The sequence below is a fragment of the Dermacentor andersoni genome, chromosome 8 (assembly GCF_023375885.2).
Source record: "Dermacentor andersoni chromosome 8, qqDerAnde1_hic_scaffold, whole genome shotgun sequence".
NCBI classification, from domain to species: Eukaryota; Metazoa; Arthropoda; class Arachnida; order Ixodida; family Ixodidae; genus Dermacentor; species Dermacentor andersoni.
In genome coordinates, this window is record NC_092821.1 from 142,820,375 (window position 1) to 142,892,463 (window position 72,089).

Sequence of the window (72,089 nt, forward strand, 5' to 3'; positions counted from 1 at the left end):
GGATATGCGTTTTGAAGCTGTACAAATGTCTAATATTAACACGGCTTGACTACGGAGCAAGTGTTTACAATTCTGCTGGACCTAGTGCCCTGAAAATGCTAGATCCTATTCACCACTTAGGCATCCGCCTTGCTACAGGCACCTTTAGGACTAGTCCTGTGCAAAGCCTCTACGTCGAATCTAACGAAAGGTCGTTACCAAAGGACATATTTAGGTTCTCCTACGTCCTGAAAGTCAACTCAGATATCACACATCCTTGTCATTCTACTATTTGTGACTTGTCCACTGCTAGGCTGTTTCGTAACAGCCCAGCCACTAGGCCTCCTTTGTCCCTCCGGTTGGAAGCACTGTCAGAAAAACATGGGTACCTCTTTTACACAATGTCCTAATGGCTCCTACACGGCTTCCACCACCTAGGGCGTGGCAGACTATCCAATGTGACATTCATTTCTTAGAAATATCGAAACGAGCCCCGGAGGCACATATATATTCGCATTTTCTGGAACTTAAGGCGGAGCGCATCTGTGATGAATTTTACACAGATGCTTCGAAGTCTCCTGCTGGTGTTACGCAGCTCAGGGACCCTCATTTTCAGCATATGGAGCACTAAACACACACGCTAGTATCTTTACTGCGGAAGCATATGCTATACTTAAGGCGATTCAACGCATAAGGCTCACAAATGTCGGTAAGGCTGTTGTCTTCACAGACTCATTAAGTGTCGTGAGAGCCTTAATTAGCCTACGAAAACACGGGAACTCCATTTTGAATGAACTATATACGTTGCTGGGCTCCGCAAATATGTGCAACCATGTGATCGTCTTACGCTAGGTACCTGGCCACAGGGCACGGAGCACGAAACATTTAGGAGTGGAAACTCCGCTGTTTGCGGCGACCAGAAAAGGTCACAAGCCCGCTGAGCCGTTATCGTGCTGGCGGCCTGGAAAGAAATTGCCGCCGTTGAGAGCGCGCCGGAGCCGCCTGCCCGGGCGCTGCATTTCTTTTTTTCGCTGCGGCTTCTAGGACGCGCCGCATGGCGCCGCCACTGTATACGGCCCCGTCGGCGCGTACAATTGTGACCTTATCTGGTCGCTCACGCTCGCTCGCGTTGATGGGAGTTTCACCTCCTAAATGTCTTACTCCGTGCCACAGGGGTATAGAAGGCAATGTAGCTGCTGACGAAATCAGTGAGTTTTAGCGACAAAGATGGAAATATCCGCATCCCTGCCACAGACCTAAAGCCTTTTCTGCGCCGTAAATTGAGGAATGAATGGCAAGGCGAGTGGGATACACAAGCAACTAATAAGCTTCACATGATAAAACCAAAACTGTGGAACTGGATACGTGGGAAAACATTACGGTACAAGGAAGTACTTCTTTGCCGATTAAGGATAGGCCTCGCATAAGGCACTCACTCTTATCTCTTGACTGGGAGCGATCCTCCGACTTGTAGTAAGTGCGGCAATTGTTTGACAGTTCTCCATGTTCTTATTCACTGCCCTGCAATAGAAACAGAGAGGAAAAACTATTTCCCTCCTGCATATCGCGAGACTATACCCTTTCCCCCTGCATTTTTTTCGTAGTGATGAACCGTTTTATAATCAGCAAACACTCAGATTTTTTAGCCGAAACCGGCACCTTGAAACTCATTTGGCCATGCATCTTTTAGCACGTGACTAATAGCCCTGCATTATGAGGCTCTCTTGAAACTCTGGTGTCATTGTTATGTTTTCTTCCATCATGTCTTAACGAAAGCCCATTGCTATAGCCCAAATAACTACCTAGTCAGCGACATTATTTTAACACCTACATGTTCTACGCCACTTACAGCGACAGGTTTTAGTCCCTTTTACAGCCATGTTACATCTACCATGAGGAACTCATTGTGCACGTCATTCATAATACGTCGTTAACATTATCACTTGTCATGGCGCTCTTTGGCCAAACCTGGTCCTTGCGCCATAAAACACTACACATCATCATCATCATCAACTTTTGCTGTCTAAATTGCGGCAACCGCCAGTAGCGTTGTCGTGCTTTCCTGTAGAAGATTCAGTACTTGGAAAATCCCTTTGCATTGTCTTGTATATGAAAAATTTCGCATCACAAGGTTTTCTATCGAACTTCGTACGGCGTGCCAATATAGCTATAGTATTAATCAGAGCCGCGCTTCTGCAAACAACCACCGAATCACAATATGAAGGTGACCTTCACGCCACAGCCAGTACCCTGCCCTTTTCGACGACGTCATGTTCGGGCAAGAAAGGCGAGCAGAATGCACTTACGTCAGCATATTTTAATTTTTTTTTTTGGTGAGGAAAGAAGCGTGGACAGCTCCGAGAAAAGTGGTTTGAGTCACGTCACCTACAATGTGCAGAATTAGCTAACTAAAGAAACACAGACTACCTCGGGTCTTTGTCGTGCAGCAGAATATGTGGGTTGAATCAGGGAACTACGTGCGACAACCGGAATTTCTCGTACATTGACAGTTTCTAATCGAGCGACGCTGACGGTAAATTCGTCGTAGGAAAGGGAGACTGCGTAAAATGCGGCAGGAAACGACGCGAACGAAAGCACAAACATTGAATACATACTTAGGTCTGTGCTTAGGCATAACTTGTGTGTCCACTCACTCAACCTCCTTGTCAATGCGCGCTTAACCAGTCCTAAATATCAGAAGACAAACGCGTGCTTTGTAATAGTACTTTAATAGCAAGATTACATTATCAACTTGCTCAGCTTTCTTTCGTTTTAAGGCGCAGTGTTAGCACCACGGCAGGAATGGTAAAGCAAACTTTGTGAAGTCTTCGCTGTATAACACGCAGCAGCTTGGTCTCACTCGGCAAAACTGTGAAAAATGTATTCTTTGTCGACTGCTTTCCTAACGCTTTTCGTCTTTCATATATGTGAGAGAGAACTGACGTCATTATAGCCTTTTCTCGCAAGGCACACGGCTCTCGAAAGAAGGGAAATGCCTACACCGAAGCGCGTTCAAAGTTTTTTACTCGGAAGCGCTTCTCTGACGCAGTTTCACCCGTTTCTTTCTATGTGCAGGTCTTGCGCCAGACGACTGAAGGATATAAATTCACGTGGCAGTACTGTACCCCGCTAGTCAGCGGGCTGGTGAATCATGTCTAAAGCATTGCATGCGAAAGATGCCATCATCGCCAGACGTGGAGCCGACAAAAGCAGCATGGAATGGCACGTACAGAACATCCCATGCACAAAGACGGGTGGAGCGAGCTGTCACTTACTGGACCACCGTCGTGGCTTAAACCGGATCCTTGTAGAAGCTTGCCTAGAGCTTCGGGAAGACAGGCGAGGACAGAGCAGGGGCGATGCCCTTATTGCGGTCGTCGAGGCAACCTCCTGCGGCTATGTCATGCACGGCTTAGACGAAGACTTGCTCAAATCGAAGCCACTGGATCTTCTTGAACGCCTACTGGCCGAGCATCGCTGCATCACAGCTATTGAATTCAACGCGAGCTCGAAGCATCGCCGTTCGTTGCTTTCAGCAGTAAAACGTAATTGTTCTTTGAAAAGCGTTGTCGTCTGCGGCAGATTCATTGGAGTTGACGACGCAGCTTTCTGGTGTGAAGTGATCAATTCTTGCTCGCACCTCGAGAGTATTGCTTTCAAGCTTCATGATTTCGAGAAGGAATATGGAATGAACACAAGATTGTTTGTGACATCACTTGATCTAGGCGGGCATCACCTGACGACTCTCGACGTGGCAGAAGTTTTAACGTCCTCTAGGGAGGCGAGTTCACTCATCCGTGCTCTCATGGGAAACAAAACTATCACTGACCTGCGCGTCGGACAAGGCGTGTTCGGCTACCGCGATGAAGCCTCCAACGCACTCTTCGCCAGCTACCTTACGAAACAGGGCTCAGCGCTGCGAAAACTGACGCTCAAAGCGGATGGCTATTCCGATTTTGACTTGATATTCAGAGAACTCATCGATGCTTTCTGCAATATGAATATTTTGGAGGAACTGAATGCGGACATCGCTGTGATACCTCAAGAATTGTAAGTATAGCTGACATTGTATTATGGATCGACGATATAGCATTCAGACATTTCGCAACAGTCCTCCGGGGACTTTCGTTGTCAGCGGAGGCAAGGATTATGCGTTTCGACAGGTTGAGAACGGAGAGTCGACTGTCTTTCTGCAAAAGTAAAAGCAGGTTTTAGTGGCAGTGCTGGCGTCCCAATCGGGCAGCCACCTTGGTTCCACAATAAGGCCGGGGGCAATCACCCCCACGCTGAGGCACAGCGAAGCGACCGATGGTCGCTACATTTTACCCTTGTAATATCCAGTGTATCGTATAATACGTTTGCGCTACTGTGAATTTGGTACCGGAAGTCTTCATTTCACAGTGGGACACGACATATAGCCTATAGCAGAGTGCACGTTGCGCTCGACTGAGCTTTTAATTTTTGAGGTTTCAATGAAATATATATATATATATATATTCAGAACTCTTTTTTTGTGTTGACACTGTCTTCCTTGGCGAGCTAGCTCTTCTGCAGGCCCATCCCGAAAAAATACAGCGTAAATATAAGTGCCACTGGGAATAGGATGGCGATGATGACGATAATGATAATATCTGTTGACAAAAGTCTGGCAGGCGATTCAAATTCTACTTGACGTCGAATAAGTTATTGTCGCTCCACTGCGGCCTTCAATATAAACCACGCGGTACATACCCCGATCCCTCAGCCCGAACGCAACCATGAAAACATCGTCTTTCATCGACTTCAATTGCAAGTTGAGTGACCTTTTTCTTAACATGTGTACTCTTCATGAAGATAAACAAAAATGTAGAACTTGATAAAGCTTTTCTTCTCGAACATTCTTTGGATAGTACATGGTTAAGAACGCGCTATCACTCACTGCGAGGCTTGTATGACCAGTATGTCCTGTGTGAAGGGCTTGTAGATCGAGTGGTCACTGTGAATCGGCACTTGCTGTAACATACGAGTTCGCAAACCTAAAGCATGGTGGATTCCTTCAACGTTTCTTGCGCATGACGTTGGCTGCGTTTCTTCTAGGCGTTAAGTGAGGCCAATTTGAGTATGTATTGTGAGTTTTTAAAGTAGTTCTACTGTTTATCGATTTTTCACGTTTTTTTTTACCCCTTGAGTTCAATTGTTCTTCAGCTAACAAGTGTTTTTTATATGTGTTTGGCAGCGTGGATGCGGTCAGCCTCTTCGCTGAAGTGGTCTTTCGGAGCAACACACTGCGCAGCCTGAGGTTACCTTCGATATTGTACAAAGGCCGTGACTCATCCTGGAAATCTATTGTCCAGCTTCGAGATCCCAGAGCCGCGCAATGCATGGAGACCTGGCTCGCAGCCCTACGGCGACCGAACTTGCCGCTCAGGAAGCTCTGGATCGACTTGCGGCGCTTCGGGGAAGCTGAGTGCCACGCCTTCTTCGATGCAGTTGCGGAAACGGACGCTCTGAAGTCGGTGGTCGTTCTCTCCTTGCCCGCAATCGACCGGCCAGACAGGGTCTGCGCCACCATCAAGGAGCGAGGACTGAACGATCGAGTTGTCATCCATGGGCCTTACATGCGCAACACAGAATGTCTGCAGCAATGTGCGCAAATCAGCAGTGCAACCATCAAAGAGGCCCAGTTTTGGTGCTATGGCGAGTTCAGTTTGCAGCGAGTTATCTCAGCTCTAGAAGCGGTCGCTGGCTGCTCTCACATAACGTCGCTCCAGGTGAACTGCGATCAATTCGATCGAAGTGTGTTCTCCGCCTTGGCGGCACGTATAAGAGCTCCGTCCACGCTTACTGATGTAGACATAAACTTCGGTTACTTTTTCGCCCATCTGATGAAACAAGGGAAACGTGATGTGCAGGCGGAAATGGTGAAAGCGTTGGCCTCCAACCTCAAACTTGTCAGAGTCAAGGTCACGGCAGTAGTGCTGTCCAACGACGACTTGAAGTGGCTCGCGCAAAGTGCTAGGAAGAGTCTAAGCCTCACAGAATTCGCCATGGCTCCCACCTGTGTCATCATTGCCCGGCATGGAGCAGTGAACAGCTGCTCGGTGCACGGGGCCGAGGCCTGGACGGGAGAATCCATCGAAAAGAACATCGCAATGGCCGACATTTTGGTATGACTCAGTGCTATCTTTTGTTGGATCGTTCGCGATCGTAAGTGTTGAGCTACTGAGCGCAGTGCACGAGTAGTAAGCTCCATGTTGTGTTTTTCTCCGCCAATCGTTACAGAGAACTCTGGTCCTACGCGTGCACTAGTGCCGTAATAGTTCTGAAATAGTTGTAGCGCACCACTAGTGCAGCAGTAGTGCACTACGCGTATCTAGTGATGCTGCGAAAGTGGCGCCTCCAGCAGCATTGGAAAAACAGACAGTTGCACGGTTATGGCCTATAAACTTCCCATTTGTGGCTTCGAACGATTTTGTGATGAGTGCTACAATTTCCGATAATTACGTGCATCTGCAGAGACTAATTGCTTTGCTATGTTGGAAAACTGTGAGCGCTGAGAAACTTAGGAAATAGCGTCATAGAGGATGCCACAAGGAGCCGAGGCCTGGACGGGAGAATCCATCGAAAAGAACATCGCAATGGCCGACATTTTGGTATGACTCAGTGCTATCTTTTGTTGGATCGTTCGCGATCGTAAGTGTTGAGCTACTGAGCGCAGTGCACGAGTAGTAAGCTCCATGTTGTGTTTTTCTCCGCCAATCGTTACAGAGAACTCTGGTCCTACGCGTGCACTAGTGCCGTAATAGTTCTGAAATAGTTGTAGCGCACCACTAGTGCAGCAGTAGTGCACTACGCGTATCTAGTGATGCTGCGAAAGTGGCGCCTCCAGCAGCATTGGAAAAACAGACAGTTGCACGGTTATGGCCTATAAACTTCCCATTTGTGGCTTCGAACGATTTTGTGATGAGTGCTACAATTTCCGATAATTACGTGCATCTGCAGAGACTAATTGCTTTGCTATGTTGGAAAACTGTGAGCGCTGAGAAACTTAGGAAATAGCGTCATAGAGGATGCCACAAGGATACTAGAAGTCACAAGTGAACACATGTAAACAAACGCGGGTAATTGACATCACTTCCATGCTAGCTAAATGACAACAGCCCCTTAGTTTCCTCAAGTAATACTTCTTGAAATGTGCGTGGAATTTTGCTAATATAAAGTTCATGGCCATGTATGAGTTAAAGGAGTACTGGTAGAAAAATGTTCGATCTTGTTTTTTCTGCTGCAACAAGTAGCTGGTGACCAATAATCACGGCACGAAACAGCATTTGCTTCAGAGCATGACAGGTAATTATACGGAGTCTTGAACGTCCTAGTTTCGGTTTTAAAGTGCAATGATATGGGTCAAAGATGAAATATTAACAAAGCTGGGCACCTGATCGCACAAAACTGTTACGCCCGCAAGCCAGCGCGCTCGGAGGCGTGCGAGGTTGATGTTGCTAGTTCGTCTGCTACGTCTGCACGGGCTTTGCGACGTTCTCGCCATCATTGTTTATCTCGGTGTCGTGCTCTAGCGGCGTCTATTTTTTGCAGGCGGGAGTCGATCGCCTCCCTATAAGGCGTGGCCAAATATTTTATTTGATATACTTCAATGCAGCGACTCGGAAGGTGCGGCGAGTGACGGCAATATACGTACGCACTGCTAGAAGTAATATGAACCATTCGTCGAGAACGCTTTTGGAATGAAGCCTATTCCGCAGGAGAACACAAGGCGGGCTGAAAGTCGGCACAGCATCAGGCTTGGAGTACATAGTCTTCCTGGACGATCAGAGGACTGGTCTAAGATCCCCGGGTTTTGTTTCTACCAGGCACGCCCTAAATGAAAGAAGCAAATCTGGTTGATTTTTAATGAGGGCCCATTCTAGGCGTCCAGAGGCGTGCATGAACTCGGACCACTTCTATCGACGCCGACGGAAGCGAAAGAGCAAACCAGGCGCACTGGCGATCGCTGGCCGTCGGATCGGAGGCCGACGGCCCTTGCGATCCGCACGCAACTCGTAATAAAACACCTATATTCGTTAACACAATCAACGTCTACACATTCATGTCGCTCATAATTGACAGTGCAAGTAGTTGTCCCGACGCCGTTGGTAGCGCTGAGAAAACAAGTTAGCTAGGCGAGCCTCTTCACAGAGCATTTTGCGGCGGCGGCTGTGCTATCCGCTTGCGAGTTAAAATCACCCCAACCATTCACTATTTCGCGCAGCGTTTTATAGCATGCGCACTTTCGACTTCACCTTACTATACGAGTCATTTCATGTCAGAAACACATGCTAGCTGATCCTTGCGCTGCCTTGAGCGGTGAAAAAAAAAAAGAAAGAAATACCCTGGGGTGATCGGTACGGAGAGAAACGTGCTCGCCGGGCCCGCCCTGGTGGCAGCACAGACACGTGACATAGCGTGTTCTCGGTTATTTGCAGTTCTGCCTTGATGTCGATGTCGCGAGGTGCTGCGTTTTCCGGTTGGCTGCCTGCATGTACTTTGAAATTGATTTTAAATACATGTTAAGCCAAGTTCGCTTTGAGATTTCGCAGACGATGTGTGGGTGCCCAAATAAATCGATCTCACACGTAAACTCGAGTTCGAAATTTTCCGTCAGTTCTCCTTTAACCAAAATATTTAGGAGTGCCACAGACAGATAAGTTCTAACCGCTTTTTTTTTTTGTTGCCCGCATTATAAGTTTTACGTTGTGCGGAACGAGTGTCCGCATTTCTCAAAGCCGCACCCCACCTTTCAGGGGCTGGGTGAGAGGTCCTCCAGTGTGATGCGCGCACTATTCTTTTTCTACACTGCCCTATAAGCTATCGAACCGGCCGATGCTGTCTATCGCAGTCCTTTCCATTTACAAGAGATATTGGACTCTCTGTGGCCTTGACATCTGCAATCGCGCATGAGAATCGTGGCGCCTGCACGTTCGCACACCCGGAAAAAAAAAACAACGAGAAACTATTGTTTTTTTCATGCTCACTCTTTCACATTTTTTAGCCAATATCCTCGTGCGTCCACCAATAGAGGTCGCCTGTGATGCCTGCGTAACAGATTACTGTATTCGACATCTTAAGGTTGCAGTCGATGGCGCTTTGTAACAGAACGCTTATAACACGTTCTGAGTTTTCTTATTGGCAATTTTCAAGATGCTCTGTTTCTGACGCTACGTAGGCGCTTCTCTAGCAAAGCTAATTTAGCTGGCCTTACAGTCTCGCGAACATTGTCCGATGCCAGTCGCGGTTGGAATGTAAAGCGCTTCGAACTTTAGTCCCATCGCAGCCTCACCAACGTTTTTTCGGCTTTAAACCCCCCAGTGGCTTATTTTCAATCCTGCAGGAATCGACGAGACGGAATGCCTCTGCCGTCCTCGCCGCGGCTATGTTCGTGTTAGGCGAGGAAGATTGCCTCGAAGGCGCTCGTTCTATCGAGCTGATGCACCACCATCCTCGACTCCTTGAAATGGTCAGCGAAGGTGCTGACGTCACCAAGGCCGACGCCAAGGAGATGATCAGCGGCGCCCTGCTTCGTGTTCGCCTCTTGAGCCTCGACGAGTTTTTGAGAATGACCGGCGTCGTCAAGGGGACGGCGGAATGCCTCGCAGATCCTGGCTCCAGGCGTCAGCTCTGTGACCTGAACCTCGATTGCTGGCTGCACATCCGCCGCTTCTTGAAGATATCGGACGTTCTGCAGCCTAGAGCCGATCTGTGTGAAAAATGTACGAGGGGGTTTTTATCATCCTTTTATTTTGCTGGTGCATGGGGGATGAGAGGTCAGCTCGTCTACGGCATTAGGAGGAATGTGAATATGAATACGTGTAAGCAAAAAATGATGGATTACAAAAGAAAAGGGGTCATTCCGCAGCAACATGAACAGCAGGAGTAATTGTTAGAAATATTGTTACGTATTGCTGCTATGCATGATCAGTTTCCGAATGGCTAGCTATTCTTGAACCTGAGATTGATTTTTCTGTATACCATATTCTTATTTTACAACATACAGAATGCCACAGGTGGTCAAAGTTAGACTGAAAAACTGTTAAGTCTACACAGTCCGCAATGACAGGCGGAAAAAGTTACAAGAGCTATTCCGCGATTCTCTTATTGCGATTCCGACAAACCTGGCAGAGTTTAAGCATCGTAAATCGTCTGTACTAGCTTGCGCCGTCTTTCAATCACACGTGGGAGATCAAAGCAAACACTGCTTTTTATTGCTTCACTGCTTTTTATTTATACATAATTAAGCTGCTGTTTCGGTGTCCCATTGAATTACATAGTCTTAATATGCAACGTTCTGCAAGCTACCTGTACGTGCAACAAAGAGGAAGACTAAAGAAACACGAAGGTGGCAGCCTAGTTATGCAAGACTTGGTACTTCAATGGGACAATCGAAACGGTATGAACGGAAATAATAATAAAAAGAAATAAACGTGGAAACTGTGCAAACAAACTTGACGCTTGAGATTTGTGCAGCTTTTGCAAATTGTGTGTGTGTGCGTGTGAGCAGAGGATAACTCGCATGACAATTCGTAGTTTTCATCTTTAATTTTAAGAGACAGTCATCAGCCTAAACGATATAACAAACACTGGCAAGCCCCAGGGCACCCCGAACATGTAACTATGATTGGTTTTACACAATTAAGTTTAGGTTTCGATCCCCTGTATATATGTATAACGTGACTTCCTTATGAAGAAGTCGGTCGCATGGGCTGGGAACATTGTGACATGGGTTTTGAACATAGCCCTCACAACAGTCTCTGCATAAATAACCAAATATAAAATTGACTAATGAATGCATATCTACGGACAAATTATTTGGGTAATTGGTTGTTGTAACTGAGTAAAATAAACAATCAATGCTGGCCATATAGCCAGCCTTTCTATGTTGTACAATTGGCCACACATAACCAGTTTACATAAATATTGCTCCCCCACATGTCTTGGTAATAGTGCCTCCGTACATTTTGTGAATATTTTCTTGCAGGCGGGCAGTCACCGTCAGCAGAGGAGAGCTGTCAAGCATTTTCATAGAAGACAGGCCAGGTCCCTATGGCGTCGACGTACGGCGCAATCAAAAATTGAATAAAAGATTCAGTCAATGAGTGAATAAATAATTCATGTCTGTTTCCACATTGGAGAGCAAGGAAGCTTTTGGAAATAGCAAATAATCCACTCGTTTGTGTACTAGAGACAACAAACTGGATCTTTTAATTACGCAGACATCTTTATGATATTTCGTAATACAGAGAAATGAAATATCGTCTGCGCACGTAATAAGCCAGTGTTTTGTGATACTGTAGCCACAATAAGACATTTTCTTTTTTCCAGCCCTTAACTAGTACTTGGAAGCCTTAAACTTTAAGTCAACCATGGCACTTTACCTACCAAACGACCATCTGGCTATGAAGCACGCCGTTCTGGGGGACTCCATGACAATTTTAACCACCGGGTTCTTTAACCTACACCTAAATCTAAATACACGATTGTTTTTGCAGTTCACTTCCATCTGGGCGCTGGAGGACTTTGTTACCGCTCCGAATTGTTTTCGGTTGAGGGAAAGTTCTTTGAAGTGTCGTCAGTCCCAGCTTAGGCACACAAACCACATCGTAACGCCGGTGACGGAGGGAAATTGGCGTGGATTGCTAACGCCTGATTACAGGGGGCATTCAGAGATCTTGATTGAGAAGAATTGGGGATAAAAGTTGATGGAGAATACCTTAGGAACTTGCGATTCGCTGATGATATTGCCTTGCTTAGTAACTCAGGAGACCAATTGCAATGCATGCTCACTGACCTGGAGAGGCAAAGCAGAAGGGTGGGTCTGAAAATTAATCTACAGAAAACTAATGTAATGTCTAACAGTCTCGGAAGCGAACAGATGTTTACAATAGGTAGCGAGGGACTGGAAGTGGCATAAGGGAATACATCTACTTAGGGCAGGTAGTGACCGCGGATCCGGATCATGAGACTGAAATAATCAGAAGAATAAGAATGGGCTGCGTGGGGTGCGTTTGGCAGGCATTCTCAGATCATGAGCAGCAGGTTGCCACTATCCCTCAAGAGAAAAGTGTATAACAGCTGTGTGTTACCAGTACTCACGTATGGGGCTGAAACCTGGAGGCTTACGAAAAGGATTCTGCTGAAATTGAGGACGACGCAACAGGCTATGGAAAGAAGAATGATGGGTGTAACGTTAAGGGATAAGGAAAGAGCAGATTGGGTGAGGGAACAAACGCGAGTTAATGACATCTTAGTTGAAATCAAGAAAAAGAAATGGGCATGGGCCGGACATGTAATGAGGAGGGAAGATAACCGATGGTCATTAAGGGTTACGGACTGGATTCCAAGGGAAGGGAAGCGTAGCGGGGGCGGCAGAAAGTTAGGTGGGCGGATGACATTAAGACGTTTGCAGGGACAACATGGCCACAATTAGTACATGACCGGGGTAGTTGGAGAAGTATGGGAGAGGCCTTTGCCCTGCAGTGGGTGTGACTAGGCTGATGATGATGATGTCTGCGCCTGCATATGCATTTATGGCACTTACATAGTCTGAATATTGGTGGTGGGTTAAAGCTGCGTTGTGGTTGGGGATGGCTGGTTATGTCACACGACATGAGGAAATGGTTTTGCTCCCTCTGAGCACTGGGCACATTGACTTGAAGAAGCGCCAAATTTAAACCGTAAAGCCATTTATTACAGCTCGAGTTTGAACGGCAATTGTAGAGCGATAAACGAGAAGAGAGGGGGTTAACCGAGGTGCCCGATTTTTATCAGTCATATCGTCAGAAGCAAACAAACACTGACACCAAGGACAACATAGGGGAAATTACTTGTGCTTAGTAAATGAAACAAAGAAATAATAAATTAATGTAAATGAAAGTGAATTAAAAACAACTTGCCGCAGGTGGAGAACGATCCCACAACCTTCGCATTTCGCGGGCAATGCTGCACCAATTGAGCTACCGCAGCGACGTTTCCCCAGCTACTTTATTGGGTATTTATGTTTGCTAGTAGAACCCTGGAAGTGTTAGCCAGCGCCACCACTCACAGATCTTGGCGGCGGACGTAGAACGTCATTTCTGCAGCAGGCGTCACGAGAACGTACCGACACATGCTACTCGAAGGCATGAATGTTGCCGGATTCGAGACCCTCGTTATGTGATAAACGAAAAGAGAGTGGGTTAACCGAGGTGCCCGATTTTTATGAGTCATATCATCAGAAGCGAAAAAACACTGATACCAAGGACAAAATAGAGGAAATTACTTGTGCTTAATAAATGAAATAAAGAAATAATAAATTAACGGAAATCAAAGCAGATGAAAAACAACTTGCCGCAGGTGGGGAATGATCCCACAACCTTCGCATTTCGCGTGCGATGCTCTAATTGTAGAGCGAGTGTCATTTAGTCTATTTGTACGAGCATGTTTCTGTGAGGCAACAGGGAAGGAGAGGGAGTGTATATGTGCGGGCACGCCTTGAGCATGCGTGCCTGTGTACTTGGATTTGCGTGTGCGCGTGTGCTGTCGTCTTTGCATTTGAATATGCGCCCACACGATGCGTGTATGCGTATGCGAGCATAGGCGTACGTGTTTGTGTGTGGGTGCATTTCCGTGTGCGTGTGGACATTTTTGTGCGTGTGCGCATGCGCGGGCGTGTGTAAATGTGAATGCGGGTGAAGACGTGACGTGTTTCTGTGTGTGTGCGTTTATCTGAGTGTTTGCGAACGTATGTGTGTGTGTGTGTGCGCGAGCGAGCTAGTGAGCATTTCCCCAATTACACCTACTCTTGGGAATGAATTAGATATAGAGTTTATTTACACGCATATTTAAATACACGAGGCAAGAAGGAGTAGCATTGTATCTATAACCTTGTCTCTTTCTAAAGCAAAATCAATACAAAAAAAAGACTAAGTTCCCTTCCATTCTTTGAAGAAGTATCACCAGTGAAGCTGTGTATGTGGATCCCTTAGCTGCACCCTCGCCGTGGATCTGCCCTGCATTTCACAACATCGGGATCGGCCCACGTATGGAGAGTGCTTAACACCTGCTTCACCTTCGCCGCGGGCCATCCCGGAATTGTGCTGTCTTCGTGATCAATCCACGTTTGGGGAGTTCTCAATGTCTGTGTCACCTCCTCCGCGGGTCGGCCCGGCATTGAACCATTTTCGGGATTTTGTTCTAGACGCGGCCACGATAGTGGGGAAAGTAGCCCTTAACAGCTTCACTGTAAAAACAGCAAAAAAAAAAAAAAAAAAAAAAACCGTCTGAACCGTCAATATTGTCGGCCCAGATTTCGTCACGATGGCACCGTCCCCATCGGTATGACTCCGTAAGCAGCTACCAAGCGGTCAGTTTCATTACCTTCCTTGCCTCTGCGGCAGCGCATTGTCTTGATGCCAGCGACGCGCGAAATCTGCACCATCATTGCGTCATGCATCGCTTCTGCGACCGAGCAAGCTTTCGGCTGCACACGTTCGCTGCTATATTGACACCAAACTACTTGCCTTCGAAAAAACTGCGTGAATAAAAATCGAAAGCGGACTGGCCACAAGGAACACGCTTAGGCAACCATACTATTGGTGACCACATCACAAAAGAGTAGGTGCGGTCTGGCTGCATTTACAGGTTTGGAAGGATTGGCTGACGGGCTACTTGGTTCATTATCACAGAAAGAACACCACTTCAGCTTGTTAACGCCGTGTGTGGTTATTCCTTTGTGTCCGGTCTTGAAGCCCTGTTCTGTCGTTTTACGGACGTTCCTTTTCTGCGTCAGTTAAGCTTTCCAAGAATAATTGGACACTTTTTGTGCGCATAGCTCTTAGAGAAACATATTTAATCAAACATTATTTGTTCGGATAGATAATCTCAAGGAGGGGCTCCAAACTACTCATTTTTTTAGCCACCAAAGTCTACGTATTGAAGATTTAGTTAACGTAGCTTCGTTAATTAAGCGCAGAATTTCTCAACTTGCTCCGCATCCAGAGGTTAGCAATCTGAGCACTCGAATGATAAAATGATGTCCCCAATATTTTTATTGGTTGAATTGTTTTGTATGGTGCATTAATAAGCAGTCGGCATATTGATGGTATAGTAGGCTTCTAATAAATCCACTTCTGCCTTTACAACCGATTCTCCTACGTTATACAAGAAGCGCCTCAGCGCTACGGTACATCACAAAAGATGTGCGATAACATTTTGCGCGTTCACGATTAGATTTACGAGCGTTGGTGGCATCAGGCTCGGCTTCCTGGCATTATCAGGAATAAAAACAGCTGCCTGACGGAAAGCACTGGATATATTTTCAGTAGTTTGTAAGCTATGGATCAGCGAGGACATGTACTTTAGAACGTAAGGCACCGAAATATTAAGCTGAGGGTTTCGCTGCATGTATTTTGCCTGTCTATCTAATTCTAAGTTATAAAGAAGAAAAACTGTGATTTTGTGACAATTAATTCTGACATACGTACAGTCACGTGAAATATGAGCTCCGACACAGTACCTGTGGTGGAACTGGCCCCGTGATCACAGGGGCTACATTGAACCACGATATGCTGGTTCGATAAATACCAGCAATCGGAAAGTGTTTAGCGCTTGAACTTTTGGTATGTCGGCGCCTCTGTAGCTTTCTCGGGGACGCCTTTTATCACGAGCACTATGTTTCATGCAGTATTTGAAGCAATGACATACTGTTTACCGACCAACTCTATACCTAACCACTGTTCGAAGGTCATAGCTTGGCTCTAGACGCACCTGCATGTATGTCAAATAGCCACAACGTTGTCACGGGCTCGATATCAAAAGAGCGTTATCTAATCAGACTGCGTGCGTGAAGCGAATGCTGACGTACATTCTCAATCACTTTGAGCGCCCGAGCTTACGCTGCACTCTACGAGCATACCTATTTGATGAACCGATGCCTTGATCCGTAGGACAGATTCAGACGAAGCACAACTTTGCGCGCAGCCATCGTGTTTCGAGTGTTACCCTTTTTTTTCCAACCCAATTTCGCTTTATAATGAGTTAGATTCATTACTGACTCTTTGCGAACCGCCTCGTTATTCACATCACTACAACGTGACATTAGAGACGTGTTACGTTCTTACTGAACGCTTACTTGGAAACGAACTAGGTCTGTCGTTGCGTGTGCGTTTACACAGTTAACGCAATAAATTATTATTCATAACTGACAATTTAATTTAGGATGTTGTAGAAGACAGAACCTTATATTAACGGGAGGTCTTAATAATAAAGAAAATTTCAATAAAAATACCCATATGATAAGAACATATCCGCTTGAAAACGCTTCATCTGATTTCCACCTTTGCAAGCTGATACCGACTTGAAGGTGGTTCGTATCGAGGATCCCTGACATATGTGCAACCGTCAAAAAAAAGGGTTATTCCGAATTTTTCATTTAGGGTAGGCATATAACCCTCCTGCCCTTCAGTCCGGTTCGTTAACACGCTTAAGTACTGCGTGAAGAGCGTCGTTACTCCAAACACACGAGCTACCGTAACTCACCTCGCCTATATCGCTGCCATTTGAGCTTAGATAAGAAATGTACATTTTAAACCGATGCATCGCGAATTCGGAAATCGCTGCCCGCGACCAGCCACCCCCCCCCCTCCCCCCTCCCAGCTTGGTTTCCTTCATTTCGTACTTCTGCCGAGCGGGTAATAACTCATGGAGCAGAGCGCTGAGTGTGGATATGGCTGAGAAGGCGCTGTATGCTGTCTCGTCATGCACCGGAAATTGCACGCCGCGCTGCTGGCCATTCCTACAAAATTGTACGTGTGACGCCCAGCCATTTGCAACACAGCAACATTGTTTTGCGACGGGAGAGTCGAGGTGAGAGACAGGGTCGTTAAGAGATGAAGATATGCTATTTTCCGCCGCAATCTAGGAATGAATAAATCAATGCCTTCATTTATTGAGCATAAGGAGGAGCAAACATCGGTGGAAGCACATCCCAGCACATTGGGAAAGAAGCGGGGGACAAAAGGAGGGAGAGGGGGACTCCGTGTCGCAGGCGAAGTCGCAGTTTAGGGTCGATAGAATATAAGCGAGTGTTGGCGAAGCCGATTGAATTCCAGTGTAGATGTCTGATTTGGCAAGTAAATGATTGGAGCCACCACCCAGCATCGGTCCTTAGCGTTAGCATATAAGCACCCGCCGTTATTGGTAATAAACCTTTACTGAATACCAATCTTGACAATTACTTATTCATCGGCCATACCTCGCTGCGTATTCCTCAGTGGCAGGCTCTGTGGATTACAGCTGCACTGTCGCGACAAGTTGCGACTATGCCATGACTCTTGTGGCTACGGTTGCCATGCTCCTGACTCTTGCGACTACGAGAATACTATAAACAAGACTTTACTGCACAAATTAGAGAACAGAGATTTTAGAACAGCGTTTCTCGCCTTACATACGCTCAGCGCAAGAACTTTTGTTTGCAGTATGTTACGGTGCGCGTCCCTTCAAGACAGAAACGCGAACGCAAATATAAGAACGCGTTAGAAGGCAGAGTGCCGTCTTGGACCTCGTGCCAAACATATCCAAGCCAACAATCAATTAGCAACCATGCTGTCGTTTCTATGCAGGTTGGTTATATACTTAGACTTCTTCAGAGACAGTCCCAGCCGCCGCCTAGGGGAGCGAGTGAAGCCGCCGGCGGCCATATTCCCAAAGGAAAAAGAGGGCGGCTACAGTTTGTGGGCGCGGTATACGCTCCGTGCTCCCTTCGCTTGCAGTTCCGCGATGAAAAGCAAAATTAAACCCCTTTAAGAAGTATCTCAGTCCGCCGTTGTGTGTCGCAGTTGTCGAAAAAAGAAATGGGTCATGGGGGCGGTTGCCTTGCGTTCTGTGGATAATAGTTTGCTAGAACTGAGAAGCAGTCGTATTTTCTGCTGTCATCATTGAGTAACCTGCCTCTTCCGTCGGCAATGTGCTGACCTTTTGTCGATGCGTGGTACCTGCCCCTATTGGCCGCAACATGATCTCAATATACAGTATCCTTATGCCATTGCTTAAAAAAATCACTATTTGTGTAAATGAGCGTTCAAGTCGCTGATGATGAAGCTGTTGATGGTTTAAAGTTAGGAAGGAGCGTTTTTGGTTAAAACATAGAAAATGAGAAAATACACAACGGTGGGTCTCATCTTTGTCCAGGATCTCAGTTTTAACCGATTAGAGTCAGTGAAAACCACTTTGCAATAAAGCTAAGGCGACGATCTCCACGCAGCCGCATGCCCACATGAGCTTTCATGAGAGTAGCCTGCCAAAGTTAAAATAATGTGTCAGCCATCGGTTCAAGCACCCTTTACTTTTATTTTTCACTTCTGCGTCCATTCTGGCTGCGTCCGCGAAGAAAACGAGTAGTGGGAAGGTAGATAAACCGAAGCTGGTGGGGGGAGGTGGTAGGATAATGGTTAGCCTGCCAAGCTCCCAAATGCAGAATGATGTGGATACTTCAGCCCAAATCCCGATGGCTTGTTTGTGAAGACAGCTTTCCGTGCTCTCTGGAGACGGTGTAGCTCAGAATGAGACTGCGGCCTGACGGCAATGGTCGCCGTCAGCGTAACAGTACAAGCCAGCGTGGAAAGGTCGCACCTAATGCCGAAAGTATATTCAGAGGTAATACAGCATGCTCCTGTCGACAAAATGAAGTGATGAACAATGAGCGGTGTTTCTGAGCGAGGCTGTAGACCGAGAATGTCGCCAAAGACAGGGCCACGTTTCTATCCCGGTGACCAGCGGAAATGAACATCGACAGCGTGTTAGATAGCGTGTAATTGATGCTTCATTAATGTCGTTGCGTGTTTGTGTTTGTGTCAAGCATGAGCGAGTAGTTTAAGCGATGAAACTGGGGAGAAAGAGGTGAGCGAAGTCGTCTAAAAGTACTTGATTATAGCCATACTGAACGTCAACGCCGTGGTGTAGAAAGCCTGCGACTTCTGTTGATCAGGTAGTGTTGTAATCGTACCGCTGGCACGAGTTGATGGGGTCTCGGTGTTGACGCCCGTTATTGCCAATGGGTCGCAAGCCCCAAGGGTAGCGTTGGCCTGGCGGCCTGGGGCACTGGAAGCATCCGAAGGTCCCGGCAAAGCATGAGAAGACTGGTAACAGAACAACTTGTTTATTCTAACATAGCAAAAGAGCGGCCGGTGAGGTCGACCGGAGTGGAGAGACGGGAGAGCACGTAACTCAACAGTACAAATCGGAGCCTCTCTCCTGGCGTCCGGGGGCAGCTGCTCTTATACTCTCGGCGTCGCGGTCCAAAAGGGAAGGTCACGGGATGAAGGTCACGGGATGAAGGTCACGGGACGGCGGAGCATGAGCCCACGACGGCGCGCACGGTCGAGCCGAGAGACCTGCTGAACCGAGTGCAGTGACGCATCGCCAACCCGCCCACACGACGGCGCGAACGGTTGAGCCGAGAGACCTCCAGGCTCCTCATTCGGGGAACTCCGCTCCCCGGCTGCCGCGCTTTGACAAGCGAGGGCACACACACACACACGCACACACGAAGACACGTGGCACTGAAACACGCCTGGACACGCTTGGCGGGTAGGCGCTGCGGCGGCGTCGAATGGGCCAAAATGTCCGCCGCTTTGAACGAAGCCCCGGCGTCCGTTGCATCCGCGCCGGCATTACCGCGCGTTGTAGGCGAAACGTAACAGACCGCCCCGCCGGGGGAAGGAGATCCCGATGGTCAGGGGACTGCATCCGCTGTCCGGAGGGATGTCGCTCGATGATGCTCATAACCGTAGTCGGGCGTCCTTTGGCGTTTCTTGAGCGCAGCGCACAGAGAAGGCCTCGTTCTCACGTTCAGGTGCACAGAGGACACTGCAAAGTGACTTCGGGAGAGTTGACATTTTTGTTCTCGTTTCCGGCAAGCGTTAGAACTACGCCGAAAGTCAACCGCTCAGTCAGCAAGCACGGCACAACCCTCACTAAGCCCTGCCAGGCTCTTTCCCCTTTTATACTGCTGCCTAGTTCCTTACAGTAGTTTAGCAGCACTCAGAACGCGTCCACAAATCGGAAAAATTGCACTAAAAAGCACATCATCACTTTGAAACACTATACAAAAGCAATAGGTTAAAAAAATCCTGCCTCAGGAAGAAAAACATCAGTAACAAGCAATTTTGAGGCTGATTCCCACGTTAGGGGCTTCGACTTAAGCCATCGGCGTTACCGTTGAGACTCCCCTTTTTGTAACGCACCTCAAAGGAATATTGTTGCAAAGCGAGGCTCCAGCGCAGGAGGCGGCCATTTTTGGGAGAGATGGTCTGCAGCCATTGGAGAGGGCAGTGATCCGTTTCAATGATAAACCTCGAGCCGGCTAGGTAACATGACAATTTCTGAACGGCCCACACGATACACGCACACTCTTTCTCGGTGGCGCTATACGCCTGCTCACGACTGGTCAGCTTACGACTAGCATACAGGACGGGGTGTTCTACTTCTCCATTTTCCCGTTGGCACAGTACAACGCCCATGCCTCGCTCACTAGCATCACACTGAACAACGAACCCTTTTGTGTAGTCGGGCGATCGTAGCACAGGCTGGCTTGTTAGGGCGCTTTTTAGGGCGCTAAAAGCTCTTTCCTTCGTCTCATCCCAGACGACTGTTTGCGGCTCTGTCTTTCTTAGAGCATCCGTCAAGGGAGCCGCGATATCAGAGTACCTGGGGATGTACCTCTGATAGTAGCCGGCGACACCTAAGAACGACCGAATATCGGTCTTCGTGCGCGGTTGCGGGAAGTCTCGCACAGCGGCCACCTTTATTTCAGAGGGGCGGCGACGACCCCGACCAATCACGTGTCCGAGGTAGACAACCTCGGCCTGTGCTAACTGGCACTTGGGAGCCTTGACTGTCAAGCCCGCATCGCGCAGGCGGGTTAGCACTGCCCGCAAGTGCGCCATATGCTCAGGCCAGGATGCGGAGAATATCGCTACGTCGTCTAGATACGGTAAAGCGAATTCTTGCTGTCCCCGCAACACTTTATCCATGAGGCTTGAAAAGCAGTATGGCGCGTTCTTCAAACCAAAACTCAAAACTTTAGGACGGAATGTCCCCATTGGTGAAATGAACGCCGCATACCTACTAGCCTCTTCTGTAAGTGGAACCTGCCAATAACCCCTGACAAGATCTAGGGTGGAAATAAACTGAGCGCTACTCACTCTCTCAAGGCGCTCCTCGATGTTAGGGATCGGATAAATTTGATCCTTAGTGATGGAATTAAGCCTGCGGTAGTCGACGCAAGGACGAGGTTCCTTGCCCGGTACCTCAACTAAAATCAAAGGGGAGGTATAATCACTCTCACCCGCTTCAATAACACCGAGCTGTAGCATTTTCTTTACCTCAGCCTCCATAATATCGCTCTGGCGGGGTGACACCCGGTACGCCTTGGATCGTACTGGCTCTGGGGAGGTAAGTTCTATGTCATGAGTAAGGACAGAAGTCCTACCAGGCCTCTCAGAGAACAGACCTTGAAACTCTTGTAAGAGCTGGTGTAGTTCTGTTTTCTGCTCAGGCGACAGCGATGCTTTACTTATTAAGTCACTAATGACTTGATCGGTGTCTTTCCTGTTCGTCACTGAGCCTAGTCCCGGAAGCTCGACCGGAAGCTCTTCGGGCACGTTTACCATCATGCACACCACTGCTTCCCGTTGCTTAAAGGGTTTGAGCAGATTACAGTGGTAAACTTGCTGTGCTTTCCGCTTTCCTGGCAGACTCACCACGTAGTTAACGTCCGACAGTTTTTGAACAATCCGTGCTGGGCCCTCCCACTGCACGTCGAGTTTGTTCTTTAGCGATGTGCGCAATATCATGACCTCATCGCCCACCTCAAAACGACGGGCCCTGGCTGTCCGATCATAATAAACCTTGGCCCTCTGCTGGGCCTCTGCCATTGCTTCACCTGACAACTCCTGTGCCCTTCTTAAGCGTTCGAGGAGCTTAAGCACGTACTCTACCACGACTGGGTCGTCGCCCCTGCCTTCCCATGATTCTCGAAGCATGCGAAGCGGAGATCGCAGCGAGCGACCGTACACCAGCTCAGCTGGCGAGAACCCCGTAGCCGCATGCGGCGCGGTCCTTAATGCAAACATCACTCCAGGCAGACACAGCTCCCAGTCAGTTTGATGTTCAAAACACAATGCTCTCAACACGCGCTTCATGACGGAGTGGAGCTTCTCCACGGAATTCGACTGGGGGTGGTGCACTGAGCTGTGTAACAGCCTTACCCCGCACCTTTCGAGAAAGGCTGTCGTCAAAGCGCTAGTAAACACTGTGCCCTGATCTGACTGGATTTCTGCAGGAAAACCAACTCGCGCAAATATGGACAGTAGTGCATTGACTATCTCAACTGAGCTGAGTTCTTTAAGCGGCACTGCTTCAGGGAACTTTGTCGCTGGGCAGATCACAGTCAAAATGTGTCGGTACCCCGTGGCTGTTACCGGGAGAGGTCCCACTGTATCAATAACGAGCCGTCTAAAAGGCTCCGTAATGATAGGTACCAACTTCAACGGCGCCCTCGATTTGTCCCCTGGCTTGCCCACCCGCTGACAGGTGTCGCATGTCTTCACAAAGTGGTCTGCGTCCCGAAAACACCCTGGCCAATAGTACTCCTGCAAGAGACGGTCCTTAGTTTTCTTAACTCCTAGGTGTCCGGACCACGAACCCCCATGCGACAAGCGCAACAGATCCTGACGATAGCATTGAGGCACGATCAGCTGATCGAACTCCACTCCCCTGCGGTCTAGATACTTCCGGTACAGGACCCCACCTCTTTCCACAAAGCGAGCATTTTTCTTGGCGATACCTTCCTTGATAATGCAGCGTATGTTTTCTAGGCTGCCATCCTTCTTTTGCTCGGCTATCAAAGCCGACCGGCTGACTTTTAGCAACCTGTTAAGTCCGTCTGACGTAGGCGCGATGAGCAAATCTGGAGACAGCTCTTCTAACTTTCCCGTGTCGGGAATTTCCTCTCCAGTATCTGCTGCCTTTAACGCTACAGGCTCAATTTTATTCAGTTCGGGCGTGCTCTGAATACCAGCTTGCTGCGCCTCTGACCCTTTTTCATCGTTCAACAACGTCGGCCCCGCAACTACCGCCTTTGCAGCGAGCTCCCGAACCTTCGATCTGGTTAAGGCCTGAACGCTAGCCTCACCAAACAAAAGCCCCTTCTCGCGCAGGAGGTGATCGGACCTGTTCGAAAATAGGTACGGGTACTGGGGGGGCAGCATAGATGACACTGCGGCCTCCGTCTCAAGTGCTCCGAAAGGTCCTTCAATAAGCACTTTTGCTACCGGCAGACACACGCTATGAGCTTCCACTGCTTGCTTGATCCATGCGCACTCGCCCGTGAACATATCGGGTTCTACGTAAGAGGGGTGAACTACATCCATTGTAGCTGCGGAATCGCGAAGCACTCGGCACTCTTTCCCGTTCACGAGGAGGTCTCGCATGTAAGGCTCGAGAAGCTTCATGTTCTCGTCAGTGCTGCATATAGACAAAAACACGACTTGTGTTTTTGTTTCTGGACACTGCGCCGAAAAGTGACCCGGCTTCTGGCACGTATAACAAACGCGCGCTTGCCTCGTCTCGAACCGCTTTCTGCGTTCGGCTTCGGTTGCCGCCGTCTCCTTACGTTCGGTAGGACTGCTTTCACTCGCATCCGCACTACGTGTGTCCCCCTTTGCTCTCATGGGTGTGAACTTCGGCCTCTCAAACTTGGAGCCAAATTCACCCTTTTGACCGTCCTTAGCTCCGCGAGCCCGACGCGTCACAAACTCCTCGGCTAACTCAGCGGCTCTAGCCACCGTACTAACGTCTGGCCTATCCAAGACCCAGTACCGCACGTTCTCAGGTAACCGACTATAAAACTGTTCTAGCCCGAAACACTGCAGAACTTTCTCGTGGTCACCAAACGCTTTCTCTTCTTTGAGCCACTCCTGCAGGTTTGACATAAGCCTGTACGCAAACTCTGTATATGACTCACTTCTGCCTTTCTCATTTTCCCGAAACTTCCGACGGAACGCCTCCGCTGACAGCCGGTACTTTTTTAGCAGACTCGATTTCACTTTGTCGAAATCCTCTGCCTCCTCTCTCTCCAAGCGAGCGACTACGTCGGCCGCCTCGCCGGGTAGCAAAGTGAGCAAGCGCTGTGGCCACGTTTCCCGAGAGAACCCCTGCTTCTCGCACGTTCGCTCAAAGTTAACCAGGAACAAACCAATGTCCTCTCCAAGCTTAAACGGCCGCATCAGGTCAGTCATTTTGAACAATACTCGTTCTCCTGCACCGTGTGCCTGACTTCCATTACGAGCGCGATCCATCTCTACCTCGAGACTGTTACGTTTCGCCTACAACGCGCGGTAATGCCGGCGCGGATGCAACGGACGCCGGGGCTTTGTTCAAAGCGGCGGACATTTTGGCCCGTCCGACGCCGCCGCGACGCCTACCCGCCAAGCGTGTCCAGGCGTGTTTCAGTGCCACGTGTCTTCGTGTGTGCGTGTGTGTGTGTGTGCCCTCGCTTGTCAAAGCGCGGCAGCCGGGGAGCGGAGTTCCCCGAAGGAAGGGCCTGGAGGTCTCTCGGCTCAACCGCTCGCGCCGTCGTGGGCCCCTGCTGCGCCGTCCCGTGACCTTCATCCCGTGACCTTCCCTCCTTCCCTTTTGGACCGCGACGCCGAGGGTATAAGAGCAGCTGCCCCCGGACGCCAGAGGGAGGCTCCGTTTGTACTGTTGAGTTACGTGCTCTCCCGTCTCTCCACTTCGGTCAACCTGACCGGCCGCTCTTTTGCTATGTTAGAATAAACAAGTTGTTCTGTTACCAGTCTTCTCTTGCTTTGCCGGGACCTTCGGATGCTTCCAGTGCCCCAGGCCGCCAGGCCAACGCTACCCTTGGGGCTTGCGACCCATTGGCAATAACGGGCGTCAGCACCGAGACCCCATCAACTCGTGCCAGCGGTACGGTTCCAACATCTGGTTGCCAGCGGTGAGATCGCGACAACGGAGGCCAGCAGCGAAGAGATGCGGTTGACTGTATGCTGAGCAGCTCAACGACCATCCGGGAGCAGCGCAACGAGCCCTGTGTGATGACTGGTTGCCTGCAGCGGAACGACTGCGCGGAATTCTTGGCTGCGAGGTTTGGTGAGTGCGGGACTTTCTTCTTCTGAGTTTTGCCAGGCTTTTGTTAGTGTCAGAAACAGAGCTGGTAATTGTGGTTGTCGTTGCTACCGGGTTAGTTTGCGGCAAGACAATAGTAGGCAGTAGAGAAAGCAGCATTCAGAGCAGCCATGGATTTGAAGTCGTTGCGCAAACCGAAATTGCTGGAGCTTGCAAGAGAGTTGGGTCTGGATGTCTCAGACAAACTCAGAAAACCAGAACTGCTAAGGGCTATTCTTGAGTTAGAAGCTGAGGATGACGAGCTGTCGGAATGCCTTGAGACCATTGAGGAGAGGGAGACGGCAAAAAGACAGGAGCAGGAACGTAAAGAACAGATAGAACGAGAGCAACAAGAGAAAGAAAGAGAGCGCGACCGTCAACACGCTTTGGAAATGAAGCGTCTCGAGTTAGAGATGGAACGCGCTCGTAATGGAAGTCAGGCACACGGTGCAGGAGAACGAGTATTGTTCAAAATGACTGACCTGATGCGGCCGTTTAAGCTTGGAGAGGACATTGGTTTGTTCCTGGTTAACTTTGAGCGAACGTGCGAGAAGCAGGGGTTCTCTCGGGAAACGTGGCCACAGCGCTTGCTCACTTTGCTACCCGGCGAGGCGGCCGACGTAGTCGCTCGCTTGGAGAGAGAGGAGGCAGAGGATTTCGAGAAAGTGAAATCGAGTCTGCTAAAGAAGTACAGGCTGTCAGCGGAGGCGTTCCGTCGGAAGTTCCGGGAAAATGAGAAAGGCAGAAGTGAGTCGTATACAGAGTTTGCCTACAGGCTAATGTCAAACATGCAGGAGTGGCTCAAAGAAGAGAAAGCGTTTGGTGACCACGAGAAAGTTCTGCAGTGTTTCGGGCTGGAACAGTTTTATAGTCGGTTACCTGAGAACGTGCGGTACTGGGTCTTGGATAGGCCAGACGTTAGTACGGTGGCTAGAGCCGCTGAGTTAGCCGAGGAGTTTGTGACGCGTCGGGCTCGTGGAGCTAAGGACGGTCAAAAGGGTGAATTTGGCTCCAAGTTTGAGAGGCCAAAGTTCACGCCCATGAGAGCAAAGGGGGACACACGTAGTTCGGATGCGAGTGAAAGCAGTCCGACCGAACGTAAGGAGACGGCGGCAACCGAAGCCGAACGCAGAAAGCGGTTCGAGATGAGGCAAGCGCGCGTTTGTTATACGTGCCAGAAGCCGGGTCACTTTTCGGCGCAGTGTCCGACCGAACGTAAGGAGACGGCGGCAGCCGAAGCCGAACGCAGAAAGCGGTTCGAGGCGAGGCAAGCGCGCCTGTGTTATACGTGCCAGAAGCCGGGTCACTTTTCGGCGCAGTGCCCAGAAACAAAACCAAAAGTCGTGTTTTTTTCATTAGGCAGCACTGACGAGAACATCAAGCTTCTCGAGCCTTACATGCGAGACCTCCTCGTGAACGGGAAAGAGTGCCGAGTGCTTCGCGATACCGCAGCTACGATGGATGTAGTTCATCCCTCTTACGTAGAACCCGATATGTTCACGGGCGAGTGCGCATGGATCAAGCAAGCAGTGGAAGCTCATAGCGTGTGTCTGCCGGTAGCAAAGGTGCGTATTGAAGGACCTTTCGGAGCACTTGAGACGGAGGCCGCAGTGTCATCTATGCTGCCCCCCCAGTACCCGTACCTATTTTCGAACAGGTCCGATCACCTCCTGCGCGAGAAGGGGCTTTTGTTTGGTGAGGCTAGCGTTCAGGCCTTAACCAGATCGAAGGTTCGGGAGCTCGCTGCAAAGGCGGTAGTTGCGGGGCCGACGTTGTTGAACGATGAGAGAGGGTCAGAGGCGCAGCAAGCTAGTATTCAGAGCACGCCCGAACGGGATAAAATTGAGCCTGTAGCGTTAAAGGCACCAGATACTGGAGAGGAAATTCCCGATGCGGGAAAGTTAGAAGAGCTTTCGGTCGAGCTTCCGGGACTAGGCTCAGTGACGAACAGGAAAGACACCGATCAAGTCATTAGTGACTTAATAAGTAAAGCATCGCTGTCGCCTGAGCAGAAAACCGAACTACAGCAGCTCTTACAAGAGTTTCAAGGTCTGTTCTCTGAGAGGCCTGGTAGGACTTCTGTCCTTACTCATGACATAGAACTTACCTCCCCAGAGCCAGTACGATCCAAGGCGTACCGGGTGTCACCCCGCCAGAGCGATATTATGGAGGCTGAGGTAAAGAAAATGCTACAGCTCGGTGTTATTGAAGCGGGTGAGAGTGATTATACCTCCCCTTTGATTTTAGTTGAGGTACCGGGCAAGGAACCTCGTCCTTGCGTCGACTACCGCAGGCTTAATTCCATCACTAAGGATCAAATTTATCCGATCCCTAACATCGAGGAGCGCCTTGAGAGAGTGAGTAGCGCTCAGTTTATTTCCACCCTAGATCTTGTCAGGGGTTATTGGCAGGTTCCACTTACAGAAGAGGCTAGTAGGTATGCGGCGTTCATTTCACCAATGGGGACATTCCGTCCTAAAGTTTTGAGTTTTGGTTTGAAGAACGCGCCATACTGCTTTTCAAGCCTCATGGATAAAGTGTTGCGGGGACAGCAAGAATTCGCTTTACCGTATCTAGACGACGTAGCGATATTCTCCGCATCCTGGCCGGAACATATGGCGCACTTGCGGGCAGTGCTAACCCGCCTGCGCGATGCGGGCTTGACAGTCAAGGCTCCCAAGTGCCAGTTAGCACAGGCCGAGGTTGTCTACCTCGGACACGTGATTGGTCGGGGTCGTCGCCGCCCCTCTGAAATAAAGGTGGCCGCTGTGCGAGACTTCCCGCGACCGCGCACGAAGACCGATATTCGGTCGTTCTTAGGTGTCGCCGGCTACTATCAGAGGTACATCCCCAGGTACTCTGATATCGCGGCTCCCTTGACGGATGCTCTAAGAAAGACAGAGCCGCAAACAGTCGTCTGGGAGGAGACGAAGGAAAGGGCTTTTAGCGCCCTAAAGAGCGCCCTAACAAGCCAGCCGGTGCTACGATCGCCCGACTACACAAAAGGGTTCGTTGTTCAGTGTGATGCTAGTGAGCGAGGCATGGGCGTTGTACTGTGCCAACGGGAAAATGGAGAAGTAGAACACCCCGTCCTGTATGCTAGTCGTAAGCTGACGAGTCGTGAGCAGGCGTATAGCGCCACCGAGAAAGAGTGTGCGTGTATCGTGTGGGCCGTTCAGAAATTGTCATGTTACCTAGCTGGCTCGAGGTTTATCATTGAAACGGATCACTGCCCTCTCCAATGGCTGCAGACCATCTCTCCCAAAAATGGCCGCCTCCTGCGCTGGAGCCTCGCTTTGCAACAATATTCCTTTGAGGTGCGTTACAAAAAGGGGAGTCTCAACGGTAACGCCGATGGCTTAAGTCGAAGCCCCTAACGTGGGAATCAGCCTCAAAATTGCTTGTTACTGATGTTTTTCTTCCTGAGGCAGGATTTTTTTTAACTTATTGCTTTTGTGTAGTGTTTCAAAGTGATGATGTGCTTTTTAGTGCAATTTTTCCGATTTGTGGACGCGTTCTGAGTGCTGCTAAACTACTGTAAGGAACTAGGCAGCAGTATAAAAGGGGAAAGAGCCTGGCAGGGCTTAGTGAGGGTTGTGCCGTGCTTGCTGACTGAGCGGTTGACTTTTGGCGTGGTTCTAACGCTTGCCGGAAACGAGAACAAACATGTCAACTCTCCCGAAGTCACTTTGCAGTGTCCTGTGTGCACCTGAACGTGAGAACGAGGCCTTCTCTGTGCGCTGCGCTCAAGAAACGCCCAGGGACGCCCAACTTCGGTTATGAGCATCATCGAGCGACATCCCTCCGGACAGCGGATGCAGTCCCCTGACCATCGGGATCTCCTTCCCCCGGCGGGGCGGTCTGTTACGTTTCGCCTACAACGCGCGGTAATGCCGGCGCGGATGCAACGGACGCCGGGGCTTTGTTCAAAGCGGCGGACATTTTGGCCCGTCCGACGCCGCCGCGACGCCTACCCGCCAAGCGTGTCCAGGCGTGTTTCAGTGCCACGTGTCTTCGTGTGTGCGTGTGTGTGTGTGTGCCCTCGCTTGTCAAAGCGCGGCAGCCGGGGAGCGGAGTTCCCCGAAGGAAGGGCCTGGAGGTCTCTCGGCTCAACCGCTCGCGCCGTCGTGGGCCCCTGCTGCGCCGTCCCGTGACCTTCATCCCGTGACCTTCCCTCCTTCCCTTTTGGACCGCGACGCCGAGGGTATAAGAGCAGCTGCCCCCGGACGCCAGAGGGAGGCTCCGTTTGTACTGTTGAGTTACGTGCTCTCCCGTCTCTCCACTTCGGTCAACCTGACCGGCCGCTCTTTTGCTATGTTAGAATAAACAAGTTGTTCTGTTACCAGTCTTCTCTTGCTTTGCCGGGACCTTCGGATGCTTCCAGTGCCCCAGGCCGCCAGGCCAACGCTACCCTTGGGGCTTGCGACCCATTGGCAATAACGGGCGTCAGCACCGAGACCCCATCAACTCGTGCCAGCGGTACGGTTCCAACAAGACGCTTCATTTCCAAAGCGTGTTCGCGCTCTTCTTTTTCTTTCTGTTCTTTTCGTTCACGCTCATCTTTCTCTTTCTGTTCTTTAAGTTCACGCTCATCTTTCTCTTTCTGTTCTTTAAGTTCACGCTCCCTCTCCTCAATGGTCTCAAGGCATTCCGACAGCTCGTCATCCTCAGCTTCTAACTCAAGAATAGCCCTTAGCAGTTCTGGTTTTCTGAGTTTGTCTGAGACATCCAGACGCAACTCTCTTGCAAGCTCCAGCAATTTCGGTTTGCGCAACGACTTCAAATCCATGGCTGCTCTGAATGCTGCTTTCTCTACTGTCTACTATTGTCTTGCCGCAACTAACCCGGTAGCAACGACAACCACAATTACCAGCTCTGTTTCTGACACTAACAAAAGCCTGGCAAAACTCAGAAGAAGAAAGTCCCGCACTCACCAAACCTCGCAGCCAAGAATTCCGCGCAGTCGTTCCGCTGCAGGCAACCAGTCATCACACAGGGCTCGTTGCACTGCTCCCGGATGGTCGTTGTGCTGCTCAGCATACAGTCAACCGCATCTCTTCGCTGCTGGCCTCCGTTGTCGCGATCTCACCGCTGGCAACCAGATGTTGTAATCGTACCGCTGGCACGAGTTGATGGGGTCTCGGTGTTGACGCCCGTTATTGCCAATGGGTCGCAAGCCCCAAGGGTAGCGTTGGCCTGGCGGCCTGGGGCACTGGAAGCATCCGAAGGTCCCGGCAAAGCATGAGAAGACTGGTAACAGAACAACTTGTTTATTCTAACATAGCAAAAGAGCGGCCGGTCAGGTCGACCGGAGTGGAGAGACGGGAGAGCACGTAACTCAACAGTACAAATCGGAGCCTCTCTCCTGGCGTCCGGGGGCAGCTGCTCTTATACTCTCGGCGTCGCGGTCCAAAAGGGAAGGTCACGGGATGAAGGTCACGGGACGGCGGAGCATGAGCCCACGACGGCGCGCACGGTCGAGCCGAGAGACCTGCTGAACCGAGTGCAGTGACGCATCGCCAACCCGCCCACACGACGGCGCGAACGGTTGAGCCGAGAGACCTCCAGGCTCCTCATTCGGGGAACTCCGCTCCCCGGCTGCCGCGCTTTGACAAGCGAGGGCACACACACACACACGCACACACGAAGACACGTGGCACTGAAACACGCCTGGACACGCTTGGCGGGTAGGCGCTGCGGCGGCGTCGAATGGGCCAAAATGTCCGCCGCTTTGAACGAAGCCCCGGCGTCCGTTGCATCCGCGCCGGCATTACCGCGCGTTGTAGGCGAAACGTAACAGTAGTCAGAAAGGCTTTAGTGATAGTCAGAAAGGCTTTAGTGATACCATACCGTTGGGCGTATTAGGTAACCACAGGGATAGACCCGCCCTTTGCGTAAATAAAGAAATGGAAAGAGCCGAGTGAGTTGGACGGCCTTTTAGAGCTGTGGCATAGTTCACAAAATGAATGTGGCGAAGTATCACGCACAAGATAGTATATTCCAACCTAAATTAAACACCGTGGCCATACGTTCGCGACACGCGATGGTGGCCTCCCACAAGGACATCAGAGATTTGCGGCGATGAAAGTTTACATTCTGTGCTTGATAATAAATACGAGCACATCTGATACGTCCGAGGGACGTTTCGACAGTACAAGATCAACCGCCCCCCCTCCCCCCCCCAAAAAAAAGAAGAAGAAAATTAAGCTTGCAAATAGTGACAATTAAAGATCGAGTACTACGGCGTTTGTTGATATTGTTCAGGATGATGTCAGCGCTTCATTCTAAATAAATGAGTTCAAGTTACTCTTATTTGCATCACAATGACGTTTGTAATCAAGCAAAAAATTGAAAGCATTTCCTTAGAAGGTGCCTGAGTACTCTGTGTAGGTTACGTATGACATTGATAGCAAGAATACAACATTAATGGAGAATATAATTTAGAAAATTTTCACTTAATGATGCAGCATAGTAAAAATGAAGTACCTCCACAGTATGGTTGTGGAAGGCGCAAATAACGAACTGGCTGAAGGAAACCAGTCTTTTAAGTCTGTAGTGATCTGGATAGACCATTCGCGTCTTGGCAACAGGATAAGGTCTCTACTGAAGGAAGATATTCTAGTGGGCAAATCGGCCGGTTGGCTCTCGTAAATTAGAAATACCGTAAAGAACGCGGTGACGTCTCGACGACTCGCCACCGTACGCCTGCAAATAAATACTTTTTTACAGTGAAGCTTTCTTTGCTTTATCCTGCGACTTTTCCACCGATGCTGTTGCTTTCTTGCACGCCGTGTCGGAGGAAGGTTCGCAGCGTGCACATACATGTAAAGAGCGTGGAAAAAAGAAAAGGCGGTGCAAGAAACACGTTTGGACCTTTCCATCGCCTGAAATGTGCACAGCGCCCTCTGGAGCTCCCTGGAAGTCACCACATTAGCGTCTTGAGAGCTCGAATCAGCCGTGACCCCCCGAATATGCCTTTTAGAAATCGTAGAGCTCACCTTCCTACTAACGTGCAAATCGAAAGGGGAGCTAGATTCAAGGCTAGCGAGGAGGATAAGAGGAGGCAGAGAATGGGTAGAACTGACACAGTCGCGAATCGACTGCATAACAGCCTTGCCACTCTCGCAGTTCCTATACAGGAGTAGAGGTTAAGAGAGGGAAAATCTGACGTTTAAGTATTATAATAATATTATTTTTAAATAATCAATTTCATTACAAGGTTTCAGAATTTCTTTGAATAATTAAATTTATTTATGCAAATAGACGGAATGCAAACGATAATCTGAGTATTCCCACTCGACGGCAAACAACGCTACCTCGTTTATGTCCAGCTATGTACAACGGTGGACTCGCTTCAAGCAATTAAAACGTTCACGCACATGCACAGCCTAGGTCCTTCCAACTTTATTTGTCTTGGTGATTTCAAGGCACCAGGCATTCATTGGCCACTTTCGATAAAGAACATACAAATTTTATCCTGAATTTGAGGCTTACTCAGACCGTTTGCGAGCATACCAGGCAGAAGGCTCTTGTGGACTTGGTACTTTCTTAGCTCAAACCTTGCCGCTAATGATTACACTTGTGAAGTGGTAGAAGGCATTTCGGATCATAAGGCTGTTTTTGTTTCCATTCCGTGCATTGTTCCTAAACCATCCTTCGTTCTTACTACATTTCGCAATTTCAATCACGCTGACGACAGTTATATTCCAGATACATCGGCTGATGTCTTCGACTCCTTTGAAGCACTCTGTGTATCAAGTGACGTGAATGTTGTCGTGACATATTTTAAAGTATTGTCATGTCATGTATTGAACACTTCATTCCCATCAAAACACAAAAGAAAAATGCTAACATTCCTTAGATGAACAGAGATGTACTACATATTTCACGTCGTGTCCGCAGGCTTAGACGAATGAAGGACTCCCATAACTACATACACATTGCTAGGTTTGCTGAGGCGAAGGAGGATGTTCGTACAAAAACCAAATCAGCTGAGGACATTTTTTATAGCATGCAGCTGCCGCTTCTGTTGAAAAGTAACCTGCATAAGTTCTGGCTTCCCATTTTTCCTCGTGACAGCTCTTGTAGATCTTTATGTGTGAACAATGAAACGACTAGTGATTAATTATTAATCTTCAACGCTATACCTTACGTCCCTTTTTACTTGCGATACTCGCATTGTTCCTCCTTTTTCAAACGTTCATACAACTTGCTTCATTAATGATAGCACAGATGGTGTCTTAAACCTAATAATAAATCTTGAATCAGAGAAAAATGAAGGGCCTGGTGGAATCCCGAATTCTATTCTCGTTCGGCATGACTTATGGACTTCACGCTACCTTACTCTTATATTAAGTAAGGTAGCTTACGCTACCTTACTCTTATCACGCATATTACCTTCATCATGGAAGATGGCTAAGGCGCTTCCGTTACATAAGTCAGGTAGTAATCAACATCTTTCTAACTACCGGCAAATATCTTTAACACCATATTCATGCAAAATACTAGGGCATGTAATATACAAACACATTATAAAATTTCTTCAATCTTAAATCATTAGCTCTAATGTACAGCGTGGATTCAGACGCGGATTTAGCACAATAACACAACTTGTCGAGTTCACGCATGACATAGCCTCTAACCTGTATCAGGAATTTCAAATTGACGCTGTATTCATAGATCTTTCCAAAGCTTTCAACACCGTACTTCACTCATAACTACTGTCCAAACTTAATGCCATTCTTAACAACCTTCAATTAGTGAACTGGATGGAGACCTTTTGTTTCACCTCTCTCAATTCGTAAGCTTTAAACTCGATCAATTCCTCGGTGAGGGATCTGTCATCTGGCGTCCCTCAAGGATCGGTGCCCCTCTGTCCTCTTATTTCCTTTTTATAAAAATAATGATATACCACGTGGGATATCATCTAAAATCCGAATGTATGCAAACGACTGCGTATTATTTGGCGTCATTTCATCTTCCTTTGATCATGTTCGCCTTACTGAATCATTCGTCAGATGTTGCAAATGGTGTGAAACATGGCAAATGAATAATAACTTCGGTAAGATTACCGTTATGTCCATCGCTAATAAAACTAGCCCGTTCTTTTTCAGCTACAAGTTTAATGATAATTTAATTCAACGCTTTTCTGAATATAAATATTTTGGTCTCACTTTCACCACATACCTGTCCTGGTCAAAGCACGTTGATTCCATTACGACTAATGCTCTACAAAAAGCGGGGTATTTACGTCGTACGCTGTCTAATTCTCCGCGCGACACTAAGTTATTGTTATATGAACTATTGTTCGCAACTATATTTGAGTATGGTATCGTTTGGAATTCCCTACAAGCAGTACGGAATAGACAGAGTTGAGGCCGTCCAAACGAAAGCCATTAGATTTATCTACCGACGTTATGACCACCAGTTCTCAGCATCGTCAGTCATTTCCTCACTCAACCTACAATCTCTCGCCGAACAGCGACACGCAAATTGTTTAAAATTTTTTCACGGCATTATTCAATCGTCTTGTCGCCTCTGCAGTAATGAATATATCACCTTTGTGAGAATCTCTTCTAGTAGGAGACATCACGCACTTAACATTACACCTTCTTTTGCGCGCATTAATACTTTCAAGTGTAGCTTTATCCCTCAAACAATTGAAACTTGGAATTCGCTACCAGGAACCAGCCATTCTCTCCCATTAAACGAATTCTTGTCTGTGCGCCCTCAGCATTGCGCTTAACTTTCTTTCTTTCTTGTCTGTTGTATTTATGTTTTTGTATTATATTGTATTATCCACTTCTGCTATAGCCCCCGCAGGGGCTGCCAGTACGTGACAATAAAATAAATAAATTTGCATATTTCGAAAGTTTGACTAAAGTCACGTGAGACACTCTGCGTGTAAAAGCGAATGCGCTGTGGATATCGTGTTTTCGGATTGACTCCCGATCGCGCGGGATTCGGTCGAACGATGGTCGGCGCGCTGGTTTTGTCGGTGCCGCCGAGAAGAGAGCACGACGCGGTACGATAATTCGGCCTGGTGTGATAAAATCGTTTCAGCTACACACTGCACGGTCTGAATCACCGGGCAATCGTTGGGGTGAGCTGAGCCTCTTGTCGGTCATCGCATCGACCCAGTGTTATCGCGCCCGTGAAGTCAGGCACGCGCTGCCACCACCAGCCAGTGGGGGCCGACGCTGCAAGAAGGCTACGTCAGCAACGTGCCGTTTTTGAATTGTCGCCCAAGTGTAACACAGGTGTTTTTTCGTAAAATTTGCAAGCTATCAACGAAACTACGCGGCTCACGGTGTGGTCCGGACCACTCAGTAGTCCGGTCGAAGCGCTGGATGCTTTCAGCACTGAATGCGAGTGGAAGTCTTAAGCAACGCACATTCTCGGCACCGCACCGACGTCGAGCTACCAGCTGTGGAGCGTCATAAAGGACATGCCATGTGGTCTAGTATCTCCAGAGTTACAACGTGTACGCGATTGTATGCAGCAGCGCGCGTTGGAGCACTTATCTTCTTTTTTTTTTTACCGGGAATTATTTTGCCGAGATTGGGCCGCGCGGCCCAGGCGCGCGTCCCTTCCTAAAAGTTTGGTGACTAATCCGCTGGGGTAGTGCGCATACCCTTTAGCAGCGTGAAAAAAAATGCGGATTGGCATAGGCTGTCTGATTATATGGGGAACGTGATCGCAAGCACAGCCGAAGCTGAATCAGGCCACCCCCCCCCCCCCCCCCCCCGCCCCGTAGAGCGAATGAGTAGTTCAGAAGAAATGTTAAGGATAGAAAAAAACTCCAAGAAACAAGGCAGGGGGCAGCGTCAAGCGAGTCTAACTGGCCGCCTTTGTACTGGTCACGATAAATTCTCGCTGGAATGTCAAGCACTTTCTACGAAGGGGGCAACTTTCGACAGTGGCAGACAGAGGAAAGGGTCCTCTCTGCCATTCCTCTCCAGAGACACGTCCGCGGGGTCTTTGCGACGGACGCATCAGTTGTCGACGCGGAAAGCTACCACGTGTACGAGTACGAGGCCACGTTGGAGCAGCCAGGCTACAGAAGGTGAGTGAAGAGATCGCGTTTTTTTCTTTGGTGTATGATATTGCAACAAAAATTATAACGATGTTCTTGACCACACTGAAATTAGCATTGACGAAAACGTGATGGTGACGGTGCTATGTCTACAGTACATATTCAGAGATTACACCGCTTTTAAGAACAAATCGTACGCAAAGCTTTATTTCCATACGTTTACTTTTCTTTATTTTATTTATTTGAAGAGTACTGCCCACCACTGATGAGAGCCCTTAAGCAGGAGTGATTACAGACATAAGGAACAATGCATTGGATACAAGCTGCGAAGCTTGAGCAGAATGAAATACCACTCAGTGGGCAAAAAGAAAAGACAATCATGGACAGCGTGTCATTTGGGAAAACACGCTATTTAGCGCTAGCAGCTTAAAAAATGTCTAAACAAATGCGAACTGCTCTTAGCGCTAAGTTTAGGAATATTAAGAGATAGAGAAACAGAATAATATAATATGTATATTACGCGTGGCAAGCGCTTTCAAAACTTACATCCGGCTAGAAAAACATAATGAAATTAGGTGTGTAAAAGTGCTTAGCCGTGGCAGACGCATCAGAAAACACACGAGGGCAATCACGCGGAAGGGCAGGCTGAAACAAAAGAAAGAAATTTGTACAATTTCTATAAGCAGTTTTAGGAATGCATGAATGGTGTCGTAGGTAACCGCCGCAGCAGAAAGTACATTCGATTCCCTCGTGGTTAGGGACATTATCAATTTCTAAACGCTTCAGTTTTGCAGTAGTGACCTTTCAGCTTGTCACCGCGGCTAGGCCGAGTGAATCGACGAGTGAGAGGCTCAGTATATGTGTCCTTGTCAATGCGTAGTTGTCCGTGATTAAAAAAATACATGTACTTCAATTTTCCTTTAGAACGTCGTTTTTGTAGGGTAAATAATTCTGTTTCGAGCATCGCACTTGGTGGTGCATACATGCTAAATGAATTGAATACAAATCTGATCGCGCTTCTCTGACTTCTTTCTCTCCATCTTTTATGTTAACTTCGCTACGTGGATCCCACAAGATGTACCTATACTCGGGTACCAGGCGGAAGAAAGCTTATTAATGTAGTAGTTTTGTCTCGCGGGGTGAATTTCTCAAGCAACGCCCCAGTGTAACGAAGGTTCCGCGTGGCTTTCTTTTCCATCAATGACACGTGCTCATTGCACTTCAAGTCCAAAGTGATGACTACGCTCAAGGGTTTTTAGCTTGTCACTGTCCCCAATTTGTCCATCGATTAAATAGTGATTGTTCAACGGGCGACGTTTCTACGTCACGGTCGTGTCAACAGTTTTCACGTGCCCGGCGCTACACCACCACGAGGTGTATAGGAGCGATTGCTCAGCGAGACTACCGATTTGTTTATATAAAACCCTGTGAGATAGTATAGACAGATCAGCCAAAGCGTTCGGTTACGAGATGAGTGTCCTTGTCGTTTAACGAAGTCGTTAAACTAATGTCGTTTAACGAAGTCGTTTACCTAATGAAACAAAGCCGCCGCACACGAACCACTTTCTCTGCCTCACAATCGAGTGTCAGTGCTTGCGCTTCGCAGTGGATGCAGAATGGTTAAGATGAGGCAATATTCTTCCTTAAGCAGCTGCGAAATACGTTGCAACCGAGCTTCTCGTTGAGCGCACTCAATCGGATGCGTTGCGTACATTCGAAACTGTATACGATGTCATCCCTATCACAACTCCGGGCGTCAAATTATAAGCAGGTCATAAAAGTTCTTAAAATGCGCCTATTTACGTAGTAGGAGCCGTGAAATAATAAAATTTGAGATATCGACCACCTTGCACCGCCTAATGATTTATTCGCTTAAGGAGGAGCACGGCGATAAAGGCGCGCCCAGTTTCGGCAGTCGCGATTCAATGACCTCACAGTTTTAGTATACCAAAGTCGTGATGTCCAATTGTTGGGCTTTAACCGCCACACTGTCACAAAAACGCGGCTGCAGGCATAAACGACGAAGATTGTCAGTCGTCAGAACAAATTTGTGATTGTTTCGAGTGTTTTGTTTACCGACTTGGCCGCCCTAGGCAATGCACGTAGATTTCAGGTGAAATCTTGCGCTGAGAAATCGAAAGGAGTAGGGAGACGACCTATGTACAGTCTTGGTCGAAAAACGTGAACGGAGCGGTTGCGCCGAGGATAAAGAGGGCGAGGGTACCATGTCTCGTACCCTCAAGCACCCTTTGTTAACGGCGCTCGTGAAAAACTAGTCCGATGTCCATTCTGCCACCTGCGAGGTCGTTTTGCGGCCGCCGGGGTGCGGCGACTCCTTCCAGTAAATGCTCTCGTCTTTGCAAAACTGCCCGGCTTCCATGCAGCGCATTATGCTATAAAAATTGTCTATCGTCGAAATTTCCTATCACAATGTTGTCCTACACATTCAAATGCGAGGGCCTTCGCATTATGCTTTGAGATATACAGGTTGAATATGTTCCTGATTGGGATGAAAACAAAAGATAGAATATAAACTGACGTATCTCAGCGCTGTCTAGCATTGTTCCAGGTTTTTTTTTTGTTGTAATATGTGGGCAATTCAGTCATCATGCGTTTAGAAAAGACCAGAAGCCGTAATTTCGTCTACAAAGGCCCTCTTCGGAAAGGGCCTGTAATACCATTGCAATATTTTAAATATGTTGACCGCACCTCTCATCTAAGGAACGACCACAGAATTGCGCTTGGCGTTGAAGTTCTTCGAATAAACCCACGGTGAGATTATGAAAACTTTTCGCTTAGTAGTCGATTGAGTTAGAGGCATTCCCTCGTCATTTTGGAAAGTGCCCACAACCTCGGCTTTTTTCGCATCTTCGTGCATAGTGCCTCATTGCCGTTAGGCCCAACTTTCAAGCACATACGAGGCGAATGTAAATTCGGCCCGTTTGCATTGGGCATCACACGCTTGAATCGCGCAATGTAGACCACGGCCACGAGATTATAGCAATATTGCACAGTGAAGGTGTCGGCCCGGCGGTGCTATCGCTGTTACGGGTGCACTGGAAGAAGCAGTTTGGATATATAATATTGAGGTATCGTTCTACTCTACGAGAAAGGGCTTCACAGGTAGTTTAAAAAAATTGTTATACGTAGCGTCCTTTCAACCAGAGACCTTGGCTAGTTTACAGCCAATCACATGGGCAAGCTGGAATTGTACGGGTCAACCATAGACAAAACCACAGTCAATGCCTTGAAGGCATGCTCCTTCCTATGATTTCGTCGAGAGATGCAAGTGCCTCCCTGAAGCTTATGCTTTCTGGATTAATTCGCTACTTGCGACATTCATGATGACAATTTCGAGATGCCATTGTAGCACATGATTTAATATAGCATTCATCTGCTGAAGTCCGATCTTAACTACGGTCCTCGCAAAGTGCCAGTGTTCGAGCATGCGCAGGACCATTCATAGCGTTGTTCCTTTAATTTGATCCCGAAAAACATTAACTGATGATTACGATACTCGGAACTGCGAAATTTGACTGTACAATCTAAATAAAATTTACACCCCTTGGGGTGTACATTTGCCACGCAACAATAATCGTCATCTGTCAATCTTGCGTTTCCTGTCTTCAAAACGCTGCGCTCGTTACTTTCCTGTCGGAAATGCTATGAGATGCTGATAACGCGCATGGCGTTTATCATTTTGTGACAAATGCACACTCCAAAGGGTGCAACTTTTTTGATTGTCTCGCGTTTGACAGCGGCCGCCAGAGACCCCCGCCCGCTCATCCAGCATACGCTGCAAACGGCATGGTAGCCGGGCGGGTGGCTTCCCATTCGCCACCGTCGCTAAGGGGACCTGCTTCTCTCGCCCTCTTTATCCTCGGTGATAGCAAGCAGCGGCATGCGCCGATGTAGGCAGCGCCACGATAGTGAGGCGCAGCTGTTCCCCGGCCCATCAGAGCGGGTTCAAGTTTTTTGACCAAGACTGGGCATTTTCGCCTTACCTCCGGCGATGCGTGCGCTTACATCGTCGCACGACGGGAACATCTTGCGTCAAAGTGCCAATAATTTGCGGCTTACGTGAACGGTTTGTAGTTGTTCTTCACTAAGGCCTGTATATTGGTAGGGCGGCTTTCTTGTCTTTATAGCTTTGTACAAAGGACCATGTTTTCTGTTCTTTGTTAGGTGTAACATATTGGAGGTTCGGGGACGGCTATCCCAATATTATTGGCTGCAAAGGCAACAAAGGCAAATAAATACAAAATGCTTCCATAGCAAATTGTAGTAGTAGCGGAGGCGGAGCTCAATCCGGAGCGCGGAAATGCATATAATTTCAATACAATCTTTACGTTATTCATTCCCCGGTTGTGCATCCGATTGTCTTTCTTTTGATATGAAAATTGCGGCAACCGCCGCTAGCGCCATTGACCTTTTCTGTAGAACATTCAGTGTTTGGAAACTACTTGTAATTATCTTGTGTATATTGATTTCGCATCAGAAGGTTTTTCATAGGGCACCAATTGAGTGCGAATGGAAAATTGTCCTAATCAAGCTTCGTACAGCGTACCAATATAGCAGTAATATTAATCAGAGCCGCGCTTTTGCAAAGAAACACCGAATCACAATACGAAGGGGGCCTTGACGCCACAGCCAGTACCCTGCGCTTTTCGATGACGTCATGTTCGGACAAGAAAAGCGAGCAGAGTGCGCTAACGTCCACCTATTTTTTGATTTTTGCAAGGAAGGAAGCGTGGACAGCGGCAAGAAAACTGGTTTGAGTCACGTCACTTTCAATGTGCAGAGGAGAAGGAGGAGGAGGAAATAGAAAACCAGAATAACGTCCGGTTGGCTACCCCACACAGGGGTATGGGAAAGGGATAACAAAGGTGACAGGGAGAGAGAGGAGTGAAGGAAAGAAGAAAATTAGCGGTGAGTGCTCCGACGCGTGCGATCTAATAGAAAATGCATTAGTAGTCACAGGTGCTCACACAAGCCCGTCGTCCTCAAAAAGCACAAAAGCGCCTTCACCGCTTTTTGGGCCGACGAGCGATGGGGGCGGTGTTCCAGCAGCACCTGCACAGAAAGCGGCCGATTGTCCAGTTTTTGGAGAGCGTTAGCAAGTTCTTGTCTTTCTGGCTGGTATATCGTGGACAGTGGCACAGGAGATGGTCTATATTTTCTTAGGTGCCGCAGACCTCGCATGCTGCACTGTTCACTCCAATTAATGTAGAGTATGCCTTTGTGAAGTCAACTCCCAACCAAAGGCGACAGCGAAGCGTAGCTTCACGTCGAGGAAGTCCGAGTGGAGGTTGGAGTTGCAGTGAGGGGCTTAATCGATTCTGTCATGTGAGTCGTAAGTTTGGTGAGTTTCACTCGGTCAGTGAGAGACTGCGTGCCAGGTGTCGAAGCTGCCTTGCGGCGCCTGTCCTCGAACGCTGTGCTCTTCTTGATGTGCTGTGCGAGCAGCGTTATCGGCGGAATCACGCCACTCATTCCACAATGGCCAGGTACCCATTGAAAAACAACCTCGCGGCCTTTTTGTTTTACGTGATGGTGAAGTTTCACGATTTCGGATGTCAATTGTTCATGACATCCGCGTCGGAGAACTTAGTGCGTGCACTGTCATGCAGGTTTTGAATCACAGAACACAGCTCGTTTTCTAGATCTTTCAGAATCAAAGAATTCTCGTGCACGCCGCAGAGCCGTTAATTCTGCCACCGTTGAGGTCGTGACATGCGATGTCTTGAACCGCTGTGTTATTCCTCGCGTTGGTATAACCACCACACCACCAGAACTGGACGATGTAGTCGATTCATCAGTATAGATGTGCACCTGGCTGCTGTACTTTTCATGCAGACGTATGATCAGCTGTTTTAGAACAGGGGCCGGTAGATCTGTCTTCTCCTGCAGTCCTAGAATTATTATGTGTACTTTTGGACGGCTCAAATACCACGGTAAAAACACGGGCTTCAACATCGTTGTCTGTTGACGAACTACCACGCCTGAATCCGGCCATAGCATCTGAGTAGATTTCACAGAACTCTAAGTACCATTCCAGACGTGTTAAACCAATTATTTCCATTGTTTTTCCGACCCAGCTGGCAAATGCGATCGGACGGTATGAGGAAATGTGCAAGGGCTACTTGCCAGCTTAGAGAAGTGTAATGAGGCGAGTTGACTTCAATTCTTGCGGAACCGTACCCGTCTGCCAGGAGTCGTTGTACAGGAGCAAGAGTGCCTTCCGTGTTTGGTCTCCTAGGTTGCCCTGCCTGAATAGCCGATTGAGTTAGACGCATTCCCTCGGCATTACATACCGTGCCACAGAGCACGGTATGTAATGCCGTCAGGCCCTGGCGCTGAAGAACGTCTGGACAAAGCCAGCGCAGCTTCTAGTTCATCCATAGAAGAAGATCATTGCATGCGGGGATCGCGTGAGTACAATGGCTGGTCGAGCGTTCCCGCACCCATTCCATCGGAATGTGCTTCACCAACAATGTTTCTGCAGAAAGATTTAGTGACGTCAATATCTCTACATTGTAGATGGAGTGCCAGAGATGTAAGCGGATGGCGCGAAGCAATGGTTGTGCGAAGGCCACGAACAGTCCTCCATATAAGCGACAAAGGTTTTCGCGGATCCAGGGACTCGCAAGAGGATATCCATTGTCGCGAAGCCAGCTTGTTCACATGACGCTGTATTTTCTTTTGTTTTCGTCTTGCCAATCTCAAATCATGACTGGACTTCGTGCGTCTATATCTTCGTTCCGTACGACTGCGAATTGCTCGAAGTTTAGCGAGTTCGATGTCGAAATCGGTGCGCGAAGAACACTTCAACAGCAAACGTGTGTTTGTTTATATGGCATCATTTGTCGCACCCTGTAGGTTATAGGAGGTGCCGTCACGACAACAGCCTTCCATGATAATTTTGTATTTAGGCCAATCGGTGCACTGGACGGTTCTGGAGTACTTGGAGCTAGTCAAACCTTGGACCTTCAAATAGGTTGGGATGTGGTCGCTACCCCGCGTTTCTAAATCCGAAAACCAGTGCGCACTTTCCGAAAGCGAACGTGAAACGAAGGTGAGGTGCAAGCAGCTACTATACGCTTATCCACGCAGATAAGTAGGGCTTACATCATTTGACTGGCGAAATTCGCGTTCAGAGCCAAAGGACACCAACGTTCTGCCTCTAGAGTTCACTTTGGAGTTTCCCCGTAGGTAATGGTGGGCATTAAAGTCGCCAGGGATACCCCACTGCTTTGGAGTCGATGTTAAAATTCCCCGTCAACGCTCATAGTCTAGACGGCTTGTTGGAGATAAGTAGGCTCCAAAAATTGTAAACGCGAGCTTTTTCTTCCTCACTGTTAAGCAGAGGTATTGATTCACTTCATCAGGAGGCACCGGACTCAAGGTGCCCAGCATCTGCAGTGCACTCTGTGCCGACGGCGTTTTCATGTTGCTCAGCAGAATTCGCATGGCGCCCATAAGTTACTATAACATCACTATGACTTGGCGATTCTCAGTCGTCGTCGCTTCCGCGGTTCGTGGGTCACTGAGGGCGGCGCACTTTGATGTGATTCCGAGGCTGTTTGTGCAAGTGGAAGTGTAGGCCACTCTTTAGGAGGTGCGAGTCTTGCCCCATTCTTCGTTTTCGCAGTGTCCGTCTTTGTGGAAGTTGGCGTGGATACGGTAGCCGCTTTGCCGGAGGGTGGTGTATATCTTTCGGTAGATGCAACTCTTCGTTATGCTCTTTGGTGGCGATGTCGTCGTCGCCTGAGAGTAGCGGCCGCCTCTGCGTGCTGAATGGTCCCGTACCATACGTTTGAGTACTGCTCACTCGTTCCTTACCCGCGGGAAATCATTGCATGAGGTCTCATGAGTACCATGACAGTTAGGCCACTTTAACACAGTTGCGCGGCAGGCATCTGCGGAATGAGATTCAGCGCACCGTGGGCACACCAGGTTTTCCTACAGACACCTTTTACGCAGTAGTTCTGCGGAAACCCGCAAGGAGGAGAGAAGTAATGAATAAAGGGAAAATTAGACATCAACCCTTTCGTAGCAATTGCTATAAAGGAAACCCATACGGGTTCCTCGAAAGAAAAGCCTCAAAGTTGAAGAAAAATTCGTCCTGGTCCGGGACTCGAACCCGGGACCACCGCCTTTCCGGGGCAGCCGCTCTACCATCTGAGCTAACCAGGCGGCTAACAGATGGCAGTGCGAAATAGAATTTGTCGACAACACGAAGCAAAGGCAAGTGTTTGACGTAGTAGTTCTGCGGAAAACCGCATAGTGGAGAGAAGTAATGAATAAAGGGAAAATCTGACATCCACCCGTTCGTAGCAGTTGCTACAAACGCCCTGCCATCTGCTAGCCGCCTGGTTAGCTCAGATGGTAGAGCGGCTGCCTCGTAAAAGCAGTGGTCCCGGGTTCGAGTCCCGGACCAGGACGAATTTTTCTTCAACTTTGAGGCTTCTTTTTCGAGGAACACGTATGGGTTTCCTTTGTAGCAATTGCTACGAACGGGTGGATGTCTGATTTTCCTTTCATTCATTACTTCTCTCCACCTTGCGGGTTGCCGCAGAACTACTACGTCAAAAACTTGCCTTTGCTTTGTGTTGTCGACAAATTCGATTTCGCCCTGCCACCTGCTGGACGCCTGCTTATCTCAGATGATAGAGCGGCTGCCCCGGAAAGGCGGTGGTCCCGGGTTCGAGTCCCGGACCAGGACGAATTTTTCTTCAACTTTGAGGCTTTTCTTTCGAGGAATTCGTATGGGTTTCCTTCGTAGCAATTGCTACGAACAGGTGGATGTCTGATTTTCCCTTTATTCAGGCACCTTTTACGTGTCCCATCTTGCAGCATTGCAGGGGCTTCGGTAAGTATGGGCGGACTGGATGGCGGATGTGGCCAACCTTGAGGTGTGAGGTAATGCTGTCTCCCTCAAACTCAAGCATCAGGCCACGTGTGTGGTCAAGTCTTGTGATGTGCGTCATAAGGGTGCCTTCTGTAGTGGGCTTTATTATTATTGGTAAGTCGTCTGTTGGTATAGAAATATCGACGTCATAAATGACGTCGACAGTGCCATTTCAGCCTGTAGGAATGATGGATCGCGTTTTCACTTTGACGATCTCCGTTACGTGCCGTAGGATTGGCAGTGCACTACGGTGTAGAACATCTACTGCGGGGACTTTCTTCCGTGCGTTGCTTCTCGCGCCTTTTATCTCGTTTGGCGCGATTCCCTCCAGAAACGCAGAAAGGACTTGCCTGTTTAGGAGTCGCAGATTGGACACTGGGTCCACAGGCATGAAGACCATAGTGTATGGCCAGCGCTTTGGTGTTGTCTCCCCGGTGGAGACACTTGGCGGCGATGACCTCCGTAGCAGTCTTCTTTTTGTAGTTCGGCTCATGACAAGCGTGAAATCGTCGTCCGACGAGTCGACGCTGGCAGGGTACAACTCGATTGCCTCGCTGTCCGTGTCACTTGACGCATTTCCCCGTTAACTGGACGCGACCCGGCGTGATGGCAGGGCGCCAGAAAGGTCCTCGAGGGCTTTTTTATCTATTTACCCAACAAAGGAGCGGCTGCTCCCAGATTTTGGACAGAAACAAAACGAGACAAGGGTACCTCGGGACTTTTTCCTCTAGCAGAAAATATGGGTCGAATCAGCCAACTTCCCAAGATAACAGGAATGGCTCGTACGTTAACAGTTTCTAATCTAACGGCGATATAGATTCATAATGGGTAAGGGCGATTAGATTAAATACGGAAGAAAACGACCCGAGCGAAAGCACAAACATTGAATACTTACGCCTCTGCTTTGGCAGAGCTTGTGTGTCCACTCCCTCAACCTCTTGTCAATGCGCGTTTAGCCAGTCCTAAATATCACAAGACAAACGCGTGCTTTGTACTAGCACTTTAATACAAAGATTACATTATCAACTTGTTCAGCTTTCTTTCGTTTTAGGACACAGTGTCAGCACCACGGTAGGAATAGTAAAGCTCACTTTGTGAAGTCTTCGCTGTATAACACGCAGCAACTTGGTCTCACTCGGCAAAACTGTGAAAAATGTATTCTCAGTCGACTGCCTTCCTATCGCTTTTTGTCTTTGATATATATGAGAGAGAACTGACGCCATTAGAGTCTTTTTTCGCAAGCCTTTAGAAAGAAGGGAAAGGCCTATACCGAAGCGCGTTCACGGTTTTTTGCTCAGAAGCGCTTGTTTAAATCTAACCTCCATGAGAGCGATTTTGTGCGAGACAGCGACGAGTGGCGGCTTCGAGCGACGGATCGGGCTGACGCTTGAACAGATCGCTCGGTCTCCTCGTCGGTCTTAATTGGTCGCTTTACGCCCGGAAGTGCTATGAGCGACAAGCCAATAGCGCGAAGCCGGAACTTGATGTAGTACGTTCCTGAAATACCACCAATTGTCGCACGCAAGGAGCAAACAGTTGAATTTTTATACGTGCAAGGATGTGAACTTGCTGCAAGACCCTCAGAAATATTTTATACTGCATATTGAAGTAAAATACAGCAACTTAAAATAATGAAGCAGGCGTCACGCTAGTTTCGGCGCCTATATTGCTGCCGTCATACCGGCAACACCGGGAGACGTCGCTCGAAGTGATCGCAGGCATGGGGTACGACTTGCGGGCGATGAGCGAACACGAAAGCCATCTCCATAGCGTCGCTTGTTGCTGTCGTGTGCAAGGTCGCTTGCATGGGTTTTATACTTTATTCTCTGACACTGTTGCACCCTGTTCTTTTCTATGTGCAGGTCTTGCGCCAGACGACTGAAGGATATAAAGTCATCTTGCAGCACTGTACTCCGCTAGTCAGCGGGCTGGTGAATCATGTCTAAAGCATTGCATGTAAAAGATTCCATAATCGCCAGACCTGCAACCCCCAAAAGCCGCGTGGAATGGCACGTCCAGAACATATCATGCACAAAGACGGCTGGGGCAAGCTGTCACTTACTGGAGCACCGTCGTGGCTTAAACCATATCCTTCTAGACGCTGGCCTAGAGCTTCGGGAAGACAGGCGAGGAAAGACCAGGGGCGATGCCCTTATTGCCGTCGTCGAGGCAAGCGCCTGCGGGCATCTCCTGTCCGGCTCAGACAAAGACTTGCGCAGATCGAAGCCTCTAGATCTTGTTGAACGACTACTGGCCGAGCATCGCTGCATCACAGCGATAGAATTCAACGCGAGCTCGAAGCAACGCCGTTCGTTGCTTTCTGCAGTAAAACGTAATTGTTCTGTGAAAAGCGTTGCCGTCTGCGGCGCATTTATGGGAGCAGACGATGCAGCTTTCATGTGCGAGGTGATCAAGTCTTTCTCGCATCTCGAGAGTCTTGCTTTCAAGGTTCATGATTTCGAGAAGGAATGGGGAATGAAGGCATGTTTGTTTGGGACATCACTTGATCTAGGCAGGCATCACCTGACGACTCTCGACGTGGCAGAACTTTCGATGTCCCCTAGTGAGGCGAGTTCTCTCATCCATGCTCTCATGGAAAACAAAACTATCACTGACCTGCGCGTGGGAGAAAGCGTGTTCGGCAACCGCGACGAAGCCTCCAACGCACTGTTCGCCAGCTACCTTGCAAAAGAAGACTCAGCGCTGCGAAAATTGACGCTAAAATCGAATGCCTATTCCGACAGCGACTCGCTATTGAGAGAACTGATCGATCCGTTGTGCAAGATGACTTCTTTGAAGGAACTGAACGCGGACATCGCTCTGTTGACTGAAGAATTGTAAGTATAGGTGGCATTGTATTACCGATCGACGCTATAACATTCAGACATTTCCCAACACTCCTCCCGGGACATTCGTTGTCAGCAGAGACAAAGAATGCACTCTTTGACTAGTTGAGAACGGAGAGTCGATTGTATTTATGCAAAAGTAAATGTAGGTTTCGGTGGCAGTGTTGGCGCCCCAGTCGGGCAGCCACCTCGGTCCCATGAAAGAGCATGGGGCACTCACCCCCACTGCGGGCCACAGCGAAGCGTGATATTTTTGATACCTCTTAACCTTGTAATATCCGATGTATTGTATAATATCTTTGCGCTACTGCGAATTTGATACCTGAAATTTTCGTTTTAGGAGGGGACACCTAAGCAATGTTGTCCTTGGTGTCAGTGTTTGTTGGCTTCTTAAGATATGACTAATAAAATTCGGGCCCATCGGTTAACCCCCTTTCTTCTAGCCTATAGGAGAGTGTTTTGCACTGGCGGGAGCTTTTAGTTTTGAAGGTTTCATTGAAGTGTGTGTACACTCATATATATATATATATATATATATATATATATATATATATATATATATATATATATATATATATATATATATATATTGCGGACAATGTCTTCCTTTGCGAGCTAGCTCTTTTGCAGGCCCATCCAGAAAGAAATACAGCGTAAATCTGAGTGCCCCTGGGAATGCGATGGCGATGACGTCGATAATGATAATAACATTTGACAAACGTTTGGCAGGTGATTACACTTCTAGTTGACGTCGATCAAATACGGTCGCTCCAGTGGGGTATTCAAATTAAATCGGGCTATTCCGACCCCCATTCCACATTATCAGCTCAACCATGAAAACATCGTCTTTCATCGACTTCAATTACACGTTGGATCACCTTTTTTTAACATGTGTACTTTTCATGGAGAAGAACGAAAATGTAGAAATCGACATAGCTTTTCTTCTCGAACTGGCTTTGGGCAGTGTCCGGTTAATAACGCGCCATGACTCACTGTGAGGCTTGTATGACCAGTATGTCCTGTATGAAGAGCTTGTAGATCCAGTGGTCACTGTCAATCAGCACTGCTGTAACATAGAGTTCACAGACCTAAAGTGTGGTGGATGCCTTGAACGTGCTCTGCGAATGACGTTGGCTGCGATTCTTCTACGCGGTATGGAACGCTGATCTGAGTATGTAACGTGAGTTTTTAAAGTAGTCCTATTGCTTATTGATATTTACCGATTTGTTTCCCCCTCGAGTTCAATTGCTCTTCTGCAAACACGTGTTTTCTATATGTGTTTGGCAGCGTGGGTGCGGTCAGCCTCTTCGCCGAAGTGGTCCTTCGGAGCGCCACACTGCGGAGCCTGAGGTTACCGTCATCGTTCTGCGAATGCCATGCCACATTCTGGAGCACTACTGTCCAGCTTCCACATCCCGAAGCCGCGCAATGCATGCAGGTCTGGCTCGCAGCCCTGCGGAGACCGAACTTGCTGCTCAGCAAGCTCTGCATCGACTTGCGGGGCTTCGGCGAAGCTGAGTGCCAAGCCTTCTTGGGTGCAGTTGCGGAGACGCACGCTCTGAAGTCGGTGGTCGTTCTCTCCTTGCCCGCAATCGACCGGCCAGAGAGGGTGTGCACCACCATGCAGGAGCGAGGACTGAACGACCGAGTGGTCATCCACAGGGCTTACATGCGCAACGCAGAATGTCTGCAGCAATGCCCGCAAATCAGCAGCGCAACCATCAGAGCGACCCATTCTCGCTACAATGGCGAGCTCAGTTTGCAGCCAGTTATCTCAGCTCTAGAAGCGGTCGGTGGCTGCTCTCACATAACGTCGCTCCAGGTTAAGTGCTATGATTTCGATCGGAGTGTGTTCTCCGCCTTGGCGGCATGCATAAGAGCCTCGTCCGCGCTTACTGATGTAAACATAAACTTCGGTTACGTTTTTGCCCATCTAACAAAAGAGAAACGGGAGGTGCAGACGGAACTGGTGAGAGCGCTGGCCTCCAATCTCAATCTAGTCAGGGTCAACGTCAAGGGAGTACTGCTGGCGAAGGACGACTTCAAGCGGCTCGCGCATGGCGCTAGCAAGAGTCTCCGCCTCACAGAATTCGCCATGACTCCCGCCTGTATCTTCAGTGCCGGGCATGGTGAATTGTACGGACCGGTGAGCAGGTGTTCGGTGCACTTTGCCGAGGCCTGGACGGGAGTATCAACCAAGAAGAACATCGCACTGGCCGACATCTTGGTATGACTCATTGCTATCTGTTGTTGGATTGTTTGCGATCGTTAGTTAAGTGATTAACTAGTGTGGAAAGTGCACGTGTAGTATGCGCCGTGTAATGTTTTTAAGCGCCAATCGCTAGAGAGAACTCTGGTGCTACGTGTGCGCTAGTGCAGTAGTAATTGTGCAGTAGTAGTAGTGCACTACTAGTGTACTAGTAGTTCAGTACGCGAATCTGGTCATGCTGCGAGGATGTGGCTCCAGCAGCATGGGAATGACAGACAGTTGTACGGGGGATGTGGTCTATAAGCTTCATAATTGTGGCTTCGAACGGTTTTGGGATTTGGTATAAGTGATCATATCCATCAGCCCAATGCGCCATGAGTGCGAAAATTTGCAATTGTTACGCGCGCCTGCAGAGACTAATTCGTTTGCTGTGTTGGACAAAAGTGAGCGCTGAGAAACTTAGTTTCGAAATAGCATCACAGATTACGCCGCAAGGTTAGTAGAAGCCACAAGTGAACACAAATAGACAAATGCGGGTAATTAACATCATTCCTTGGGGTAGCTAAATGGTAACAGCCAATTAGTTTTCTTTAGTAATATTTCTTGAAATCTGTGTGGAGTTTCGCTAATTTAAATGTTTATCATCAGTGTACGAATCAAAAGGGTACCGAGAGAAAAAAATTTCTTTCTTGCTTTTTGGGCTGCAATAAGTAGCTAGTGACCCTATATTCACGGCAGGAAACATCATTTGCTTCAGAGCGTCACAGTAATTATTTGGAGTCTCGTATGTAGCGACCCGTCCAAGTTTCGGTTTCAGAGAGCAACGAGATGGACCAAAGAAAGAATGTAGACAAAACTGGGCACGTGACCTCACAAAACTGTGACGTAAGCATGCCAGCGCGCTCGCTGGCGTGCGAGCTTCGTGTTGCAAGTTCGTCTGCTACGTCTGCACGTGGTTTGCGACGTCCTTGCCATCATCGTTGCTCTCACTCTCGTCCTCTAGCGGCGACTATTTCCTGCAGGCGGGAGTCGCCGCCCTATAAGACGTGGCGAATGACTTTCAAAGCAAAAGCTTTACTGGACGCGAACTTGCGATTTCGCTGTGGCGGTGCTCGGAACAGTCACATGACGTCACAACGCGCGCCTCGCCGCGGATATTTCTCTCTCTCTCTCGCTCTCTAGTCAGTACTGCGCATGCACCACTAGTAGTACCAAGCCCCAAGTGTTCCGCCGCTGCGCAGCGCCGCGCCTTTCCGCCCCGCCATTTGGTATAGACGTCACACCGCGTTCCTCGTCGTTGCGCCCACCTCCGTTCGCTTCGCCAGCTGAGTCACACGCCTGATAACATGTCGGAGGATTGAAAACGAGAGCTCGCGTGCGCCGCAACCCAAATGAGGCGGCAGTATGGGCGGCGACAATTCTGATAAGCAGGAGGCTTGGAATCGACATCGGAACGAGATGAAGAGGAAACAAATAGGCCAGGAAACAGATGAACAGCGCGCCAAACGACTTTCTAAACGGCGCCACATAGCCAGGCAACCAGACTAACCTGTACTTGCAATCAATATTACCAAGGCTAACCATGCTATGCCTTAGCTTTCGCTACGTTTATCCTGGCATAGCCGAGCTAAGCCACAAGCAATTTTTTATTGGATACACTTCAAAGCATCGTCTCGGAAGGTATGGCGAGTGACAGCAATATGCGTACGTACCACTAGAAGTAGTATGAAGCATTCGTCGTGCACGCTTTTGGAATGAAGCGTATTCCGGAGCCGAACCCAAGGCGGGGTGAACGTCGGCACAGCATCAGGCTTGGGGTACGTAGTGTTCGCGGAAGGTCATAGGACTGGTCTAAGATCCGCGGGTTTTGTTTACACCAGGCACGCTCGAAATGAAATGAGCAAATCAGGTTGCTCTTCAACGGGGGCCCGTTTTAAGCATGCAAAATCGCGCACGAATTCGGACCACTTCTGCCGCTTATCGACGCCGACGGTAGCGAACTAGGAAAACCAGGCACGCTGGTGATCGCTAGCCTTCGGATCCGAGGCCGCCGGCCCTAGCGATACGTCCGCAACTCGTAATAAACACCTATATTCGTCAACACAATCAATGTCTGCACATTTATGTTGCTAATAATTGACACTACAATTAATTTTCCCGACGCCGTTGGTAGCGCTGAGAAAACAAGTTAGCTAAGCGAGCCTCTTCGCAGACACGATGGCGGCGGCGGCGCTGTCCGCTTGGGAATCAAAATCATGCCAACGGTTCACTATTTCGCGCAGCGTTTTTAAACATGCACACTTTCAACTTCACCTTACTAAACGAGTCATTTCGTGTCGGAAACAAATGTTAGCTGATATTTGTGGTGCTATCAGCGGCAAGGGGAAAAAAAAAAAGACTGGGGCTATCGGAACAGAGAGAAACGTGCTCGCAGCCCTCCCCCCCCCCCCACCCGACGGCAGCGCAAACACGTGACGTTGTCTATTCTCGGTTGTTTACAATTCTGCCTTGATGTCTAAGTCACGAGGGGCGGCGTTTTCCGGTTGGCTGCCTGCATGTACTAAAGCGAAATTCACCGTTGATATTTAGCAGATGATGTGTGTGTGCCCAAATAAATCGTTCACACAGGTTAACTTGACTTCGAAATTTTGTGTCAGCCTCCTTTAACCAAAATATTTAGGAGTGCTACAGACAGATAAGTTATAATCGCTTTTTTCTTTTACGATGAGTTTTACAATGTTTGCAATGAGTGTCCGAATTTCTCAAAGCAAAAGCCCCCCTTTCTGGGGCTGGGTGAGAGGTCCTTCAGTGTGATGCGCGTACGACTCTTTTTTTCACTGCCCTATAAGCTATCGAACCGGCAGATGCTGTCTATCGTAGTCCTTTCCATTTAAAACAAGACATATTGGACTCACTGGGGCCTTCAGATCTGGCATCGCACATGAGAATCGTGACGCCTAGGCATTCGCACACCGGCAAAAAAAAAAGAAAACAAATACAGCGAACAAGTATTGACTTTTTTTTTCGTGTACACTCGCTCCAATTTTTAAGCTAATATCCTCGTACACCCAACAACAGAAGTCCCCTGTAATGCTTGCGTAACAGATTACTGTATTCGAAATCTTACGGTTACAGTCGATGGATCTTTACAGTAGAATGTTTATCACATGTTGCTGAGATTTCTTATTCGCGAATTTCAAGATGCTCTGATTCTGGCGCTGCGTTGCCGCTTTTCAAGCGGAACTCATTGAGATTTCTTTACATTTGCGCGCACACTCTCTGATACAAGTAAAGCGCTTGGAACTTTGGACGCTTTGGAAACTCATCAACGTTTCTTCGGCTTTAACCCCCACAACGGCTCATTGTTTTACCTGCAGCAAACGACCAGACGGAATGCCTCCGCCGTCTTGGCCGCAGCTCAGTTCGTGTTTGGCGAGGAAGATGGCCTCGAAGGCGCTCGTTCTATCGAGCTGATGCATGACCATCCTCGTCTGCTCGAAATGGTGAGCGAAGGCACTGACGTCACCAAGGCCGCCGCCAAGGAGATGATCAGCAGCGCCCTGCTTCGTGTTGGCCACTTGAGCCTCGACGAGTTTATGAGAATGACCGGCGTCGTCAAGGAGACGGCGGAATGCCTCGCAGATCCTGGTTCCAGGCGTCAGCTCTGTGACCTGAACCACGATTGCTGGCTGCACATCCGCCGCTTCTTGAAGATAGCGGACGTTCTGCAGCCTCTATGTGAAAACTGTACGAGGGGGTTCTTATCATCCTTTTATTTTGCTGGTGGGGGATGAGAGGTCAGCTCGTCTACTGCATTAGGAGGAATGTGAATATGAATAACTGTCAGCAAAAAATTATGGATTACAAAAAAGGGTCATTCGGCTGCAACATGAACAGCAGGAAGATTTGTTAAAAATTCCCTTGGGTATTGCGGGGTGGGGAGGGGGGCAGCTACCATGAATCGTCAGCTTCCCAACGGCTAGCTATTTATGAACCCAGGATTAATTTTTCTAGATACCATATTTTTATTTCGCAAGATACTGCAGGCCACGGGCGACCCAAGGTAGACTGCAAAACTGTTAGGTCTACATCGTCCGCAATAACAAACGAAACAAGTTACAAAGTCAATCCCGCGCTTCAATTATTGCGTATAACGCGAACCTGATAAGTTTTCTGCGTCGCAAATCTTCTGTATTAGCTTGGGCTGTCTTTCAATAACACCAGGGAAGTCAAAGCAAACAGTACTTCTTTTCTTTTTATTGTTTCATTGCTTTTCAATTACATTAATTCAGCTGCTGTTTTAGATTGCCACTGAATTACATAGCTTGCATAATGTTGGTCTTTAAGCCTATTTGCACGTGGATGAAAGCGAAAGAATTTAACAAAAGACGAAGGTGCCAGCCAAGTTACGCAGGACTTGCTACTTCAATGGGATGATTCAAATGGTATGAGTGGAAATAATAAAAAAAAAAGAAATAAACGACAAAACTGAGCAAAATAACTTGAGGCTTGAGATTTGTGTAGCCTTTGCAAATAGTGTTGTGTGTGTGAGCAGACACCTCGTATGTCAATTTGTAGTTTTCATCTTTAATGTTAAACGAATATCATCGACCTAAACAATATAACGCATACTGACAAGTCCTGCGGCGCCCGGAACATGTTACTATGATTTATTTTTCACAATTAAGGTTTCGATCCCCGGGAGATATGTATAACGTGATGTCATGGTTAAGAAGGCGGTCCCACGGGTTGAGAATATCGTGACGTTTTGAAAAGATAGCGACCTGCGTTTTAAACATAGCGCTCACAAAGGTTTGTGCATAAATAACTCAATAAATGAATGACTAATGAACGCATATCTACGTAGAAATTGCCTGGGTATTGAGTTCCCGTAAATGAGAAAGATAAGGTAATGCTGGCGATATAGCCGACCTTCCTGTTTGGAGCAATAGAGCACACATGTCCAGTTTGCCTAAATATTGCTCCCTCGCATGTCTTGGTAATGATCCTTCCGTACATTTTCTGAATATTTTCTTGCAGGCTGGCAGTCACCGTCAACAGAGCAGAGCTTTCAACCATTTTCATAGAAGACTGGCCAGGTGCCTGTGGCGTCGACGTACGACTGAATCAAGAATTCAATAAAAGATTCAGTCAATGAGTCAATCAATAATTCATTCCTGTTTCCGCAATGGAGAGCAAAGAAGCTTTTTGGAATGCAAATAATCCATTCGTGTACGTACTAGAGACAATAAACTGGATGTTTTATTCCGCAGACATCTTTGTGATATTTTATGATATAGAGAAATGAAATATCTGCTATGCACGTTGTGAGCGAGTCTATTGTGTTACTTAAGCGACTATAAATCATTTTCTTGGAACTAGTACTTGAGAGTGTTAAGATTTAAATAAACCTTGCGGATTTCCCAGGCACGTACCCAGGAGATTTTTGCGGGGGGGGGGGGGGGGGGCTCCCAAGGTAACTTTTCTATGCAAATGAGGGGGGGGGGGTGAGGTACTTTAACTAGTACAAATGTGAATGATGCCCACCATTAGCAAGAAACACGGTTAGAGCCGCAAAAGATAACTTAAATAAGGTGTACCCGACAGGCACGCCTGTCCCCCAGTACACTTCTCCTTTACTTGGCAAACAAGGAACCACATGAAATGCACTTGCGCATGAGAGAAGCGCAGAGAGAACACTGCCAAGAAGTAAACACGGGAGAATGTAAAATAAAGAGTTGTAGTAGTGTTTGAATTAACTCTGGAAGATATATGTATATATATATATATATATATATATATATATTTGGGGAAATATCGAAGTTCTCTTGGATTCCTCGTTTACACCTCTAGCGATTTAAGTTCCAGAACCAATTCGCTTTGTTATTGGGGATGTTGCGTAACAATGCATCATCACCATTCGCGAACAACCGCGTATAGCGCAGGACGCTGCGGCTCTAGACGCACTGCGCCCACCGCGGATGATTAGAAAAAACACCCCAATGAGCACAGTAGAGAAGTGGCTACATCAGGCGGCTGGACTGATTAATGCAGTAGCGTCGTTCAAAGCACACTGCATCATTCTCCACTTCCTGTCGCGTTTTCTCTACTTCCTTTAAAAAAAAAAGATGTTGATCCATAAATATTTTCGCAAACAACGGTTAAATTTGTTCATTTTCTCTTTTGTTTCCTGCTTGGCTGTTACCTTGGCTCTCTCCCTTGGTGGATAGCTTAATTTCTCAACAACTTGCGACTCTTGTTTCCAGTCGCCAATTTTTCACGAAAAGTGCTGTGCAATTAAGGAAAAGCCAGACGAGGTAACGGGTGATAGTCATTGCTGATGGGTTTAGCGCTTATTTCAGGGTCTGAGGATGGACTCCGCTTCGTATTGTTCTATTTCCAACCTTATCTAACCCATATCAAATCAAATCAGCTTATTATTATTACGTCGTACGTTAATTACAGTACATTAGTGTACAGACGAGGTTGTATGGTTCCGAAGATCTGCAATCATTACGGCAAAAAGTCAATCGAGGAAATAATGAAGCAAAAAGGACAGCTAAGCGCAACTGGCGTTTTCTCCAGCCCCATCTCGTTCCACGAGCATAGAGACCATAGCTGATCTCTTAATTACCTGGTCCCTGGATCAGTCTAAAGAAGGAAGGTTGAACTAACGAAGCAACAGCAATGCGCGTGATCGTTGGATAGATGGTGACAACTGAACTCATTTCGAATTTATTGCGTGGGCAGAGAATCGGTGAGAACACTAGCCTTCACACCCCAGGAGATGCCGATAACTACCGTCATCGAAAAAGAGTGAAAAAATTGACAGCCATACCATTCCGTGAAGACGGAATGGCAGCGACAGCTGACGACAATCAAAGCTCTCAAACCAAAAGCAAAGTGATTCATCTGCGCCGCGGTTTGGCACCAAGGTAGTGCAATGCCTGACCCACCCACGGCAAAGGTGAAGCAGGCGTTAAGCGCTCACCATACTTGGGCTGATCCCGACGGTAGTGCGATGGCGGCCCACCTGCGGCGGAGGTGAAGCAGGCGTTGAGCGCTCCTCATACGTGGGTCCATCCCGAAGATAGTGAAATGCCGCCGCCGGATGTGGAGAATAATTCCGTGTGTTTTGAATGAAGCTTCTACAGTTATCAATCGAGCCGCTTGACGTAGCCACTTCCCTGTTGTGCTAATGCGGGTGTTTTTCTAAGCTTCCGTGGTGGGCGCAGTACGTCGAGAACCGCAGCGTCCTGCTCTCTACGCGGTTTTACGGGACTCGAGACCACGCATCGTTACGTAACTTCCCAAACAACAACGCGAGTCGGTTTTGTCACTTGGTAGAGCAGTAAACGAGGGATCCAAAAGAACTGTGATATTGCACAAATAATCATTTCTCTGTAATTGTTCCAGAGCTAATTCAAAAAAACGCTACTAGAAATCTTTATTTTGCACTTTCGCTTGTTAACTTCTTCTTGGCAAGTTTCTTCCTGCCCATCTTTAAAGCGCGAGTCCATTAGATGTGGTTCGCTGTTTGCCAAGTAAAGAAAAGGTGTATCTCACAGCCGTGCCAGTCAGAAACACGTTATTTCAATTCCCTTTTGCGGGTTTACTGGTATTTGTGGCGAGTGGTGGGATTATTCACATTTGTACTAGTAAAAGTACGCTCCTCCTCGTTTGCCTAGAAAAGTTCCGTGCCTGGATGCTGTTGCTTTCTTGCACGCCGTGTCGGAGGGAGGCTCGGAGCGTGCACATACATGTAAAGAGCATGGAAAAGAGAAAAGGGGGTGCTAGAAACTCGTTTGGACCTTTCCATCGCCTGACATATGCACAGCGCCCTCAGGGGCTCCCTGGACGTCACCACGTTAGCGTATCGACAGCTGTAATTAGCCGTGACCCCCCGCAAACGCATTTAAGAAATCGTAGAGCTCAGCTTTCTAATAACGTGCTAATCGAAAGGGGAGCTAGATTCAACGCTAGCGAGGAGGATAAGAGGAGGCAGATAATGGGTAGAACTGACACAGTCGCTAATCGACTACATAACAGCTTTGCCATTCTCGCAGTTCCTATACACGGGTAGAGCTTGGGAAAGGAAAAAAAAACTGACGTTTAAGTATTATAAAATAATACATTTAATTAATCAATTTCATTACAGGGTCTGAGAATTTCCTTGAATAATTGCATATAATTATGCAATTAGGCGGAATGCAAACGATAATCTGAGTATTTCCAAGCGACGGCAATAAACGCTCCCACGGTTATGTCCAGCTATGTAGAACGGTGGACTCGCTTCAAGCAATCGAAACATTAATGCACATGCACAACCTGGGTCCTTCCAATTTTAGCCGTCTTGGTGATTTCAACGCACCGGTCATTCATTGGCCCTCTCTATCGACGTGCGGTCTTGATGCCACTATCGTATAAATTTTAGCCCAATTTGGGGATAAAATTTCTTGAATTAACAGAGATATACTACATCTTTCACGTCGTATTCGCAGGCTTAGACGATTGAAGGAATCCCACAACCCCGTACACATTGCTAGGTTCGCTAAGGTGAAGGAGGAATTTCGTACAAAAACCACATCAGCTGAAGACTTTTTGTATAGCATGCAGCTGCCGCTTCTTTTGAAAAGTAACCGGCATAAGTTCTGGTGTTCCACTTTCCCTCGTGACAGCTCTTGTATATCTTTATGTGTGAACAATGAAATGAGTAGTGATTCATGACTAATCTTCAACACCTTCAACGCATACTATGAGTCAATTTTTCCTTGCGATAATCATATTTTCCTCCTTTTTTAGACGTTCATCCAAGTTGCCCCATTATTGACATCTTAGCACAGAATGTGTCTTGAACCTCATAATAAATCTTGAATAAATAGAAAAGTGAAGGGCCTGATGGAATCCCGAATTTGTTTCTTGTTCGGCATGCCTTATGAACTTCACGGTACCTTATTTAGCTTCAATAAATCCCTAACGTCCGGCATAGTACCTTCATTATCGAAGATGGCTAAGGCGTTTCCGTAACATAAGTCAGGTAGTAAGCAACATCTTACTAACTACCGGTCAATATCTTCATGCAAAATACTAGAGCATATATTCTACGAGCACATTATGGTATTTCTTGAATAAAATAATATTCTTTCTGATGTACAGCATGGATTTAGACTCGGATTTAGCACAATAACACAACTTGTCGAGTTCGCGCGTGACATACCTCCTAACCTTGATAAGGGATTTCAAATTGGCGCTGTATTCATAGATTTTTCCAAAGCTTTGGATACCCCACTTGACTCAAAACTGCTGTCCAAACTAAATGCCGTTCTTGACAAGCCTCAATTAGAAAACTGCACTGAGAGTTTTTTGTCTCACCGTTCTCAATTCGTAAGGTTTAACTCGATCAATTCCTCGGTGGGGGTTGTGTGATCTGGCGTCCCTCAAGGATCAGTCCTTGGTCCTCTTCTTTTCTTAATATGTATTAATGATTTGCCACGTGAGATATCTAAAATCCGAATGTATGCATACGACTGCGTATTATATGACGTCATTTCAGCTCCCTTTTGTCATGTTCGCCTTACTGAATTATTTGTCAAATTTTTCAAATGCCGTGAAACATGGCAGATTAATATCAACTTCCACAAGATTATCGTTAGGTCCTTCTCTAATAAAGCTAGCCCGTTCTTTTTCAGATACGAATTTAAATATAATTTAGTTCAACGCGTTTCTGAATATAAACATCTTGGTCTCACTTTCAGCGCTAACCTGTCCTGGTCAAAACACGTTGATTCCATTACGACTAAAGCTCTACAAAAACCGGGGTATTTACGTCGTACGCTGTCTGGTTACTGTTATATAAACTATTTTTCGCCCTATACTTGAGTATTGTAGTATTGTTTGGAATTCCCTACAAGGAGTACGAAATAGACCGAGTTGAGGCCGTCCAAACGAAAGCCATTAGATTTATCTACCGACGTTATGACCACCGGCCAGTTTTCACCATGGTAAATGATATCCTCGCTCATCCTAACATCTCTCGCCGAACAGCGACACGTAATTTTTTAAATTTTGTTTTCACGGCATTATTCATTCGTCTTGTCGCCTCTCCAGTAATGAATATATCACCTTTGCGAAAATCTGTTCCAGTAGGAGACATTACGCGCTTAATATTGCACCCTTTTTTTGCGCGCACTAATGCTTTTAAGTATAGCTTTTTCCCCCAAACAATTGAAACTTGGAATTCGCTACCAGGAACCAACCGTTCTCTCCCATTAAACGAATTCTTGTCTGTGTGCCCTCAGCATTGCACTTAACATTCTTTCTTTGTTGTCTGTTGTATTTCTATTTTTGTATTATATTGTATTATCCACTCCTGCTATAGCCCCCGCTGGGGCTGCAGTACGTGACATTAAAATAAATAAATTTGCATATTTCGAAAGTTTGACTAAAATCACGTGAGACACCCTGCGTGTACAAGCGAAGGCGCTGCGCATATCGTGTTTTCGGTTCGACGCCTGATCGCGCGGGATTCGCTCGAATGATGGTGGGCCCGCTGGTTTTGTCGGTGCCGCCGAGAAGAGAGTCCGACGCAGTACGATAATTCGGTCTGGTGTGATAAAAGCGTTTCAGCGACACACTGCACATGCTGAATCACCGGGCAATCGTTGGGGTGAGCTGAGCCTCTTGTCGGTCATCGCATCGACCCAGTGTTATCGCGCCCGTGAAGTCAGGCACGCGCTGCCACCACCAGCCAGTGGGGGCCGACGCTGCAAGAAGACTACGTCAGCAACGGGACGTTTTTGAAGTGTCGCCCAAGTGTAACACAGGTGTCTTTTCGTAAAATTTGCAAGCCATCAATGAAACTACGCGGCTCACGGTGCTGTCCGGACCACTCAGTAGTCCGGTCGAAGCGCTGGATGCTTTTAGCATTGAATGCGAGTGGAAGTCTTAAGCAACGCACATTCTGGGCACCGCACCGACGTCGAGCTACCAGCTGTGGAGCGTCAAAGAGGACATGCCATATGGTCTAGTATCTCCAGAGTTTCAACGCGTACGCGATTGTATGCAGCAGCGCGCGTTGGAGCAGTTGCCTTTTTTTTTTTTTACCGGGAAGCATTTTGCCGAGATTGGGCGGCGCGGCCGAGGCGCGCGTCCCTTCCTAAAAGTTTGGTGACTAATCCGCTGGGGTAGTGCGCATACCTTGTTGCACAGTGAAAAAAAAAATGCGGATTGGCATAGGCTGTCTGATTATATGGGGAACGTGATCGCAAGCACAGACGAAGCCGAATCAGCCCCCCCCCCCCCCCCCCCCGCCCCATAGAGCGAATGAGTAGTTCCGACGAAATGTTAAGGATAGAAAAAAACTCCAAGAAACGAGGCAGGGGGCAGCGTCAAGCGAGTCTAACTGGCCGCCTTTGTACTGGTCACGATAAATTCTCGCTGGAATGTCAAGCACTTTCTACGAAGGGGGCAACTTTCGACAGTGGCAGACAGAGGAAAGGGTCCTCTCTGCCATTCCTCTCCAGAGACACGTCCGCGGGGTCTTTGCGACGGACGCATCAGTTGTCGACGCGGAAAGCTACCACGTGTACGAGTACGAGGCCACGTTGGAGCAGCCAGGCTACAGAAGGTGAGTGAGGAGATCGCGTTTTTTTATTTGGTGTATGATATTACAACAAAAATTATAACGATGTTCTTGACCACACTGAAATTAGCGTGGACGAAAACGTGATGGTGACGGTGCTAGGTCTACAGTACATATTCAGAGATTACACCGCTTTTAAGAACAAATCGTACGCAAAGCTTTCTTTCCATACGTTTACATTTCTTTATTTTATTTATTTGACGAGTACTGCCCACCACTGATGAGAGCCCTTAAGCAGGAGTGATTACAGACATGAGGAACAATGCATTGAATACAAGCTGCGAAGCTTGAGCAGAATGAAATACCACTCAGTGGGTAAAAAGAAAAGACAATCATGGACAGCGTGTCATTTGGGAAAACACGCTATTTAGCGCTAGCAGCTGGAAAATGTCTAAACAAATGGGAACTGCTCTTAGCGCTAAGTTTACGAATATTAAGAGACAGAGAAACAGAATAATATATGTATATTACGCGTGGCAAGCGCTTTCAAAACTTACATTCTGCTAGAAAAACATAATGAAATTAGGTGTGTAAAAATGCTTAGCCGTGGCAGACGCATCAGAAAACACACGAGGGCAATCACGCGGAAGGGCAGGCTGAAACAAAAGAAAGAAATTTGTACAATTTCTATAAGCAGTTTTAGGAATGCATGAATGGTGTCGTAGGTAACCGCCGCAGCAGAAAGTTCATTCAGTTCCCTCATGGTTCGGGACAATATCTATTTCTAAACGCTTCATTTTTGCAGTAGTGACCTTTCAGCTTCTTAGAGCGGCTAGGCCGTGTGAATCGACGAGTGAGAGGCTCAGTATATGTGTCCTTGTCAATGCGTAGTTTTCGGTGATTAAAAAGATACATGTACTTCAATTTTCCTTTATATCGTCGTTTTTGTTGGGTAACTAATTCTCCTGTTTCGAGCATCGCACTTGGTGATGCATACCGGCTAAATGAATTGAATACAAATCTTATCGCGCCTCTCTGAATTCTTTCTCTGCATTTTGTATGTTAACTTCGCTACGTGGATCCCACAAGATGTACCTATACTCGGCTACCAGGTGGATGAAAGCTTTGTAATGTAGTAGTTTTGTCTCGCTGGGTGAATTTCTCAAGCAACGCCCCAGTGTAACCAAGGTTCTGCGCGGCTTTGTTTTCCATCAGTGACACGTGCTCATTCCACTTCAAGTGCAAAGTGATAACTGCACCAAAGTGTTTGCAGCTTGTCACTCTCTAAAATTTGTCCACCGATTAAATCAGGATTGTTTAACGGGTGTCGTTTGTGCGTCAAGGTCATGGCAACAGTTTTTTTCATCGCGTTGATTTTTCACGTGCCCGGCGCTACACCACCACGAGGTGTACAGGAGCGATTGCTCAGCGAGACTACCGATTTGTTTATATGAAACCCTTCGAGGTTGTATAGACAGATGAGCCAAATCGTTCGATTACGAGAGGAGTGTCCTTGTCCTTCAACGAAGTAGGTGAAAAAATTTGATGCAAACTAATGCAACAAAGCCGTCGCACACGAACCACTTTCTCTGCCTCACAATCGAGTGTCACTGCTTGCGCTTCGCAGTGGATGCAGAATTGTTAAGATGAGGCAATATTCTTCTTTAAGCAGCTGCTAAATAAGTTGCAACCCAGCTTCTCGTCGAGCGCACTCTAGCTGATGCGTTGCGTACACTCAAAGCTGTACACGATGTCATCCGTATCAAAACTCCGGGCGTCAAATCATAAGCAGGTCATAAAAGTTATTAAAATGCGCCTAATTACGTAGTAGGAGCCGTGAAATAATAAAATTTGAGATATCGACCACCTTGCACCGCTTAATGATTTATTCGCTTAAGGAGGAACACGGCGAGACAGGCGCGCCCAGTTTCGGCAGTCGCGATTCAATGACGTCACAGTGTTGGTATACCTAAGTCGTGATGTCCAATTGTTGGGCGTTAACCGCCGCGCTGTCACAAAAACGCGGCTACAGGCATTAAACGACGAAGATTGTCAGTCGTCAGAACAAATTTGTGATTGTTTCGAGTGTTTTGTTTGCCGACTTGGTCGCCGTAGGCAATGCTCGTAGATTTCAGGTGAAATCTTGCGCTGAGAAATGGGAAGAAGTAGGGAGACGACCTATGTACAGTCTTGGTCAAAAAACGTGAACCCGCTGTGAAAGGCCGCGGAGCGGCTGCGCCGAGGATAACGAGGGCGAGGGTACCATGTATCTTACCCTCAAGCACCCTTTGATAACAGCGTTCGTGAAAAACTAGTGCGACGTCCGTTCTGCGAGCTGCGAGGTCGTTTTGCGGCCACCGGGGTGCGGCGACGCATTCCAGTAAATGCTCTCGTCTTTGCAAAACTGCCCGGCTTCCATGCAGCGCATTATGCTATAGAAATTGTCTGTCGTCGAAATTTCCTATTACAATTTTGTCCTACACATTCAAAGGCGAGGGCCTTCGCATTATGCTTTGAGATATAGGCCTCGTGCACTGCAGTTTCAAGCCGCGCACGTAGCGCCCTCTGTCGCGGGTGACGGCGATTATAGGTTGGGGGTGAATGCGAAGTGGACGCGTTGACAACGTAGGGGAGCATGGCGCCTCGTCGCGTGGTTGTGAAAACCGGGTCCAGGAAAGACAATTCGCCGTATTGCTGCGTTTATGGCTGTCACAACAGCTACAGGAACACTGCTGGAAAATTGCCGCCGATCAAATTCTACCGCTTTCCTTGGAAATCGTATGAGACTGAAAGAAGACAGAGGTGGATCGCAGCTGTCCGCCGAGCAAGGTAAACATGTCTTACTATCGATTAATGCCAGTATAATGTTGCACGCTGGGCTTCTTGGTATATCATGATGGAGGCAAAGTAGTTGCGCATCAAAAACAGAACAAAAGAACACAGACAGCACACACCAAAGCGCCAAATGTGTCTGTCGTCTGTGTTCTTTCGACGTGTTTCTGATGGGCTGCGCCTTTTGCCTTTATAATGCCAGTCTGTGCGCCTTATGTATTCAGACACATTATTTTCTTGCTTTCTAACAGCTCAGAGGGAGAGCTGTGGCAACCGAAAAGGAATGAAACGCGAATATGCAGTGCTCACTTCGTGGGAAACGAGAGAAGCAACATCGCTCAGCACCCAGCGTACATTCCAACAATATTTCCACCTTGCTACAAAAGGAGTGATGCCGCCTTGCCCCAGACAAAATTGGGAAGATTTGAAAGGTAAGCAGAGTATAGTTTCGTGCCGACTTTTACTAGTGTAACACGATTATCGGAAGTTCGGAATCATTGTTTGGAAAACTACGTGAGCGTTCGGCCGGCGCGCGGGCGCCCGCAACACGTGAAAATAATCGGCTTGATAAAGGCGAAATTGCAGCGCCGACGATCAATCATGGGCAGTACTACGTAAGGGAAGTCTTCCGAGTACAAGTTATGAAACACTTGGTGGAACCTTGAAAGTGAAACTTCGTAGTTCTGCCCCCGATGGTGCATTCGGGCACCTTTTTACGCAGTAACACTCATGCTTTCTGTCTTGTTCTTCTAGGATTCAGCGACGGAGCGCGCTGCGACCAGTCATTGCTCCAACGTGTCAAACTGCCGTCTCCTTGAGTTCAGAGCACGACACAGCGGCACTGGAAGAACGCAACGAAACGTCAAACTTGGAAGCCACCGTTTCCTTCAGTCCTGACTCGGCACAGGGCACATCCGCGTCGGAAGAATGCAACGAGTTTGCGTCCGTGGTAAGACTCTCGTTTTTTTACACAGTACACAGTCGGTTTGTGTTCCAAGCAGGCGCATCTTGAAATCTTATGGGCTAACATGAACTGTTGTGCTGATTACGTTCTGTTGCTATTTTCTGTTCTACAAAATATATTTTTCTGCACCTAACTAGTTGACACTGATACAGATAGGTTCAAAGATTTTTGTCCATGACTTGTATACTGTTCCAGACAACATACAACGCCTATATTTTTGGTCTGTTTGATCATTTTCGTGGCAACACAACAATAAGGTGTGACAATAATATATTTATTATTGAATTTTTCAGATGACTCAGACAGAGAACAGTTCATTCAAGGGGCCATGTAGCTTGTTCCTTTCTGTGGTGTCACAGTGTGATGCATCGACACAAGTGTCTCATATTGAAACTAGAGACAGCAGCGTGCAAGCAGAACCTGCAGTGAGGTCAACCGCCACTGGGCCAGAAGAGCGAAGCTGCGTTTTCCTTGGATACAGCTCTCTTTGCGAAAGGAAAGATGCATTCACAGAACTATGTGGAGTCAGTGCAAATGTGTTTGCCATGCTAATGTCTTTATTTTCATCTGTAGTCGTGAGGTCTGTTGATGTCCCTATCCCTCAAGAGATGGTGATCTTCCTAATGAAGATGAAACTTGGCATTTCATTTGCAAGTATAGCTGTACTTTTCGGCCTGCATCGTACAACTGTTAGCCGCATCTTTTTTTTCGTTTTGAGGAATCTTCTTTACTCAATGCAACACTTCATTCCTGAACCGTCGCAAGCTGCTGTCAAGGCAACTATGCCAGCATGCTTTAAGGTACACTACCCGAACTGTCGTTTTATTATAGACTGCACTGAAGTGAGAACGGAAGAGCCACCTACTGTAGAACAGCGTCGAGCTCTTTTTTCACACTACAAGGGATGCTACACATTGAAGTTTTTAATTGGAATCTTGCCCAATGGTGTGGTGACTTTTGTATCAAAGGCTTATGGAGGTCGAGCTTCAGACACGCACATAACTCTAGAATCAGGCTTTCTCAATCGAATTGAGCCAGGCGATGTTGTGTTAGCCGACAAAGGTTTTCCAGGCATAAAAGCACCAGCGGAAGGAAACAAGGGCATTGTTGTCTTGCCCCCTTTCTCTAAAGGAAACATGCAATTTACATATGATGAGCTCCAGCAAACTTACCACATTGCTCAGGTACGCATCCATGTTGAAAGAGCTATCCAGCGAATAAAATTGTTTAATATTATGAATTTTCGAGTATCTAATGATCTCATTCCTTATATGAGTGATATCATGCGAATGTGTTGCATCCTGGTGAATCTGCAACCGCCAATTATAAACACACAAAAGCTTGAACAATCATAAGACAAATGCCGTAGAGCATCGTGCTATTCATTCTGAATTAGGAAATGAACCTTCTCACCCTGTCAGCCTATATTATATGTTAATGTACATGCTACAATAAATTAAGAAATTTCACGAAGATTTACTCCTTCAAATTGAAACTGGCGTGAAAAGGTTCACCTTCATTGTTGTATTATATGCGTTTGTAGGTAATTCAGGACAGCATTAGTTGTTTTACCAGCATTTATCATGTAGGGAACCATTGCATGTGACCTCAGGCGTGTATTGCAACGAGTACTTAATTGTGAGAGCTAGGCCCATCATTCTTCTTGTGTACAGATTTTATGTTGAGTTTGAGGATTTTCACCTTGGTATTAACAATGGAACAAGCTGTAGCCTTGGGCAGAAAGGCAAAAGACCTGTGTATGTGAATTTAATGCACATTAGAAGACCCAGGCAGTGAAAATTAATGCAAAGCCCTCTACCATGGTGTCTCATAGCTCAAGCAGAGCCTCAGTAATCATGCTTTAGAGTTGAAAAGTTGAAATGCAAGCTGCATCATTTGCACTCTGTTGTAATAACACCAAGCTTGTTTCACATTTATTGTCGTTGCACTCACGCCTGCAGACAAAGCACAAGAATATTTAATGGAAAGGGAAAAAAAGTCAACTATATAAGCAACAGGATTGTGGCCTGTAGGCAACACTAGGCAGATCACTAGCAAACTACCAATGGCCTTGTGTGGAACTCGTACAGATATTTCTTAGTGAAATATTTAGCATGCACAATTGGCAAGGGCACAGTGAAATGGAGACACACGAGCGCTTACTCACAACTATTATTTTCGGAAAGACACAGAACATAAATACCCCAGCTATCAGCACTGAGCATGTGCAACAAGAGTCGTCAGTATAAACAGAAACAGATTAAAAACAGATTAAAAAGGTTCGACCTGTATATAAAAAAGCAAATTCTTTGTCAGTGATTGCAACTGATGCTTGGCTTATGCATTTTTCAGCACACATTTGGATATGAAATGCTTCTTTCACGTGTTTGTTTTTATCCGAAAACAAAATGTCGGTGTCGAAAAATACCGGATCATAATGACATAGATTACAGTGGTTTGACAAGTGCGAATACTTTTCTTTACCGAGAGAATGTTCATGTTCTTTTAGACGGGTGTTTATGCACCGACCGGTTTGTCCTATGTACACGTTGCCGCAGGTTAACGGAAGCCGGTACACAACACCTATTCTGCATTTTGTGAATTTTTTATCTTCTTTAAGACTGCAGCTGCATTTTTTTACCCTATTGTCAAACATTTGAAATAGCTTGGCACAGTTTTCTCATCAGATCTGAAACAGGGGTGTAGATTGCATTTTCTCTGCATTACCTGCGGGATACCGCTGTGGCTGGAGATTTGTCATTTCTTTCTCCTCGGACAGTGCTTTTAAAAGAAAGCTAGTCGCTTTATCCATGTCCTCTGTTCCTCCTGTAACCCAACAAAGACGCTGCTTATCCTTCAGTATTGGCCCAAGACATTTATCCACAAGTCCCGAATTCAAGTGCGAAGTATAAAGAAACAGAACTTGTGCCCATTTGTGAAAATTCAACTTCATGTTGGTGAAGTTCACTGTGATGGTTGATAATCTTTTTGGCACCTGTAACCAGTATATCAGCATTGAGTGTGATCTGTGTTGAGTGTGAAGTACTTGATTTTGTTTTTACATTGCAATTGTGGTTAAGTACAGGATCTCATTGCTTTTATTGACCTTTATGTATCTATCAAATCTACCGAATTTCTGTAACTTTTACAAAATTTCGCTAATTTTTCAAAGGCCATGTGAAGTTTTATGATAAATTCTGTTCACTGAAATGTTTCGCTCATCTATGACCATATTCTTGATGGTGGAACAATACCACCAGTTTATGCAGACAAAATCAGCACAAACAAAATAAACCAGTTTCTGTGATATAAAATGAATGTCATCTGTCACTCTCCGCTGACTCATAAGTTATCATTAAGAAAGTGTGGTTGTTTCTCACAGAACATTTATCCAGGCAAGCTTGTTAAAAAATGGGGATACGTGCCTTCTCCACTCTCCCTAGTGCTATGTTGGCAAGATTGTTAAGAATTCTAATGTTCAAAGGTTGGCAGGTATTCCTTTAAGTCAACTTTGATTACACGCCTCTATTCTCTGAGGATGCTTATTGACTTTTCAGCTCCAACTAAGGGTATCACTGTTATTAGCTTGCATTGAGACCTAAAAATATCACTGTAAATAGCACTGTGTAATAAAACAACTGTTTTATTTGCCTCACATAAAGAAAGGCAATTTCGTGACTGGTTATTGCAACTGTGCAGAAGTACTGTGTTATGCCTGCTTGCAACTGTCGTGGCAAGCAAACAGGTCACTAAATTACTGTGACCGAAACTTGAAATTTATGCGAATTTCTTCATGGATCATGGAAACAAACACCACCCTTGTTCCAGACATTACCACACCAGCTGAACCATTTAATCATGAGGCCAAAACACAGCTATTCCTTGATCAGTTTTTCTTCAGATCAGACACAAAAAAGCAAGCCTTAATGAAAAATGTAGCGGCATAGAATACCACACCACAGTCTAGCTATGTAGAGACAAAACCTTGCGATAATCATATGAACTGAAACCTCAGCAGCAAAATGATCCAAGGAGAGCATAGGAGTAATACACTCAACTGTTCCACATACCCTTCCAGAAGCACTACCTGTGGTCACTGGCACAAGACAATACCACATGCAACATCACCTCTACTTGCTAACATATACAGCCCACTTAAGCAAAACACTGGCTTTCTCAAAGCACTAAGCTGAACAATGCAAACACATACAGTATTTCATGCGCATCACAATGTGGAATTTCAGCACCCAATATGGTCTGGGTCTACAGGTGTACTTACAAAGGCACAGTAGTCTTTAACGCTGTCGAACACACATTCCTGATTTATCAAGACTGACCAACTCAACACAGAGAGCCTATAAAACATGACATAGTACCTGACCTTGCACTTATCAAAGTACTACTCACAGCTGCTTACTCACACCTTTTAAAATAATAGCCAAATTCAATAATAGCTAACCATTATACAAGCTCACAGAGACTGATTACTAATTCCGGCTAAAGCAAGCAAATTCTGCCTGGCATACACAAAACACAGCTCTTAAACAGAAAACCACCAACATGAAACTTTGCAAAACAGACTCCGTTGAGAACTTATGCCTCACCTCACTAACCTCATGTGTGGGAAAACTTGTGAGAAAAATAGCCCTCAACAGATCACAAACATATTAATGTGACGCATCCTACACACTCATTGGCTACAGAAAATGTCCACACAGGATGCTTTAGCTCAACTACAGGACAACATAATTAACGACCTCAGACTAGCACGACTCAAAGTTGTCCTAGCCATTAACCCGTAAAAAGCTTTTGACAATGCCACTCGCTGCACCATACTACAACAGTTTATAAGCCATTACATTTGGCCAAGAACTCGTCTATGTGAAAAAGCTCGTACACAATAAATTTTGGAATATACCACCTCATGCCAATATTCACACATAATAGTCTTGTCAGTAACACCACTTTTCAGTCTAGCAATCTGCCAGGTACCTTCCTTACACAAACCTTTAAAAAACAGGTCCTTGATTGCATTGACAATTTCACCAGAAAAAACATAACTAGCTGGTCATTGGGCTTTAGCCTTGTTGGTAAACATACTTATGATTGTTTTAACACTGTGATGGATGGAGAGAACGAAGTGGACATGCGCAAGCCCTAACTTCAATGCGGGCTTTTAGAGACGCCTGCACATAAGTTATATGTATATATATCACACTAACATCGAAGTTAAGATGCCATGTGTGCTCTATGTCGCGTTAAAAGAGGTCCTTTTGAGAGAGCTAGTTAAGTCGTGCTCACATACTGGGTTTTCAACTTGCCATTTTTTATTGTTTAAGAATCAGCCTCGAGGTAAGTGTCTAAGTAAGAAATCAAGAGAACATAGCACCAATCTGAAGAAAGGATGTGACTGGCTCTGCACTGTAGCATGTGTGATTGTGAGCTGTTATTTCAGAAATGCTTTGTTCTGTTCACTCACTAGGCTCATTCCTGAAGCAGTGACAAAAGCACGTGTATGAGCACTTCTACACTAGCTTTGTAAAAAAAAATTTGTTTTTGTGGGATATACATGCACATAAATATGAACACTTGTCTCTAATGAAGCATTTGATGAGGTTTGTGCATGTCTACTTGCCGAGCTACACTTTTAGCGGAGAGCAGAGGGATAACACTGAGCGAGGCACTTCAAAAAATATGTGAAGTAGAAATATTCCATCTTAGGAACATATTCAGCGAGGAAGCTGTCATCGCGGTTGACGTGAGCTATCACACTCCGGTTGCTCGAGTAAACAAAAGAGAAAGCATGGTTGAGCATAAATAGGTACAACATGAGCTGCACCTGCGTTAAATACGCATGAATGCTCTTTAGAGTAAGTTGCCCATTAACATAATGGATGTAAGGGACAAAGCTAATTTCATTCACGGATCAATAAGTGGGCTGTCCCGTAGTGAATATGGACACTTGATCTCGAATAAATGAATTGAGTCGCCGAAATCTATGATGCCATCTGGGCTGCAGCACAACCACGGTTGCTTCTCTGATATGACAAGTCCAATCTGCAACAAAACATATTATGTAGTTTCCACGCATTGATGGAAATTATACAGATTTGATACCTTCTGTATGCGAAGCCCCATAGAAACATCGAGTTTCTCTCTTGCTGTTTCTTCGGTGTTCTTTCCTGCATGCAGAAAATGCTCATAATTACCTGCACTACAATAAAAAGGCTGCTGATAAGATGCTTGCATTTAGCAGACACTGGTGCAAAGTAGAATTTGCTATCTTTTGCACGAGTGCATGGTCTGCACATACTGAGAGAGATTTAAAGCAGAAATGGCAGGAAGGCTAATCATGGTGCCCATACAGCTTATTTTAATTCTTACCATATTAAGTTGCAGCTGTAGAAAAAAATTTCGGTGCAGCTAGTGCTTGGGCCAGACGATCAAAATCACTTCTCCTCGTCTTCACCTTGTGGGCACTGGAACTTGTTAGGCGGATGCGGCGCACCTTGTGCCATCTGGAAGAAAACATGTCTCA

At 47.2% G+C, this 72,089-nt stretch overlaps 1 protein-coding gene and 2 non-coding genes across 3 annotated transcripts; 2 read left to right on the top strand and 1 right to left on the bottom strand.

Annotated features, from left to right (window-relative positions):
* Positions 1 to 44,329: 44,329 nt before the first annotated feature.
* On the bottom strand, positions 44,330 to 44,404 carry TRNAS-GGA (transfer RNA serine (anticodon GGA)). The gene has a single exon. It is a non-coding gene; the product is annotated as a tRNA-Ser (tRNA).
* Positions 44,405 to 44,578: 174 nt separating this feature from the next.
* On the top strand, positions 44,579 to 44,653 carry TRNAT-CGU (transfer RNA proline (anticodon CGG)). The gene has a single exon. It is a non-coding gene; the product is annotated as a tRNA-Thr (tRNA).
* A 4,734-nt stretch (positions 44,654 to 49,387) lies between these two features.
* LOC129383297 (uncharacterized) lies at positions 49,388 to 55,439 on the top strand. Its single transcript, XM_072284181.1, has 3 exons — positions 49,388 to 50,192; positions 53,552 to 53,921; positions 55,215 to 55,439. The coding sequence occupies exons 1-3, from the start codon at positions 49,398 to 49,400 to the stop codon at positions 55,259 to 55,261; spliced, it is 1,212 nt and encodes a 403-aa protein (XP_072140282.1). The 5' UTR covers positions 49,388 to 49,397; the 3' UTR covers positions 55,262 to 55,439.
* Positions 55,440 to 72,089: the final 16,650 nt, after the last annotated feature.

Bases quoted from the DNA above. Each gene is read 5' to 3' on its own strand.
- LOC129383297 (XM_072284181.1), top strand. From the start codon at position 49,398: ATGCAGGTCTGGCTCGCAGCCCTGCGGAGACCGAACTTGCTGCTCAGC. The intron at 50,193-53,551 runs GTATGACTCATT...TTTTACCTGCAG, and splicing joins TCGCACTGGCCGACATCTTG to CAAACGACCAGACGGAATGC. The intron at 53,922-55,214 runs GTACGAGGGGGT...ATTTTCTTGCAG, and splicing joins GCAGCCTCTATGTGAAAACT to GCTGGCAGTCACCGTCAACA.